General features: G+C 35.0%; 3 protein-coding genes across 3 annotated transcripts; all 3 read right to left on the reverse strand.

Moving 5' to 3' along the window:
• Positions 1 to 7,739: 7,739 nt before the first annotated feature.
• Positions 7,740 to 15,504, reverse strand: LOC127844528 (ATP-binding cassette sub-family C member 5-like). Its single transcript, XM_052374814.1, has 4 exons — positions 12,674 to 15,504; positions 12,019 to 12,132; positions 11,308 to 11,472; positions 7,740 to 10,493 (listed from the first exon to the last, which is right to left on the reverse strand). The coding sequence occupies exons 1-4, from the start codon at positions 12,683 to 12,685 to the stop codon at positions 10,395 to 10,397; spliced, it is 390 nt and encodes a 129-aa protein (XP_052230774.1). The 5' UTR covers positions 12,686 to 15,504; the 3' UTR covers positions 7,740 to 10,394.
• A 3,202-nt stretch (positions 15,505 to 18,706) lies between these two features.
• Positions 18,707 to 25,644, reverse strand: LOC127844524 (ATP-binding cassette sub-family C member 12-like). The gene is made up of 10 exons (XM_052374799.1): positions 25,582 to 25,644; positions 25,271 to 25,474; positions 24,700 to 24,853; positions 23,927 to 24,055; positions 23,398 to 23,579; positions 21,269 to 21,499; positions 21,011 to 21,140; positions 20,481 to 20,753; positions 19,618 to 19,804; positions 18,707 to 19,098 (listed from the first exon to the last, which is right to left on the reverse strand). The coding sequence occupies exons 3-8, from the start codon at positions 24,821 to 24,823 to the stop codon at positions 20,590 to 20,592; spliced, it is 960 nt and encodes a 319-aa protein (XP_052230759.1). The 5' UTR covers positions 24,824 to 24,853; positions 25,271 to 25,474; positions 25,582 to 25,644; the 3' UTR covers positions 18,707 to 19,098; positions 19,618 to 19,804; positions 20,481 to 20,589.
• A 206-nt stretch (positions 25,645 to 25,850) lies between these two features.
• LOC127844647 (ATP-binding cassette sub-family C member 5-like) lies at positions 25,851 to 47,793 on the reverse strand. Its single transcript, XM_052375080.1, has 15 exons — positions 47,249 to 47,793; positions 41,155 to 41,268; positions 37,127 to 37,291; positions 34,857 to 35,004; positions 33,688 to 33,835; positions 32,759 to 32,844; positions 31,586 to 31,759; positions 30,886 to 30,948; positions 29,990 to 30,074; positions 29,407 to 29,555; positions 28,415 to 28,522; positions 26,963 to 27,089; positions 26,515 to 26,582; positions 26,157 to 26,228; positions 25,851 to 25,979 (listed from the first exon to the last, which is right to left on the reverse strand). The coding sequence occupies exons 1-15, from the start codon at positions 47,437 to 47,439 to the stop codon at positions 25,851 to 25,853; spliced, it is 1,827 nt and encodes a 608-aa protein (XP_052231040.1). The 5' UTR covers positions 47,440 to 47,793.
• Between the last annotated feature and the right edge of the window lie 24,296 nt (positions 47,794 to 72,089).

A 72,089-nucleotide genomic window follows, 5' to 3' on the forward strand; every position in this document is an offset into this window, starting at 1 on the left:
TCGTCAACAGATTCAGCAATAATTCCATCTTGTAAACTACATTTCTTTTCCTTTAAACTTTGTTTGAGCGATACCGAACAAACACCTTGAAATAACCGTAAACCTATTTTTAATTCAATAGTAAGTGCTGCTTTCGGTTTAATAGTAAGCGATTGCTGCGTTAAAATACTCCATTTACCATACAGTTGTTCTGCAGGATGTGCAAGATTCTCGTGTGGCAGCCATTTAACTGACGCTGGTGTTGGTCGTTTATGCTTGTGAATAAATTTGTGAATTGGTGGCATACTATATCTTTGCATTTTTATCTATGTGAATATTTTTTATAAAAGCATTCCTAGTATTGGAATACTGCTAAATGGTGAATTCGGTCCTAGTAGCAATCCTGATCCTGCTCTCATGTACATTCCTTTTCCAGATTTAAGATACAGCCCCTGTCCTAACGAACTACCTTTCTTCCACGGAGCTAAATACAATCCTTTACCTGCTTGTATTACTTTACAACCGCTTCCGTTTTTCTTTAAATACAAAACACCCGATCCACTAATTTTGTCGACAACTTTACTACCGGCTGCGGCTCCAACGCCGGTTAGCAAACCGGTTGCAAGTCCTGGTAAAACGCTTGACATAAGAAACTTACCCGCGGTAGCCAACATCGGCAAAATAGCTCCAATAAATCCCCCTTCAACTGTTTTGTTGTGTTCTATTTGTGTTTTTGACATTTTAATCGTCACTCCTTTACCACTTTGGTAAGCTTTTGTCATTTTGTTAATCTGTGCTTGAGTGAGGGCTAGCACGTGTTCTCCAGATAAATCCTCGTGTGATAGGCGAATAGACACGGGAGCTCCTGATTGAATAGCTTTTTTGATTTTTTCTCTCTGACCTTCGCTAATATTTACTGGTACATTTACGAAACGACTCATTTTATATATGATATAAAAAAACTTTTTTACTTTTCTTTTATATGAAATTTAATAAAAATATTTTCACCACGCATATTTACAAGTTTTCCGTTCTGGTCAATGAGTTTTGTCTCAATTGACGAAATTGTCGACAAATTAACAGGTAAATAAACCAAATTAGCTGGTGTTTCCATAATTTTATACCCAGGTCCAACCGAAGGGAAAAAGCTGTATATTACGTTTTCAGTCGAATTGTTAACATATGATGAGCTAATTATATCACTAGTTACTTTCAAGCTACTAATACTTAATATTTCGACAATATTTTCTGCCTCATTATATCCTGATGAGTATATTTCTGCATTAAAACCCAATACCGATCTTATAGAGTTTGCTGGTGTAAAGTCTATTTTATAATCTGTTGCTATATTAGTACTGTTCTGAGTGTGTTGTCGTTCGGCTCTAGGGTTATATCGTTCTCGTCCGTGGCAGATTTGTAATGATTATTCTCCTTCATTATTCGTTGAATGTAATCGCCTATATCTTCCAATTCGTATGAACCTTCGGGAATATTTATATCATACCAATCATTTCCGTTGTTAGGGCTATAGCGAAAGTTATTGTTTGAAGAGTCTATATTTGGAAATGAATAGTAGGTCTCCAAACTAACTAAGGCCATTTCATATGTTTTGTCTACATCTAGTTGAATTGGTGGTCCTAAAGAAGTACAAATTCTTGAGCTATTACCCTGCAATATAATGTAAAAAGAATTTTTCGGACTGGTATTAATTCTAATTTGTTTTATTTCCGCCAACATTTGTTCTAGTACTCGTTCCATTTTATATATATTTTTTTTTATTATTGAGGTATGTAAAAATAGTCAAATCCTGATCTATACTTACCATTATTTTTTTTACTAGTAAGATCTATAACAGCAAATCCATGAGGACGGTCCCAGGCTACTTTACAAAAATTTCTAAATTCTTCTTTTGACATATCAGTTGAAACGTGATCGTAGTAGATGTGATTAATATTTTTCATGTCCTGTGGAAACAAACACATAAAGTTTGCATTTTCACGTATTGTTTGTCTTGGAAGTTTAAAGTAGTTTTGTGCGAGATAAAAGCAGGTCTACATTGCTGTGGCGTCCTCTTATGTAATAAGTTTCACATTTGTTTAGTTTTTCCAACTGAAGGTCGTCAAAAATCATTAAATTCTTTTTAGAGCTATTCAAGTCTCTAGGATCAGGTACATCATCAGACGTTTCAAAAAACTTACATTCAATATCAGCTGGCTTATCTAAACTTTTAGCAATTAATTCAACTAAAAGAGCTGGTGAAACGTCATTCTCTATTATATAGTCTTGTTTGGCAAACAATTTCAGAATCTCTTCTTTAGGCAGCTTTTCTTCAAACGCTTTCTTAATAATTCTGTACTCCGGCTGAAATAGCGACTTGCCAAAAACTTGCAAGTTGTTGTAGTCTAACCATCCTGGTCGTAGTAAAAGGTTTAACAATAGTATAGTTTTTCCGCATCCGCTTTTACCAATAATAAGACCTCGTATTGATCTCGGTAAAAGTCTACTGTTGCATCTTTTTGAAATATCATCATTCCACGAAAGATCTGTAACTTCCATTTTTAAATATAAATTATTTTTTCATAAAAAAATGTATTGTGTAAAGTGCAAAAGCAAAACTGAAACGGTTGATGTAAAAAATGTTGTCAGTAAGAACAATAAACCAATGCTTCGCGGAAAGTGCTCCGTTTGCGGTTGTGTTAAAACACAGTTTGTAAAAATGCATACTAAAACTGGCGGAGACTTGGTTTCGACGTTGAATAAGGTGACGAGTAAAGTCAAGCTTCCGTGGGCTAAATTTCCCGGTGAAATGCATATTCCAGGAATGAACTTTGCAGGACCTGGAACTAATTTAAACGAGAGATTAACTTCAACTGGCGCATATAAAGACTGGAGTAAACCAGTTGATCGAGTTGATAATGCCGCATACCTTCATGATTTAGCTTACCAACACTTTCCAGATACAGCAGGTAGAAACGTAGCTGATCAAATTATGCTTGAACAAATGGATGCTATTAAAGACCCAACACTCCGTGAAAAAATTGAGCGTAGTATAATAAAGCCGATAATATCTACCAAGGCAAAGTTTGGGTTGGGTTATAATGGGAAAAAAAAGTCGTGGCTAAAGAAATAAAATGGTCTGATCAGCTCGCAGTCGAACTGCATAGACCCGTTGTAAAACGTTTTAGAAAAAGAATAGTCGTTGCCCATGGCATTGATAACATATGGGCTGCGGATTTAGTTGACATGCAAGCTTTTGCTAAGTTTAATAATGGTGTAAAATACTTGCTTACAGTTATTGATGTATTTTCAAAATATGGATGGATTGTTCCATTAAAGAGTAAAATCGGAGTTGATGTTGCTAAAGCATTTAACAAAATATTTAAAAACAGACAACCTCAAAAGTTGTGGGTCGATAAAGGAAAGGAGTTCTACAATAAAAACGTTATGGCGTTGGGAGTCAAGTTGTATTCCACAGAAAACGAAGAGAAAAGTTCCGTGGTAGAGCGATGGAACAGAACAATGAAGGAAAAAATGTTCAAATACTTTTCAGCCAACTCTACCAAAAAATATGTTGATGTCTTAGATGAAATGGTCAATGACTATAACAACACAAAGCATTCATCAATCAAAATGACACCTGATGATGCTAGTGATAAAAAAAATGAAAGTGTTGTTTGGGTAAATTTGTACTCCAAACACCCACAAAAGTACGGTAAGCCAATATTTGAAGTCGGCGATAAGGTAAGAATAATTAAGAAAAAGGGAATATTTGAAAAAGGATATACACCTAGATGGACTGAGGAGGTGTTTACAGTGTCACAAGTTCAATATACAGATCCGCCAACGTATAAAATCACTGATTATAATGATGAGGAAATACAGGGTACGTTTTATGAACAAGAACTACAAAAAACAAGTCAAGAAGTATATAGAATTGAAAAAGTTATTCAAAAACGCGGGGACAAGTCGTTAGTCAAGTGGCTTGGATATCCCGAATCGTTTAATTCATGGGTTGACAATAAAAGCCTAATAGATTTATAATAGTCATTTTCATACCCAAGTGAGGGTTTGGAAATGGACCTTAATCCTTTTTAAAATCAAGTACAGGATGATTTTTATAGAAACAACTGTTGTTCTTAGATTTTAAACGTATAGCTTTTCGAGTATTCATTCTTTTTTGATCATGTTGAAATTTTTGTAAAACTTTATTTAAATACTCATTTGGTGGTGGTGGATTTTCAATTTGCTGAATACGCCGTTGAATCAATTCTTGTACCGTTTGGTCATCCATTTTATATAGTAAAAAAAAATACTTAAGTCATTTTCATTTTTTTTTTTGTGTAAAAATCACGAATAATGGTAGTGGTCAAAAGTCCTCGAGCCGCCGCGTTTGCGAATGGGATGCCGCCCCGAGCTTGACTTTTCGGAAATATGTAATATCTTGAAAAAGATATTATACATTTATATATATATAGAATTTCCTGGGGGATATATAATATCTTGAAAAAGATATTATACATTTATATATAGAATTTCCTGGGACACGGATGGGAAACGGATGGGAAACGGATGGGAAACGGATGGGAAACGGTTCTGTCCCAGAAGCCTAGTTTTACTACTACTACTTTAGTATTATTTGTTAGAAAGAGGTAATAGCAAACAAATTCGGTAGAATTGTAACTTATACACTTATGCATAAAACATATTTACACTTAATGATGTTAATTGACAATTAGTTGCGGTAGTCTACAAGTACTTGTTGATACTTTTAAATTTTTATATATTTATACATATCTATCAACTATACATATATCATCGTTTTAAGGTTTAGAGTTCACATAATCATGATCTTTTATTTATATATGTGTTATGGTATATATCAACTTATACATGTACATACATATTTATACATTCATGTGGTAAGGTATATATCAACAAATGCATATATATTTATACATTCATACATACATGTACACACATATATGCACATAAAAACACACTTATACTATTTTTTAACTTGTATGTTTGGGTATGTATTATTGTACCAAATATGGGTGGGAATGTGTATATATTTAATATTCATTGAATAAGGATGTTTTATGGTATATAGAAATTGTTTAAGAAGAATGACCATACCTATATTATGATAAACAGATCATATTGATAATAAACACACACAGTATTTATGAAAGTGTTCATGATAACAGTATTGATACTTGTATTCTTTGGGAAAAAGACATTATATAATAATCCCAACAGCAATATTTAATTCAAATGATCCCATACATTAATTAACATGTCATGCTTGTCTTATAAACATAGAGAAACACAGATAACAAATGGGACTCAGATATTACTTGTAAGAAATAAGTAATAACAAATAACTACGGGTGTATTGTAACTTATACTACATATGTATACAACGTATTTATACTTAATGATGTTATTTGTCAATGTATTGGGGTAGACTACTAGTACGGTCCGTGTATATACCGTCTTTTCCTTTTTCGTTATACATTCGAAACAACGAAACACGAAAATCAACGCATATAAGTTCATATTCCGATTTTCTAATAACCGAAACTTAAACAAAATGCGAAAACAAAATTAACTTCTTTATATCGTTTATCGTTGTACTTATTATAAAACAAAAAACGAAATTGATTCCCCTGTTCATATTTCGTTTCAAATCATAAAACATAAAAAAATGTTTGAAAACTGGAACGGATTGTTTGATCCCGTTTACCGTTCTTAGTTTGAAAGAACGGTATACGAAAAACGAAAAACGAGTGGCGTTTGCGGGATGTGCTGCTGTCTTGGGGAGGTAACTCATTAGTGGCTTTTTGCGCGTATTTTTCTCCCTTACATAAGACTTAATCACTTATTTCCATCAGCATGGCTTCCTACGTGCTTTTTTTCGTGGAGGTAAAGACACGCCCGTAAGGGACAGAGACGTGGATATTTTCAGTTGTTTTTCCAGGTATTGTTTTTTTCCAATTTGAAATGATCATAATCTTGACATCGAAAGGTTTTCCAACGTACCGGTAGTGCATGCCGATCCAGCCGATTAGATGGGGCTATAATTAGCCTCTTAGGACACTTCTTGTTCTTTGCCCCTATGCTATGTAAATTCAGTACTTATTTTACAAAAAACAACTCGTTTTAATCCTATTATCATGGGGGGGGGGCTGCAATACCCCGTCCCCTGAGTCCCGTATTCCTTTTTTTATTACCCGTTAGACCTGCATGACATTTTAAAGACACAATAATCGGCGGCGGCTGCTAAAATGTCCCTATGCTTTAATTTTAACGTCACCTTACATAATAGAATGTCAAAGTTGTATTAGTACAGTCACTATTGAAAGAAAGAACAGGACGAAAGGAGAATAAATATATAAAAAATTGTTTTAATCTTATGGCACGGTGTCTAATATATAATTTCCAATTCGTTCGATTAATAACAAATACATGTTGCATTTAACAACTGCATTGTGTTATGTCTAGTGGTTTTAGTTTTAGTTCTAAAACAAGAGTTATAACCAAGCACCTTATATGAAACCGCTTTGCGCTTGAAGAAAATGAAATTATTTTAAATATAATTAATAAATGTACCAATTTAATAACTTATTCAACAACATATTTAATGTTCCTGAAAGAGCGCCAAATATTAAGTTATTGCTAACAAGATATGTACATTCCAATGATATTATAACACCGCTTAATCTTTTTTCCTTTAAACGTTACGTTACTTAAAGAAGGCGAATATCATGCGTCACGCCTATCAAATCTACTTGCACTCGTTGAAATGTTCCGTTTAAGACCTCGGTTGTCTCCTAAAATGAAACTCGAATGCCATTATAGAAAAGTGTTTACATTTGTAACAATACGTGTATGATTTGCTGAGTCAATGATATATACGAGGAGCGCGCCATCATGATCTGTTAAAGTACATTTATTAGTCGAAAAGTGTATTATTTTATTCGTTTTATACACATCCAGTTCATTTAAACAGTCCTTCACAAATTGGAAAATCTGTACACCAAACAAAAACGTTATTAAAAATAAATAAATAAATTTGTAGCAACGTCAGAGTTGTAACTTATAAAATTAAACCCATTGACATAATGTTCTATACTTAGCGTTGATTTTTCTGTTATTTGAATGATGTGTTCTCGCAAAGAGTTTCAAATAATTTTATAATTGTTATAAGCAAATTTTCTTTATTCTATAAAGGGATCACCAAATATAATCATGCTGATAAAATTTAAAAAGAACTCCGTGCGAGAACCGATAGCTTTATAACAACATAAATTGTTACATTCAGGACCAGTGTCGCACCCTACATTTGCAACTTGTTGCAAATCACTGGTTCGATGCAAGAACTGCATGGACACCTGGTATGAGAGCCCACCGCCAGCCAGTTACCCGAAGTGTATGAGCCAGGACGGCACACGACGTGCCATGACAGGGCTTTATGAGGCCGTGCATGCTCTTAGGAATAATTCACCATACTAATTGAATGTACATGTGTATATGTTTAGCAATAATGTGGATTTTTATTTCATTTCTTAAACAGATATGAATACAGTGTAGTTAATAATTCGATTGTTGTTTATTACTCGAAGAGAAAGGCTACGCCGAACAAAGATATTTTATTGTGCAATGATTATTGTAATGCATTTTATACATTAAATCAAATCCAATGACTTGAAACAAAAGCAGGCATTTATATTGGTATCGATATATAACTTAACTGTTGATCTATTCATTATTTTATTCCATTAGACTAGTCAAAAAGAGCTGTGCCAAGATTCGTCTATTCTTCCTCTATAATACATGTAATAGTAAACATTTTATTATTCAAAATAATTGTTTCAAAGGGAGGAAACTGCGCACTAAGATTAATCATGAGTTATCATCCAAATAAAGCTGCGCAGCGCCCCTCGTTTTCCGTGTATCGTTTTATCAAATCAAGAACGATAAATGAGAGCAGGCGCTTTGTTTCAATTTTCAAGTATTGATTTTTTTTTTTGTAATTTAAATTGAAACGAAATAGGAATAGACATACACGTTTCGTGTTTTGTTTTGTAATTAGTAAAACGAAAAACGATATAAATAAGTTTACTTGTTCTTTGTTTTTTGTATTTGTTTCGGTTATAAGATAATCGGAATATGAACTAATATGCGTTTATTTTCGTGTTTCGTGTTGTCGAATGCAAAACGAAAAACGAAAAGACGGTATGTACACGGACCTAGTACTACTTGATACTTTAACATTTATAAATTCATATTTATACATATCTATCCATTATACGTATCCAAGATTTTAAGTTTAGAGTTCACTTTATCATGATCTTGAAATCATTCATGTGTAGTGGTATATATCAACATATACTTGTACAAAGATACTTATACATTCTTGTGTTAAGGTATATATCAACATATACATATATACTTATACATTCATTTATGTGTTATGGTAATGGTATATATCAACATATACATGTACATACATACTTATACATTCATGTGTTAGGTATATATCAACATATACATATATACTTATACATTCTAACATACATGTACACACATATATGCACATACAAACATACTTATAAACATTTTTAACTTACATTTTTATGGTATTACACCATTCTTTTTGTTATGAAATATGACATTCATTTCCAAATAGTGTAATAAATACATCTCGAACATTCTGCAGAACAGTAATGCCAACATTTGTGCACTTTAAAACGGCACGTACAACGACTATCATTGATTTGTGGTACACTTCGATTAATTAGAATGTATTAATAAGTAAGAAAGCCAGTTTCTTACTGTGCTTGAATAAACATAACATTCTGACGTGTTTTCTTTAGTCAGCAGCTCACAAGGAACTTGAGTAGATATAAAAACAATTTCGTAAAAATGTATTAGAATGTGTTTTTTTATAATATATAAAATGAACAATATTTTTTAAGTTTTAAGTTTTAAGCTTGGATGAAGTGCATGTAAAGACAGCTTTCGATGTGGAAAATGATATTTCGGTTTGAACAGGAAATTCTAGTCAAATGCATCAAAGAAACACGAATATTTATCGTAATACATAAGGTATGTGTATTCGAGTTATTTGACACACAATTTAACTTGTCATTGGGATGTATCTTTTATATTAATGAAATTATTAATTTTTAATTGATTTACTTAACAAATGGTTTTATTGATATTCTTTAAAGCTTTTACAATTATGTTCAGCTAAAATAAAGAATATGGAGCTGTTCCTTAGTCCTTATTCGCATTAGGAATATGGAAGTAGTAACAAGTAACCAACTTTCTTTCCATTACTTAATTCATTATGAACGTGATCGACATTTTCAATACGTGTTTTTCTTTGACAACTTGCAGTTCTGTGAGTTAACCTCGTTATGGTGTGCACGTGTATAGGCTTATTAGAATGCACGATAACGCATTGAGAATGAATGCTTGTCATACTTTTAATATTGATCTCAAAATTGTCATTTCTACACGCGTATGGGAGCATTGGTGTCATGCGTCAAGTACTATTTCCAAGACCGTAGCGTCTGAAATGCTACATTGTTCCAGTAATTGTTACATAAATCATTTAACGCACTGCTATAAATTTCGACACTAACGCTTTAGTTCAATGTTCGCCAAATTCGCTCAATCTAATACCATATTTATGCGTTTTTTTATCATTTTTGTTTAATGCTTAGTAAGACATTTTTTGAGTCAGCAAAGGTGTTTCGTCAATTATGCAACTCAATACATATTAAATAATAAGACTTAACCATATAGTGTTGCGGGTATAGAGCTGAAACGCATAACTTCATATATTTTTCAAGTAAAAATCTATATTATTTTATTTGCAATTTGCAAGACTAAGATCGTTGTCGAAAAAAGTCATGAACATGTATGTCTATATGGTAAAGCATTCCCAAAACAAATTAAACGAGTGTGTAGTTAAACGAATAAAAATATCAATTACCAGCAGACAATAGATAAGAACAGAACAGAAACATGTTTGCAGTTTAATATAAACTAATATTAATAGAAAATCACAACAAGATTCGATAAATAAAACATTCTTGAACATGGATAATGGATATATTTTATAATAATTAGTTATTAAGCTTTTTCATTTCAAACTGAGCCATTTGAAATGTATGTCGATTTATATCAACATTATACTAGGCTTTGAAAATCTTTTCTCATGGTGATGGAATTATTTTCATTTCAAGAATAACATGTTGCAATATCATGAATTTTACCTTTAAGTTTAATAATTTTGCATTGAAATCGACAACATTAAATTCAGTCCGAAATGTCGACTATCGTATTGACTATTTGTACCATCCTTTTAACAAGCCGCAATGATTTGCATGCAATTGTTCTCTTTATAGAGAGTTGGCGTTCGATGTCTGTGCTGTTACCATAGCATTGAAGAAGGAGTTCGGATTAGATAATAGCTCTTGAGGAGACCCACATTCCATCACCTTAAACAAACAGGTGGATTTATCAAACAACAAACAACTAGCGCCTTAATCAAAAAGTGCTATACCACACTACACGTATGAAGAATATGTGTAATTATGATTTGCTTTCCTGCAAAAGTTCATATACAGATACAAACACAAGCATTAATATACATGTAGCAAAGTTGACCCTCTTTTCCACGATCGTCTATGTATTTAGTAAATTCAGCTTTGAACGAAACTAACCCAGTAGTTAAAGATATTTGTAATGCACACACAAATAAATCAGATTAGAAATTTTGAAAAAATCAGTCATGACCCCAAATACTGGCTCTGATATATTTTATAGTGCAAACGATACAAAAGTCCTCAATTCAGCCAAAACCGATCGCAAATAAAATTATTTTCAAACAAATCCTATTCGTAATGCCTGTAACTATATAAGTATAAAACAAATGTAAATAACGAACATATATATATATTTATTTAACAAAGGCCAAATGGTTAAAAGACAAAGTGCATATTGACTAATTATTTATGTGTTTCATTTCGAAAAATTAAAGGTAATTTTAAACATGTGAATTTGATAAAATTGTAAAATATTCATTGAGAACACAATGTATGTGCATTATATAAATATTCTTGTTATGCAAAACACAGTAATGCACATTAATGCAACTATACACTTATTTCATATTTATGTTATTTAACATGACCTCGTTGTATGAGAAATTTAATAATTTTAAATCTTACATGAACTTTTGACGTTGACATTATTGGGTACATACATATAATGCCGCTATTAATTGTTTCTGTATTACACATATACACACACCTTGCCACTATCAAGCACTAGTATCTTATCGCTGTGTAGAACTGTGTTAAGGCGATGAGCAATCGTGATGACGGTGCAGTCTGAAAAACATTCCCGGATGGTTTTTTGGATCACCGCGTCAGTTGAGGTGTCGATGTTTGCCGTGGCCTCGTCGAGAAGCAGAATCTGAAACAGTTGTTCGAGCAATGAATGGTTTCGTGGGACAAGTGGGGATCAAACTGTACCGTTTGGCTCAGTTTTTGGGTTGACTTGAATCATGAAATTATTTATTCGGCCATATCCACTACAATTCACTCAAGTAAGGTAGTTTTCAGATTATTGCATACGTGCATGCTACTTAGTAAAAGGAAAACAATTAACCTTGGTGAAGTTATTAGGTTGTTTACTGAAACATGATTGATGCAGCGTTCGAAACAAAGAAACATCTCAATAAATAAAATAGAAATATTCAGTTGTGATGAACGTGTATTGTAAGCTTATGAAATTCGGATAATGCAACTCTTGATGGCACTTTCTGCATACTGTGAATTTTTGAACATATATAAATTATCTAAGCGCCACTTGCATGAGGAACCCTATACAATACGAGGTCCTTAATGTGTTAAAGTGCAAATGGTAAAGTTATAACAATGTATTTTAAGCGCTGCAAGCCTCTGAACACTGGACATATTACGACATTGGAGATACATACAGATTCAAAAACGTATTAACCTTGCTGCATCTTACAACCACCCTGGCCAGACACAACAGCTGCCGTTCCCCAACTGAGAAGTTCTCTCCATTCTCCTCCACAATTGTATCGAGATTTTGATTAAACTGCTTTATCTAAAAACACATACGAACACACTGCGATTATGTTATGCTAAGTCTTAAGTTATAGAGCTAAAAAAGGACAGTATCATTATATTTTCTTTGTTTTATGCAGATCATACATGTGTCGTCAAGAAGAAATCAATGATGAATAGTATTTATTCAGAACATGAAAGTAAACTGCTATTGAATTTCCCTCAATGTTATTTGAGGAAGCTATTTAACTGTGTAATGCATACTACTGAACAATTAAACATTTATAACCCAACTTGTTTGCGTTTGTTACATTACTTGAGCTTCAGCAAATAAAGCAAGTTAGCGAACTATAATTTGGAAATACTAATGATTTCCAATTTTCACACCATGTTGACATGAACTTCAATCACTTGTGTTATTAAAAGAATATGCATTGTACATTGCGTTAGAATGACTAATTTTAGGATTCAAATATATACAGTATTACTAAAACGTTTATGAGTTGATTTATGATTAAACTCATTTATGTATGCGGCAGGTTAATGTCCCGGTTTAACTTTCATATTGTATCATACTGAACCTTTTCTTTCATGTGGACTTTCTCTAAAGATTTCCATATGGTCTCATCCGTAAATGAAGAGAATGGGTCTATGTTGAACCAAGCATAAATATATACATGTTAAACTAAGTAACATTGTGCACACGTATATTTAAAATGAGACAGTATACGTGTTAACTTGTTGATTCTAAAAAAATTTGTAAATCGATAGCAAGGCTTAATAAGTAGAAATAAGTTAACAACATATATACAATTGTTCAATCTGACACAAAACAGTTATAGCTATATATTATTACACGCTTAGAAACGTGTATGTTTGTTTTATTGATTCACACTCCGAGAATTGGGAAAGTTTACACATTTATAGATGAACATCTTTACTCCCGAGTCATATTTGTGTCATGGGCAATCAGTACCATCCCCCTTCCTCTTTAACTAGCTTCTTGATAAGCAACCTGACACTTCAGAACGAGCCATATTTGGAAATCGAACAAACAACTACAATTACGTAGGCGAACGTCTGAATCCTTAAAGTGATATTATGGGCATCTTACAGCTTATAGGTTTCTATCGCAACCGTTATTAATTTTTGGTGTTTTCACTTAAATACACTTATATTTGTTAATGCAGAATCAACATACCAATACAATATCCCGGAAAGAGAAAAACAATGCATTTGAATATCGACCGTACTTTCGTTTGACGACTGATCATGCATGTACGATGTGAACCTAATTTTTGTTTTAGTGCAGATTCGTTAATACGACACAAAGTCACAATTTTGTTTTACGGATCATTTCAGCTTAGAGGACTGGGTGAGTCACGTAAGGTATCGAATATAAAATATTTATTTTTTTTATAAACTACTGGTAGCAAGATGAGTTGCAGATAATTGGTCAGTAACCACATTTTAACTAACTCGTTTGTCGTGTTAATTCTTTTCAGCTCAATTCAACACTAAAAAATGCCCATAATATCACTTTAAGAGACGAGGACCATTTTAATTATCCGTATCATCATTATTATGTTACTTTTTAGTAAACAACGAGATGGCTAATACAATAATCTTTTTCTTCAAAGTTGCGTTGAAACAAAAGTACCTGATGGTTCCATAAAATAAAACAGGTTCTTGTGTAATTATTGATATTTTAGATCGAATTGTATTTAAATGCAACTCGGAGATATTCTCGCCGTCAATTGTAATAACGCCTTCTGCAAGTTCCACTAAACGGAACAGGACTCCAGTCAGCGATGATTTGCCTGTAAAATAGGTACTATGTAAAAACTAATTTTTGTTACGAACGAAATATAATCAATATCGTACATCACATCACTATAATAACAGTGTTTAATGTTTTAAACATACACATTCGCGTTTTTATCAAAATCAAATATAATTTAGTGAAGCAATTCTTATAATTTATTGCTCTGCATATGAATATATTATTGCTCATTGTGTCAATAGTGGTACACGAGTTTTACCGATTTAGCTTTGCTTTATATATCTTACAAATGAAAACTTACCTGCTCCTGTTCTACCGACAATGCCTACTTTTTCCCTTGGTTGAATCTCAAAATTGACACTTCTCAAAACAAGATCAACTTCTGGCCTGTACCTCATGTTTACATTGCAAAAAGTTATCGCTCCTTTTTGGGGCCATTCAGTAGGCGCTATCTTCTTCGCAACCAGGTTCTCAGAACCAAGTTTCTAGGAAAGTCATAAAAACTTAGTATGGGCAAAACATATGTTTGCAAAGGACATAATGTTCAATGAACTTATAATAATCGGATACCTAATTGTTGGCACGTAGAATGATTTCCCGCATATCAACATGCCAAATCACGATCTGGTACGTCCAGACATTCACGTATTACTACATCCACGGACACGCTGATACCAAACCAATTTACAGAAATAGCGCGTTTAATAGAACAACACGAACTTATTCAGAGCTGGATTCGGAACTCTCAATTTCCCGTATACCAACATGCAAAATCGAAATATGGTAAATTATTTATCGTAAATGTATTATTTGTATATATACATGTATGTAACTATTTACAAGGTCTATTTACGTTTAACAGCACAACAATTATATTCGGAACGCAACACATCTCTAGACACAAACATCATTTATGTAATATGGACTAGAGTCACATAAAATGTAATACTGTTTAATTGACAAAACCTTTAAGGTCGCATCAGTTTAGGTGACAAAACATAGTCCTGTTGATAATGATCGTTTTTAGCTCCACTGGCCAGAGGCCAGCTGGGCTTATGTCATGGTTCTGTGTCCGTCGTGCGTGCGTCCGTGCGTGCGTGCGTTAACTTTTCCTTAAAAAATCTTCTTCTCCTAAACTACTGGTCCAATTCTGATGAAATCTCTCAGGAATGTTTCTGGTGTGAACCTTTTTAAAATGTCAAATTATGCCCATGGGGTCAAATTTGACCCTGCCCCGGGGGTCACAAAAATGAAAGTTTGCTTATATAAGGCCTTTTTTGTTAAAACTTTCAAAATCTCGTCCATAACCATTGGGCCTAGGGCTATCAAATTTGGTATGTAGAGACATCTAATAGTCATCTACCAAATTTTTCAAATTAGGCCCCTGTGATCAAATTTGACTCTTCCCCGGGGGTCACAAAATTGAACATATGCTTATATAAGGCCTATTTTGTGAAAACTTTAAAAATCTTCTCGTATATAACCATTGGGCCTAGTATCAAATTTGGTATGAAGAGACATCTTATAGTCCTCTACCAAATTTCTTCAAATTATGCCCCTGGGGTCAAATTTGACCCTGCCCCGGGGGTCACAAAATTCAACATATGCTTATATAAGTCCTATTTTGTGAAAACTTTCACAATGTTCTCGTCCATAACCATTGGGCCTAGGGCTATCAAATTTGGTATGTAGAGACATCTAATAGTCCTCTACCAAATTCTTCAAATTATGCCCCTGGGGTCAAATTTGACCCTGCCCCGAGGGTCACAAAATTGAACATATGCTTATATAAGGCCTATTTTGTGAATACTTTCAAAATTTTCTCGTCCATAACCATTGGGCCTAGCGCTATCAAATTTGGTATGTAGAGACATCTAAAAGTCCTCTACCAAATTTCTTAAAATTATTTCCCTAGGGTCAAATTTGACCCTGCCCCGAGGGTCACAAAATTGAACATATGCTTATATAAGGCCTATTTTGTGAAAACATTCAAAATCTTCTCGTCCATAACCATTGGGCCTAGGTCTATCAAATTTGGTATGTAGAGACATCTAAAAGTCCTCTACCAAATTTCTTCAAATTATGCGCCTGGGGTCAAATTTGACCCGGCCCCGGGGGTCACAAAATTGAACATATGCTTATAGAAGGCATATTTTGTGAAAACATTCACAATTTTCTCATCCATAACCATTGGGCCTAGGGCTATCAGATTTGGTATGTAGAGACTTCTAATAGTCCTCTACCAAATTTTTTCAAATTATGCCCCTGGGGTCAAATTTGACCCTGCCCCCGGGGTAACAAAATTGAACATATGCTTATATAAGGCCTATTTTGTGAAAACGTTAAAAATCTTCTTGTCGATAACCATTGGGCCTAGGTCTATCAATTTTGGTATGTAGAGACATCTAAAAGTCCTCTACCAAATTTCTTCAAATTATGCCCCTGGGGTTAAATTTGACCCTGCACCGGGGATCACAAAATTGAACATATGCTTATATAAGGCCTATTTTGTGAAAACTTTAAAAATCTTCTTGTCCATAACCATTGGGTCTAGGACTATCAAATTTAGTATGTAGAGACATCTAATAGTCCTCTACTAAATTTTCGCAAAATTATTCCCCTGGGGTCAAATTTGACTCTGCCCCGGGGGTCACAAAATTCAACATATGCTTATATAAGGCCTATTTTGTGAAAATTTTCTCGTCCATAACCATTGGGCCTAGGGCTACCAAATTTGGTATGTAAAGACATCTAATAGTCCTCTACCAAATTTCTACAAATTATGCCCCTGGGGTCAAATTTGACCCTGCCCTGGGGGTCACAAAATTGAACATATGCTTATATAGGGTCTATTTTGTGAAAACTTTACAAATCTTTTTGTCCATAACCATTGCGCCTAGGGCTACAAAATTTGGTATGTAGTGACATCTTATAGTCCTCTACCAAGTTTTTTCAAATTTTGCCCCTGGGGTCAAGTTTGACCCTGCCCCGAGGGTCACAAAATTGAACATATGCTTATATTAGGCCTATTTTGTGAAAACTTTAAAAATCTTCTCGTCCATAACTGTATGGCATAGGGCTACCAAATTTGTAATGTAGTGACACGTTATAGTTCTCGTCTTAGTTTGTTCAAATTATGCCCCTGGGGTCAAATTTGAAACTGCCCCGGGGGTCACAAAATTGAATATATAGGTCTTATTTTTTGAAAACTTTAAAAATCTACTGGTCCATAAACATTGGGCCTAGGGCTACCAAATTTGGTATGTAGTGACATCTTATAGTCCTCTATCAAATTTGTTCAAATTATGCCCCTGGGATTAAGTTTGACCCTGCCCCGAGGGTCACAAAATTGAACATATGCTTATATAAGGCCTGTTGTGTGACAACTTTAAAAATCTTCTTGTCCATAATCGTATTGCATAGGGCTACCAAATTTGGTATGCAGTGACATGTAGTTCTCTTCTTATTTTGTTCAAATTATGCCCTTGGGGTCAAATTTGAAACTGCCCCGGGGGTCACAAAATTGATTATATGCTAATAAAGGGCTTATTTTGTGAAAACTTTAAATCTACTTGTCCATAACCATTGGGTCTATGGCTACCAAATTTGGTATGTAGTGACATATTATAGTCCTCTACCGAGTTTGTTCAAATTATGCCCCTGGGGTAAATTTGACCCTGCCTTGGGGGTCACAAAATTGAACATACTCTTATATAAGGCCTATTTTGCGAAAACTTTAAAAAGCTTCATGTCCATAAACATTGGGCCTAGGGCTACCAAATTTGGTATGTAGGGAAATCTTATAGTTCTCTACCAAGTTTGGTCAAATTATGCCCCTTGGGTTAAATTTCACCCTGCCCCGGGGGATCACAAAATTGAACATATGCTTATATAAAGCCTATTTTGTGAAAACTTCAAAAAACTTCTTGTCCATAACCATCCAGCCTAGGGCTATCAAATTTGGTATGTAGTGACATCTTATAGTCTTCTACCAAATTTGTTCAAATTTTAACCGTGGGGTCAAATTTGGACCTGCCCCAGGGGTCACAAAATTGAACATATGCTTATATAAGGCCTATTTTGTGAAAACTTTAAAAAATTGCTTGTCCATAACCATTAGGTCTAGGGCTACACAATTTGGTAATGCAGTGACATTGTATAGTCCTCCACTTAGTTTGTTCAAATTATGCCCCAGGAGTCAAATTTGACCCTGCCCGGGGGGGCCACAAAATCGATTATATGCTTATATAAGGCCTATTTTGTGAAATTTTTAAAATCTTCTTGTCCTTAACCATAAGGCATAGGGCTATCAAATTTGGTATGTAGTGACATCTAATAGTTCTCTACCAAGTTTGTTCAAATTATGCCCCTTGGGTCAAATTTGACCCTGCCCGGGGGGGTCACAAAACTGAACATACGCTTATATGGGGCCTATTTTGTGAAGACTTTAAAAATCTTCTTGTCCATAACCGTTGGGCCTAGGGCTTCCAAATATTGTATGTAGTGACATCTAATAAACCTCTACCAAATTTGTTCAAATAATGCCGCTGGGGTCAACTTTGACCCTGCCCTGGGGGGGTCACAAAATTGAATAAACGCTTATAAAGCGCCTATTTTGTGAAATCTTTAAAAATCTTGTTGTCGAAAACAATTCAAACTATGGCTACCAAATTTGGTATGCAGTAACATCTTATAGTCCTCTACCAATTTTGTTCAAATTATGCCCTTTGGGTCAAATTTGACCCTGACCCGCGGGTCACAAAATTGAACATTATATACGCTTATATCTTGCTTATTTTGTGAACACTTTAAAAATATTCTTGTCCTTAACTCTTGGACCTAGGGCTTTCATATTTTGTATGTACATGTAGTGAGATATAGTAGTCCTCTACAAAGATTGCTCAAATTATGCCACTGGGGTTATATTTGGCCCAGGGGGTCACAAAAGTGTACATGTGCTTAAATAGGGCCTATATTTAAGTATTTGCACATGCAGAGAATAATTGTTTCAGCCTTTTTTCAGCAGTGGGGCGATACAGGGCCATCATGGCCCTCTTGTTTTGTAAAACATGTGAGAGTTTTTCACTGATTCCGAATAAAAACTATTGTAAAAGAATTTTCAGTGGTTCTTACTACAGCGTATTCATTCAGTCTTTCCATAGACGTAAACCGTGCTTCCGTTTCATTCATATGACGAAGGAGAAGCTGCACTGTGCTTACTGTCTGAAATAAAATGAACTCTTAAATCAATAGCTTAAATATAAGAAGTACACGTGAAAAATAAGAAATAATATAATGATAATGATAGTATACGATGACCTATACATAACTTCATGCGATTGGCGTACTTACGAAAGAATTTATGTTGCACAGTTGTTATCTCAACCGAACAGTTTATGTAGACTCCTAACATTTGCGAAAAACTCATAGATACTTATTTCGCTCAGTTCGTGACATGATACATACAATGCTTCATACAATGTATATAATTCTTTTATAGGGGGGATATTAGGGATGGTTTGCAGAGAAAAAGAATATTTACTGGATTTTGCAGTGCACATTATAACGATATTCCATATTTGACATTCTTTTTTTATCAGCAAGATGTGTTGTGTGGTCTTCTCGAATTGTCAGAGAACAAATCAATTTCCTAACCAACATGTGTTTCATTTAGGTCATAACTTACTTAAATATAACATCGAAATAGTTCGCTATTTCATGTTTTGTTTTCACTAATGTTACCTTTCCACAAAGCCCAAGCACTAGTCCAGCAGATGCCGGCGGGATGAGGCCTTTTGTGACAACAAATATCAGACTTGCGGACACCGTAATTAAGCAGGCCGCTAGGTCTATTCTAAGCCCAATCCAGCGAGTACTGACGTCGAATAAAAACATCGACATCGAGGCCACGTCGGCGTAACTTACGCACCTTGAGAAAACAATATGGTACAGTAATATAGTCGCTTATAGAAGTTTGTCTTGTGTTAGCCAACTCAATTTACGTCAAGGCTGTTTTGACTTGGTTGCCTGTTTATGTTTATATTAACACCCTGTTGTCTATCTTATATACCGTGTGCTTTGACTGTTTTCGGTCCCTTTAGATAAAAACAAATTAAAGGGTATAAAATAGAATATATCCGAACAAGACCTATTAAAAAAAACTCCGTGCTCCATCGGTGATCATTATATAAATCAAGCCTCGGATATATCTACGGTGGAAATAAAACCGCCTAATAAACATTCACGGCTTAACCAAGATATCGCATCTCGTGTGTATTATTAAATACAAGTCATTATCAAAATCATATAAACTTAATAGATTTTTTAATGTTTCTTTAAAGAAATCGTTACATCTTCGTAATGCGAACCCTTAGTCCCAAAATCTGGTTTTCATACCTCTGTGCATTTGCAACCTACTGTGGTCACGGGGAAAAATGCCCATAACCAATTGCCAGCTGGTTAAGCTGGGATACATACTATTGTAGTCAATAATGAACTATTTTATGAAATGGATAGAATTTCTTCTGGTATGGACCGGACATTTCAGAAACTAGACCTTTAAAGAGGACACTTTACAGTACATTTATAACTATTATATGTTTTACCGCTTGAAAAAACGACCCTGTTGTCCGTACGCCACAATCGTCGGCAGACCTTGTAACGTCATATTAACGTGACTAAGGAGTGGTGAACGCGCGGTGTTTTCCAATCGTTTCAGTTCGCCGAATAGAAACCATAGAGACTTGTTTCATGACGTAGAAGACTGCTGTGATCGGTATCACGGCGATCAGTAACCAAGGAGTCACGTATACGGATATTCCTATTGACACGAGTGTAACGTAGCGTTTGATTGATCGCTTGAGGTATGAATACGTCAACTGTAAAAGTGTAAGTATTTGAATAATTTAAAAACCAGTCTTTGTCGCAAGTACATTTATGTATGCATATAAGTATTTAACAAGTCCACGGTTTCCAAACAAATAAACAATCACTTGAGACTTGTAAATACACTAAGCTTCTAAATATTGAGCTGCATTTAACAAACATTCAAGATGACATAATAAACAAATTAAACATAATGCTTTGATATATTGATTTACATATTTGATTAGTTTTTTGAAAGTACCACAATTACCTTCATCGAGGTCTTTTGAGAATCGGTTCAGTATCCTTCCAGTCGGGTTTGAATCAAAGAATGACATTGGCGCCTTCATAACCGTGTCGAGACACTTGTCGTGGATTTCGTTGGACGCCGTTATTGCAACCTGCCAAGCAGTTTAAACCACAGTCAGAACAACATAAAAAGTATTTCTATATGCCTTTACATTGTCACAGTTGTGTCTGTTTAGATATTACATGCTTTTAATACGCTCTACTGATTCTAATAACATACCTTTGCATGGCAAAATCCATTCACCAAGATCAGAGCCAGTATAAAAGCAAGTGAGGAGATATACACGACTAAATACGTTTCGCTACTAATGGCTTTTTCTTTTGTGATTTCATATGCGTGAATAGCTGAGGAATTACTAGACATCATTACTGACGACATTGTCGTGTTCATTGGATATTGCATTTTATCCGCATGTATGTCCTTCACGGTTGAATTGGTTGTATATGAATCCTTTAAATAAAAACGGATGATGCTGATTAAACAATTAACACGTGTTTACATTTTTACAAAACTGAGAAAGGAAAGCATATTTGTCGAATTCAATTTTCTACAGAATTACATAAACATTTTAACATGCACATAATAAAGACTGGTTATAAAAAAAGTAAGCATTCTTTCTTTACGAATTTCAAGTCAGTCTGTATCCGTTTACCTTCATTATACATTTCTAAGAAACATAATCCAAACAATGTTTATTTTAAAATTCTGAAATAAAACTACGAGCATGTAGGAGTTCATATTATCTTAAACGTTTAATTATTTCTAAGGACTCATTCAAGGATTCGTATATTGTCGAAAAAGTATTTCATTAATTGACTTTATTGCAGACATACAGTTCTAGGTAACATCTTAAACACTTAAATTTTTTATGCCCCCTTTTGAAGAAAAGGGGGTATATAGTTTTCGCACTGTCCGTCGGTCAGTCTGTCAGTCTGTCACACTTTTCGTGTCCGCTCTCTAATTCAAAAAGTTTTAATCCGATCTTTACCAAACTTGGTCAGAAGTTGTATCTAGACAATATCTAGGTCTAATTCGAATATGGGTCATGCCGGGTCAAAAACTAGGTCACGGGGTCATTTAGTGCATTTCAAGGATTTAGCATGGTGTCCGCTCTCCATTTCGAAGAAAAGTGGGTATATAGTTTTTGCACTGTCCGTCGGTCAGTCTGTCAGTCTGTCACACTTTTCGTGTCCGCTCTCTGATTCAAATAGTTTTAATTCGATCTTTACCAAACTTGGTCAGAAGTTGTATCTAGACAAAATCTAGGTCAAGTTCGAATATGGGTCATGTCGGGTCAAAAACTAGGTCACGGGATCACTTAATTCATTTCAAGGATTAAGCATGGTGTCCGCTCTCTAATTGGAGTAGTTTTCATCAGATATTTACCAAACTTGGTCAGAAGTTGTATAAAGACAATATCTAGGTCAAGTTCGAATATGGGTCATGCCGGGTCAAAAACTAGGTCACGGGGTCACTTAGTGAATTTCAAGGATTTAGTATGGTGTCCGCTCTCTACTTGAAGTAGTTTTCATCACATCTTCACCAAAATTGGTCAGAAGTTGTGTCAAAATGATATATAGGTCAAATTCAAATATGGGTCATGCTGGGTCAAAAACTATGTCACGGGGTCACTTAGTGCATTCAAGGATTTAGCATGATGTCCGCGTTCTTATTTAAGTAGTTGTCTGCTCTCTAATTCAAATAGTTTTCATCCGATCTTCACTAAACTTGTTTGACTTGACCTTGAACTAGGATCCGCGTTTAGGTTTCGAAATCTGCGTTTAGGTTTCGAAAAAAAGCGTTTTTTCGGTGGCATATGTCTTCCGATGGAGACAGCTCTTGTTTATAAAAAATCAATAAAGAAATAACGGATATACGGACGGATGGACGGACAGACAGATAAACAGACAGACAGACAGACAGACGGACAAACTGACAGACCGAAAGACAGACAGACAAAACTAGACTAGCGAAAAGACATACAGTCGGACAGGCAATCACAAAGAACGACACACAGTACGACAAACAGGACGAAAAAGGGAGGGAGGGAGGGAGGAAGGGAGGGAGAAAGATAGAGAGATAGACAGAATGATAGATTGATAAATCGATTGATCGATAGATAGATAAATAGACAGATTGATAGATGGATTGATCGATCGATAGATGGATAGATATACATAAAGATATAGATAGATAGGTAGACAGACTGACAGACGGACAGACAGGACAGACAGACAGACAGACAGACAGACAGACAGACAGACAGACAGACAGACAGACAGACAGACAGAAAGACAGATTCACAATCTGTGAACATGCTCAAACTTGATTATCAGATAAACACTTACAGTTAAGTGCCTTATCCATGCACTGAGCCAATAATCGGAAAACACAAGGGAAAACGCGGACAGGAAATAAAGTAAAACAACATCGAGGCCGACCAACCATCCGCCCGAAGCATGTATGTAAGCGGTAAACGTTCGTACACCTATATTCACAATCTCTGTTTCTTCTACCAGAACGAGTTTACCTAGATAACACAAAACAAACATTGTAGACTGCAATATTTATTTTATTTTATATTGGACACAATTGCGCTATTTTGTCAGCTTCGATTTTATCTGGTAATTCAGGTAATGTATGCAGATCGTCAATTACGTGCGAGTTAACACATACAATAGGGCTAACGATAAAAACAATATTTTAAATACTTTACGAAAAGAATCTTCACAAAATAGATTGACTTCCTCGGCCCAGTCGTGTTTAAGGTAGTGGCAATGCATTCATTATGTTTGATCAGCAACTATCAACTTTTTGAATCTGGAAGTTCCATTCAACCTCTTGAATTACAATAATCATGATTTACTTAACACGCACTGAATGCAATATTTCCTTCCGCCTTTGGCTTGTGGATGTCATTCGTTCCCTCATTTGTTTCTTCTTGCGTATCCTCTATCTTCAAATAATTGACACCTCTTTGCAAGTTTGTGCCATCCGTGGTACTGTCTGTTAATGTATTAAAATTGCCTAAATGAATTCAGATACAAACGTTAGCAATTGCCTTTTATTTCAATACCATACCCATGTCGAATATAAGAAATACTTATTTGCATCAATTCAAAGTAGCTTGTAGTCTATGGTAGAGTCATAACATCCAGTTGTTACAAATATGAACGGTGCGTAAGAAAATACATTGATTAATCAATTTACTCTGTTTGCCTTTTTCTTAAAATAACATACACAACAAGTGTGTCACTTAATTATAGACGAAAATATTCTTGAATAATAATACTTCGAAAGTGGACATTTACATGATATTGAATACAGAACAGTATTCGAATTTGGGCTTCGCTGGGCGTGATGACAGGAATGAGTAAGTTGTGTTTATAAGTCCTGACTTTGTATTGTGAAGTTTAGTTAATCAATTTCAATAATATGTAATGGTTTTCATTTTTTTAAATATTATAAACAAGGCAATGTGATTAACTTGTGAAATATTTTTTATATTCGTTATATTTCCGTAGAACTGATGTGACTTTTAGCATGCCAATTTAAATTGGATTGTTTGTAAATGACTGTTCGTTTTTTTGTTAGTTTGTGTATTGACATTACCAATATATTACCAATAAATGGAATACGAATTCACATACCTGATTTTGTGCTTTTATTTTTCATGACCGTTTCATTGAACATTCTGAACATCTCTGTATACTTTCCGTCTCTTTCCATCAATTCCACATGGCGACCTGATTCGACCACTGCTCCATTATCCATGACGAGCACTTCGGCGCAATATTTAAGGTACTTGTAATCATTAAAAATGTCCAATTACTTTTTAAAAATCTTATTTAATCATATGTTGTGTTAAAAAGTATGTTGCATACATTGTATTTTATTGTGTAGGTACTTTGTCTCTTTATCAATTCTAAGGGACTCTCACGATACGAATTATCTACTGACAATGCTTCTGGAGTTTCAGTATGCCTTTCGTTTGATATTGTTTTCTGCATTTAAATACAATTTTTTACAATATAGCACGATAATATGCAGCTATTAACATGTGTAATGCACGTACTAATTATTATATAATGTCAATACGTTATGTTAATGTCTTAATTAGTTTTTTAACTCCTTTTACAATTGTTCATTTTCCGTTTCTGGAAATATCTTACATGAAGTTCTTCTCCGCTACATAAAGTAATTATGTTTATCAATCCGTACCTGTAATTGATTCGTAACTAAAAACACAGTCTTGTCTTGAAGCTCGTTTCGAATACATTCGTAGAAAACGTGTTTACCGACCCTCGTATCAAGAGCGGAAAGCGGGTCGTCCAAAATGTAAATATCACTTTCGCTGTATACAGCTCTCGCAAGATTTACTCGTTGTTTCTGTCCACCACTGAGGTTTATTCCGCGTTCTCCGATCTATATAAAAAGGCATTATTCATGTCGTTATATCATGGTGCACTTCAAGTCATCAATAAATTTAACAGGAACTCACAGTTACACAAGCATAAGACATGTTTACTCACTTCGGTTTCATCTCTGTCTGAGAGAAAATCAAAATCTTGCTCGAGTCCGCAGCATTTGATAACTCGGATTGTATCTAAATCAGGTAACAATAAATCTTTAATTTTTGTTAACCAATACTGTTTGTATAAAAAATATATACATGATTATTTAGACACACGTTTCGTGGTTTAAAATTGTCAGTGATTTGTCTATAATCGGTTTAAATCGTTGTTTTTGAGTACTTTAGATTTAGCAAGTAACGCGTGCGTCAAAAAGAAACTTTGTAGAATTACCTTTCCTTCTTATATTCTTGTCCAAACAAAATGTTTTCTTTGATCGAAGCATTGAATATCCACGCCTGTTGGGAAACATAGGCCACAGTCCCACTAACTGCCAAATGCCCTTTTATTAACATCATCTGAAAAATATAATGGGACAAACGTATATATTCATATTACAAATATGAAAAAAAAAAGCACTTATATAAAGTTCTATATTCGTAGATAAAAAAAAGATGTTTGTTTTGTACGAATGTTCAATTAAACAAACGCTAGCTAAATCAAAAGAACATGCTTTCGATTAAAATCATACCCACCCTTCCTATGATAGCTGACATCAGGGAGGACTTCCCGGATCCAACAGAACCGCAGATGCTAATCAGCTGCCCCTTTATGCAAATATATCATGGCAAATTCATATTTCAAACTTACTTGCTGGCATTCCGCAAAACGCTACTTTTGAGTAATATAAGGTGTATATCGATTCTAATACGATTTTCAATTATATTATAATACCATATGCGTTCTATAAAAGTATTTAAATATACGAAACTTCATTAAAGAAACAAACTCATGCACTCAATTCTTTTTAATAAACGCTTGTCGTTTATTTAAGCCAAAGTAACACAACGGTAAGATTGTTATTTCTCATATAAGTAAGATGGTCAATAATACCTGTTTCACTTCGAGTGTTATATCTGACAACCGGAATAAGTTAGAACTTTCGCTTCTTGGACTCCCAACTAAAATCATAACTAAATATAAATTATGATATTACGGATAAATATACAAATTAAGAACATAAAGCGATCGCAAAATGTGATGGGCAATTTACAAATCAAAGCTTACATTTTAAAACGATATTCCAACGTAATGTGTAGTTTAACATAAAAGCAAATGCAGAAATTTAACGCGCAATTCATTTACTTGACAAATGCCATCTCGTCATGTTATGTATGATACAATAGCCATACTATGCAGCCAAACGAAAATTATGTATTTATATAAGACACAATTAGGCTACGGTTTAATAAAAACACACGTTAAAATATTTACTCTTCTAAAAAGACACCATTATGCGAGTAAAAAAACAACATTATGACACCACTTTATTTGCGATTACATGACTGTGTCTCATTGACATCTAGAAATGATTCCCAGATGAAATTGGCAGCTTTAAGCTCTACAGCGTTGTCCTTTTTAAAGACGTCTTGCGAAGGCGAAGCGAACTCGTCTAACGTTAACAATTTCTAAAAATAAGATTTTTTTAATGTTTGTACATTTATCTTTTAGAAGACCAATCTAAGAGACCAAAAAGTTACCAACATTTACTATTACGCACTTAAGGTTTTAATCTAGACTGACTTGACTTACAAATAAGAACATACATCATAATAATAAGCATACGTGTATTCACACAATAATAGATACGGAATATTACGCTAGTCAACTGTTCCAAGAGTTTGTATCACTCGAGTGGCTTGTGTGATGACGTATCACACGAGAGGCGGGGCCTCGAGTGTGATGCGAAATAGCACAAGCCACGAGAGTGATACAAACTCTTGGAACAATTGACTAGCGTAATTATATTCCTTTTATTATATACAACAACTAACGAAAACAGTTAACACTTGTATTTTTTAATTTAACAAAACTGACAAAACAATGACTAAAACGGTACGCCATAGTTTATTTAAGACGCGTATGAATACAGTTTATGTAAATTAACGTGTAAACATTCGGACCGGGAAAACACAGGTTTCCGACACGCTTACCTTAATGCCATCGTCAATCCAATGTTTATAACAATTAAGTTGACAACTTTAATCCGATGTTTATAACAAAAACGTTGAAACAATATGCACTTCCAATTCTATCTTCCATGTCTTTATCAAAACTTAGTTTAAACCACACTATTTTATTGTATTCCTATCGAAATATACATTTATGCATGATAAACACACACTCCAAAATACGTTTTGAATTAGTTCGATGTTTTTAACAAATAGTTAACTGTTAAAAAACACCACGCCCGACAGGTCCTTAAATTCCATAGAGTTTAGATAAAACTATTGTGTTTTGTTACAGAAATGACGTCACACGATGTACTACGTATTATATTTCGTAATATAAAATATTTCTATTTTCGGTGCGCGTAATGTGACGTCATTAAATGGGTCGAAGTAGTCCGGCTAGTATGGTAATACGGAATTGGAAACAGCGAGAAGCGTAATACGGGATTTTTTAGTTCAACGATTGATACAACCTGTATTTTGTTAAAAGCATCAAACAGGTATATAATAAATTGTTGTATCAATGCAATACATGAATCGGTCTCTTGCATTTGTTTATTGCTGAATGACCGTAATTAGAATAAACTAATTTCGATAAGAAAGTCCTTTTTTTTTTAAATACTGGGATAGGAACACGCAATGAAACCCGTTGATGACTTTATTAAATGATAGAAAATAGTACAATTAAGATAAAACCGCCACACAAATATTGGCTGCGTCTGTTGTTTTTACTGTGTGCAAGGCGTTGTGTTTTAGTCTTTAGTCGATGTAACGAGGCTTACTTCAATCCGTCGAAAGCTGACTGTCGCTTCACCATATGTCCTCAAAGCGGAGGGAACAACCGTGATACTTATTCGCACAAAGCTCAGGGTTCCGATGATAGCGAAGGCCTGTAAAATAAAAAAGGTTAAATACTATAATATATATGCTAATGGTAAAACTAATCCCACATAATTATTTTTCTAGTAACGTGTTTCGAGCATCTAAATTGTGTGCAAAACTATATGTAATCCTTCAAAATTGACCATTTTATTTTTCATTTTTCTAAGTTAATATTACCTGAAAAATAAAATGTATACCTTTGATCTTTATCTATCTTTATTTTGCGTTGGTTTACAACTAGATCTCATAAAAATCAACATTGCATTTACTTGTTCAATGATAGATTTTTTTAGATAGAATACATTTATAAGTGGATCGTATTTTCTTTTGATTATGTATTATAACACTAGACCGTGCCATTGAAGTGTTTGCATAAAAGTTTAATGGCGATGAGGCTTAAACCATAGAGAATTGTTGTGAAATAACTCCACGTATGTATTTACTAGTCGAATCGTAACTTTTAAGTCCTGAAAAACTGTTAACGACAGAGGTAAGATAAGGGTTTCTCTTTACAAATGATGCTGGGGAATGTTTAATTTTTTAAATGTAAATTCTAATTAATTTAATCAGTAGATAAATTCTAACAAAAATTAAGTCAAATTTTAAATTCACGAGTTAATCTAGGTTAAAAACAACCATATGATACACAAGATATAACCATGAAAAAAGTTACATAAGCATTGCACGTAGCTCGTATGTATGCACACTCAAACCAATGTTCGTGTGTTTGCCTTACATGTATGTAAATAAATATGCTCTTGCATGCACAGGTTTGGTTACATAGAAAAAAAGATGTAAACTGCCATAGAATCTTGAATTATTATGGTGAGTAGAAAATGAAAATACTGAACAAATGAAAGTTGTATTCGAGATTCCTACGTGACATACTCACAGTAGATGCGTTTAAGTCGTTTCCGGCGGCGACGAAAGCGGTAATCGAAACAACGGTGGCTATGACCGGTGTCACCTTTATGACAGAACCGATAACTACGTCCAGAAAAGCGGAATAAAGCAGGTACATTTGTTCTGATTGCCTCACATCTACAAAGTATTCTGTTATTTTGAAATCTTATAAAAACGAATTAACCTTAAAGCGGTCAAGACAACTCAAAAACATAATTTAGTTTATGGCAATTTAATGACAACAAACACATTTGTGTGTTTCAACTTTCTATGTTCTATTAGAAGTGTTGAGATAAAAAGGATAAATATGCGATCTCTTATCACAGATTGCACTTGAATTGATCATTTACATCTGAAAAAGATAACGGATGTTCACTAGTCGTAAACTATGTATTATGTGAAAAGGAAGTGTTTTCTAAAATGAGGGTAACTTATAAAATCCACATAATTGTTTCGATCACACACGTATTTCATTGCAATTAGTTGAAACACTGTTTTTAAACTTATCGTTGGTTTGCGACATAACCCATACTAATTGTTACAATTAAGCTGAACATATTTACTAGTCATACTTTTGATGGCCTCGTTGAACGGTTTTTCCCACGCATACAATTTGATGAACTTCATGCTTTTTAGGATCTCGCCCATGCGTCGAACCTGCAAGGGACAACGAACTGAATCTTGCCGTGTAGTTGGTAAAATGTAAATATTCTAAGCTTGTATCTGGTAAAATAAGTATATTATCATCATGATCCCTTCCCTACATATGCCTACGGACGTTATGTATAAATGCTTGTAGTATGATACGTATATAATTATGATAATTTCACTTAATGCGATTTCGAACTCTATCTAAGCATATCTATTAGTATACGAGTACAATTATGATCACTGCACTGCATAGGGCTGCAAACGTAATCTAATAATGTATCTATAAGTTTGCGTATATAAATTTGGTCACTTCCCTGAATACAACTTAGAACGTTATATGAGCATGAATTTATTAAGGTGCGTACATAATAATGATCGCATCCCTTCACGTTGAACACACTATTTGCACGCATGGTTGTTAGAATAGTGTTCTGCAGTTTATACGGCCGTTTATTCTGATCATGTTCTGTAGATTTTAAACATTGAACATTATATTCTCAGCAGGAGCCCAATGTAGTTTCTTTCAAGTTTGTTATTTTGGTTGTTTTCATGTGCCGTCTACGTTCGCAAAGCATAACAATTACATGTATAACTAATGTCAATAGTGTTTGTAGAAAAACACAGTTAATGTTGTGTTATAAGTTAATTAGCTACAACTAATATCTAATATATTGCTATTACATAAACCTTGCTTATTGTTGTTTGCATAGCATATGAACATCATACATTTGATTCACTTTTAACTTTGTATGAGTACTAGAGTATTTATTGACATGTTCCTTATCGATACAAATACAAGTATAAAATGCCCACATACCCTCATGTCGGTATGTTTTGAGCAATTCTTTCGCATGGTTCTCGTTAAGCCGGTAAGTCGCATCTGCAGTATAATATATTTATTCAAACTCAATAAAATAAATTAAATAATTAACGAGGTAATGTAACTTAATCTTTACTTGATAATATGTATTAAACATGTTTTGTCAAAACTGACATCAATTGTGATCTTTTAAGCAATTTACATTTTGTTTAATGTTATCAAGTTAATAAATCGTTGTTTTGTCGTTGTTATTGTTGTTGTTTTTAAATGGAAAGGGGCATATTCGTGCAGTGTGTTAACAATAAACTGGTAATACAATTTACTCTATTTAACGGCGAATACAAACGCAACATATTGAAAGAACGCTTTTGCCAAACTATATAATAATAAAACATTACTATAATCGTAATCAAACTGCCTGAAAAAGCGCTCAGTAACAAGAGGTAAAAAATCACAACATGTTGATGTGCCTTGAGTAAAACTATATATTAAGTTATATTACTTTAACACTGAAACCGTTTGTTGAAATGAATTGCTTTAATAAATAAAGTAAACAGAGTGCATATGCAAATGGACTTCATAGCTGAAATTGCTGTGTACATTTGTATGGAGTATGTGGGTGTCGATGTATGTTTTGCCTGCATAAAGACAATTTTATAACATCATACCATTACTATCCATCCAAAGAGACGTTTACCTGTGCCGTGAAGCAACCTATAAAGATCCCTATGGAAACGAAGCACCAGTATCCAATCAGAGTGTAGGCGTAGATCGTGCCGATGATTAGATAGATTGGCAAGCTAATGATTAACATCGTGTACCACGTGGCGTTATACACTCGGTACGAATCCAAGCTAAACATATTGAGGATCTGCAAACAGCAATTGCTGAGTCATTACACATTATGTTTTCTTTCGTGTTTCAAACAACTGAAGTTATCTTGAAAAATATTCACTTATTTAAAAGAAAAAAAAACATGCTACATTGCATTTGTTATCAGTGTGCACAATTCCGGACACGTGTTGATTATTATGGTCATTGTTTGTAATCTAGTGGTAACATCAAATACACAATTGTGTATGGAAATAAAAGTTAGAGGGCGTACTGTGTTCATAAAAGTAATTGTTACTCAAAGTTAAGCATAAAGATGTTTGCGCTCCATGTATGAAAAATACACAAGTAAGATTTTTTTCACGATTATGTAAACTCCGCCATAAATAAATTAATAAATGTATATATATATGTAGTCGTAGACAGTGCCATTGATAGGTTGAGTTGCACGCAAAATATTTAGACCGTGATCCACGTGTAGTTATACACCCGGTACGAATCCTAGCTGAACATTATGTGGAAGAGCAAATAACAATTGCGGAGTCATTACAAATACTGTTTTCGATCGTGTTTCAAACACCTGAAGTTATCTTCGAAATATCCAGTTACGTTAAAGAGAAAATAAATAAATGTTTTATTGTTTTTAAATCCGTTTGCACAATGCTAGGCAATTGTTGACTGTTGTTAATAATGGTCATTGTTTTTAAACTAGTAGAAACATGAAATACACAATTATTATTGTGTATGGAAATATAAGAAAAAAATGTTCATACTGTGTTCAAAACAGTTATTGTAACTCAAAGTGAAGCATTATGTTATTTTTGCTCTACATATTACAAATACAAAATAAGATACACGTATTGTAGATATAAATGAGATAAGATGACGACATGCATTTAATAGCTTTTGTAACAAACCAAGAAGAATTTTGCTCGTGTTGTTGACTGATTTAAATATGATCATTCTTTTGGTTCATACACGCCTAGCAAATTAAGCGTTGTACTATACCCATAGCAGATTCAAAATAGATGTGCCATACCTCTGAGGTTGTCTTTCCATTGATTGCTCTCAGCTTCATGAGTTTATCGTACATTATGCCCATGAATCCTGATCTGAAGCGGGCACCTATAACAAGTCGCCTACTTCTTATTTGGTAACATACATATTCTTAAATAACACATGTATTTTAGGTTATAATATGGCGTGTGTGTGTTCATTGGCCTTTTTACACATTCTGCGGTAATGACCGCAAAGCGCCAATGTGTGTTATAATATATATGCATAAAGATATGTGTCGTTTTATTATTCATAGCTGGAATATACCTGTGTTTATCCCCGTGTTACGGATTATATATTCAAAGATTGAAGGCATCTTCTTTTCCTTCCAAGGCATTTTGCCTTGTTATTTGTCAAGATATTCAGAATGGATATATTTATAATATATATGTTGATTTTTAAATACTCTTTTGAAACGGATGTCTCTGCTTGTGAACTGAGGACCTTAGAGACAAATAAATTTTACCATAAACACAGTGGGGCGTTTAGAGTGGATAAAGTACCAAGCGCATTATGATAAGCTAGTTCATTTATTTTTATCATTTCAATTACATTTTCCGGGTTTTGTCTTCATCAATAAAGTTTTGTTTGTATGCCAATATTCAGAGGGCACATTGGTTGAGAACATAAAATTTGTTAGTTGTGTACATATTGTAGTTTCTGTTGTTTTCATTGTGTGTTAATTGTTGTTGTTATCCTGTTGTGTTCTTTCAAGAAAAATGTCCCTTTTCATTTTTTACTCACACTGGGTATACTTCTAATCGATTTTTGTTTCAAAAAGAACGTTTTTTCATAATCCTGTTTTTATACATGTTTTATCGAAATGTATCATCCGGTTATACATTACAAAAGTTTTCTTGTATAGTAATGTTAAATAATTAATGAATTATTCGAAGAGATCCGATGGCGTACCGGTTTGAGCACTGAACACCATGAAATTGGCAAAGGAGATGGCGCGCACCACCTCACAGGCCAACATGGCCGCCGTCAGGCCGAGACCGTACAAGAGGTTGTTTTCGGCAGACTCCAGGTAGCGAAGCAATTTGTTCACAAGAAGCGCCTGCAGAAATATAAGAACATAATGTAACAGGTATCATTTAAAAGTAAATGTTAAATGATATATACTAATATTTTCATCAGAGTTGTCCCGATTTCTTTTTGAGGTTTTTTTTTGTACCGAGAACAAAGAAGTATTCAAAAGAATAAATATCAAAGCCCAAAAGCTTGCTGGTTGAAGCCGATTTACTGTATATTCCTATATGTTATAGGCAGAACTAAAAAGTCATTTTGTAATTGTCGATAGAATATAATGCGCAAAACTTGAAACATGAAGTTCATTGAGACGTCCATCTGAAATATGATTGATAACATCAAACATCAGCAAATTGCAAGGTATTTAAGGTGGGATTTAATTTACACGCACGTGATTGTGTGATTTACCATTTACAAGAAGTTCACAATGTGTTTATGTACAGATCAACAAAGATGGTACAAGAAGTATTTCAAGTGCTTTGTGGCTTACATATTCACATTTTTTTTACATATTGTTCTTACTCTAGTATTCCAATGCATCCTTGCTTCATCAGTGCCATGCGCCCAATTCATTTCCATGTATATGTTTTAATTGAAATGTTGATAATTTACCTAATGCGTACATAACACTCCAATCCATTAACTTTATATCCTTGTTAAAGGGACCTTTTTACAGATTTTGGCATGTATTGAAGTTTGTCATAAAATACTTCATATTGATAAATGTGAACATTGGATCAAAAAAGCTCCAGTAAAAAAACTAGAATAACATTAAAGAAAGAAAAAAGTAACCCTCAACTGGGCTCGAACCGCTGACCCCTGGAGTAAAAGTCTCAGGCTTAGACTATTCGGCCATCCGTGCTCATACACTTTATATAAGCAATCCTCGTAGTATTAATATTACGATAACAACAGCACTCTCCATATTATTCAATCGTTTCGCGTTGCAACGCTTTATTATGTTAACCGGTATTTCAACAATGTTCTGTATTCAATTGGAATTTGTTTAACTTAAATTTTAATGCAATATCGTATTGATAGGAACTTACCGACGAAAGGAACATGGCCAGAGCTTTGACAGCCAGAACAATGAGGCTTACAGCAGATCTTGTGAGTATGAACCTGATCCATACCCTCAAAAACGACGCCTTCTTGGGGCCACAATCATGAAGCTCCTTGGACCATAGCATCATCATTCTTTGCGAGAAAAAAATATTGTGCGTCATGTATTTTTGTGTACTGTATTGACATCTAAGATGCATGAGTAACAAGAAAAGTATGTGTCTTATATATATCACAGCACATAGATTTAAATTATTAAGGCAATTTGAGAATGCAATTTAAATGGACTTGTTCACAGATTGGTGAAATGGCAATATTACAAATACAGTTAAGCAAATATTTAAGCAAACAATGTATGCATTTTTATCGAAACAACTCCACTCCTGACAGTTGAAAATGTTCAGTCACTTTTGATCTTTTATAATAGTTTACTTGTCACCAACGTTTAAATTGTTCATTACTTTAAATAATGTTTATTCGCTCAATAATCGTATTCAACACAAATTTAAGGCTATTTTACTAAGGGAATGCCGAAACCCCCAAAACCCATTCGACCCATTTTACCGCCCACTTGTTAAAATCGCCTCAATTGCCATTTCTTGAGCTTGTGGCATATCTGAGTAAGTCACTGTCTTACACAATTTTACATTGTCTACCCATTTCCCACTTAATCACGTGTTGTAACGCAATTTTTCACAGATTTTTGTTACAATCCAGTTTTGTCAGTTCAACGAGCCCCTTAAGAAATCATCGCCATTGTTTGAACTTTACAGCGAACGGAAACCGTCAGTTTGTAAATTGGTCTACATCGTTCGGCCCCCTACAACAGGATTCTGCGCTATTGACTGTAGCAGTTTTTGAAAACAATTATTGTGTGTATCGGAATAGTTTCGATGGACACACCGCTTGTTACGGGGGAAGGACATCATGTATTAAATTTCTCCCCCTTTTCCGTACAAATGACCCCAGTCTGTTCATTTAAATGCTCAAACAAATATACTTAATTGTGTAGTAAAACTTTCTCGGCGTTTGGCGTTGAATAATGGGGTATTACATAATACTTTATTTTATTTAGATTATTTAGATCCCTTTTATCTTTTTTATATATTATTTTTAAGCATTTACTCTTTGAAAGGTATTCGCAAGGCAGTCAGTAAAACAGAAACAAACGATGTGTCTTTACTATATAGACGATAATAAAAACTTTATAATTTCATAAGTTTTTAAATTTCAAACTAAGTAAATATAAACGCTATAAATAAAACAGTTTAATGTTCCATATCTTGTTATGTTTGTTTTATTTTAAAATCGGGAAGAAAACTATTTTGTGTTCGTTTTCAATATATTGCTTTCGAATTCGGACCGAAAAACGAAAATGCGGTACATACATGGACCTTTTCAAACGATTATCGTCACAATATAGTTTATGTTTTATAATAAGTACAACGCAAACAAAATAAATATACTTTGTTTTGTTTTCTTAAGTTTTGTTTATTTGAAAATAGACATGTGAACTATAATGTGATGATTTTCGTTTTGTTTCTGTTTTGTTGAATTCATAACAGAAAACGGAAAGACGATATCTACAAGGACCGACTTAGGGTTCATTTGTTTTGTTCATTTTTGGGGATTTTGGAGGAAGGATTAAATTGGTCGTTTCATATTCCGTTTGGTCGTTCTGGGGACTGTTGTCAGCCATAGGTACAAAAGATAGGATTTTTTTTCTCATGAAAATCACACTGGCTGCGAAATTAGATACAGAAACATTTACGGTTAGGTTCTGAAAACATATTAACAATTAAGAACTTTGAATCTTAACCTTTATTCGACCAAGTAATTATAATAACTTACGAAATGAATAGCTGTTTGGTCGTTTTTTGCACTTAGATACGTAATTTTTGCATATCATACCTTAGTCATTGCTCTTTGAAATATAACAGAAATGATACCGTGTGTACATTTACCTCTGACCTTTACTAAATGAACATTTCAGTGAAAGTTGTTGTTTTGCGTTTTTTGTCAGTATACAAAATACAAAACAAAGATGGCAATCATTTGAACTTCTGATCTCTTTTTAAACGTTAGAAAACAGAAGCCATGTAGGTTGAGCACAACCATCGTATACCAATTTGAGCGGTTTGTTGTACAATACAAGCTTCGTCAATATGTTATTTGGCTCAATTGAATGGTTCAAGTCCGATACATACATCGATTCCATTCGCTTAATTGACTATTTCTAATCTTGATGTATTCTCACCTCTCTGTGTTCACTCGTACCCCCTCCATATCAGAACACTCCCACACATCGCTCTGTGACACCTCGACGTCGCGATGTTTAAACATTTTCCAAACAAGTGGAGAAAACCATGTAAGGAATAGGTAGGAAAAACAACCTGAGTTGCTTATTGGGATTTGTCTGTCCCTAAAATAAAAGTAAAGTAAACCATGTAAGGAATAGGTAGGAAAAACAACCTGAGATGCTTATTGGGATTTGTCTGTCTCTAAAATAAAAACGAACAAAGAAAATCCAATCTACATTTGAACTACCGTGGAACGTTAATTATTTATTTTCTGAAAATTTTAATCAGAATTATGTGGATTATGATAACCTTTGATATTGATAAACATGCAAATAAACAAAAGCTTTATATAATAAACATGTACTTGTATTATTAAATATATGTTTTGATTTAACAACAAAAGCTTTATATAATAAACGTGTACGTGTATTATTAAATATTAGTTTTGATTTAACAATGAACATTATTAAGCGTATATTCAATCATTTAGAAAATGTTATAAAATGGTCGCCGTGGGTGCGGAGTTGATCTAATACACAAGACTAGCATTGAAATAAAAGTCTTGACTTCAACTAAAGACAAACAATCCACTACGTTTGAACATATGGACTGTAGTGTACAGATTAAAGACTACTCTCTACGATTGGCTGTAATCTACAGACCACCTCCATCAAACGACAATGGCTTGAAGTCTAGTACTTTATTAGAGGAAGAATGGTCCCAGTTTTTATCAAAATATGCAACAAGGATAAAAACATCATTTTGACCGGCGATCTGAATTTCCACCTTGACAATCCGTCTGATAAAGATGCTCTAAAACTCAATAACATACTCCATTCTTTTGGTATGATGCAGCATGTAAAAGAGCCAACACACGTACGAGGACACACTCTGGACGTTGTGATCACCAGAGACACTGCGGATACGGTATCCAACGTAGTTGTTACCGATCCTGGACTTTCAGTCGGCTCAGGAAACATTTCTAAAGACCATTATGCCGTCATCTTAAATGCAAGAGCATCAAAACCAGCTCCGGTAAGAAATACTGTAACCTTTCGGAAACTACGAGAGATCAATATTGAAACATTTAAACAGGATATCACAGAGTCAGAAATACAATTTGAAAATAAACATGACTCTGAAACCCTTGTCCAAACTTATGATACTAAACTTTCATCTTTGGTAGACAAACATGCTCCACTAAGAACAAAATCTATAACCCTGCGGCCGACTTGCCCGTGGTACACAGATGAGCTTCATGACGCTAAACATATCAAACGAAATTTGGAAAGAAAATGGCTAAAATCGAGACTCACTATTGATAATGAAATTTATAAAAACCACTGCGCCAAAATGAACAAAATGTTGAAAAAAGCACGCGTAGATTTTTATTCAGATAAAGAAACATCCTGTGGCCGTGATCAAAAGAGCATGCACAAAATCACAAAACACTTACTAGATGGCCCATCTGAAATAGCTCTCCCGTCTGGCAAAACATCCGATGAGTTAGCACAAGATTTCAATAATTTTTTTCATAAATAAAGTTGAAGGTATCAGAAAAGATATTTCTGAACATGCCCTATCTCAAGCAAATTCAAAACAGAGTAATGATAATAACCCAACAGCAGAAACATGCAGTTTGACACATTTCCGTCCGACAACTAAGGAAGAAGTTGAAAAAAATCATTATGCAATCCCCAAATAAATCTCGCGCGCTTGACCCTTTTCCAACTTGGCTCCTGAAAGAAAGCAAAACTGAACTACTACCAATACTGACAAAAATCATCAATCTTTCGATGGAAACAGCAAGTGTGCCAAGATCCTTTAAAACATCACGTATAAGACCTTTATTTAAAAAGCCCACCTTAGAAAAGAAACACTACAAACTATCGCCCGGTTTCGAATCTGCCATATGTTTCAAAATTATTGGAGAAAGTTGTCAGCAAAAGAATAGATTAACATTTGACAGAAAACAATTTAAATGAAGAAAACCAGTCTGCATACAGGAAGTTTCACTCAACAGAAACAGCTTTATTAAAAGTTCAAAACGATGTCCTACAATTATTAGATAAGAAAAAGGTCACTGTCTTTGTTATGCAGGATCTCTTTGCCGCTTTCGACACCATCGACCACATAACCCTTCTAAACCGCCTCGAACAACAGTTTGGCTTTGCTGAAAAACCACAACAATGGGTAGCTTCCTACCTATCTGACCGCTTCCTAACGGTGAGCATTGACGGCAAGGTATCAGAACCAGTGCTGCTAACCTTCAGCGTACCCCAGGGATCTGTGTAAGGCCCAAAATTGTATACCATGTATACTAAACCTGTTGGGGAAATTTGCAAAAAAACATGGACTCGGGCATCACTTCTTCGCCGATGACTCGCAGCTCTACCATTCATTTGAACCCACCGATGGAGCAGCCCAAGACGAAACACTAAATCGAGTTGAAAAGTGCTTCCACGATATCATCTCGTGGATGAATACAAATATGCTCAAACTTAACACCGACAAAACCGAGGTCATAGTATTTTCAAGTCAAAACAACGCCAAGTACGTAGATGGGTTAACTATTTAAGTAGGGGACTCGACAATAAAACCATCGCAATACGTTCGAAATCTCGGTGCTTGGTTTGATTCAAGAATGAACATGGGACACCATATAAATGCTATAGGTAGATCATGTTTCGGTCAGATTAGGCAATATCTTACACCAAATGCCACAAAATCCTTGGTCAATTCACTTGTCACGTCTCGGCTAGACTATTGCAATGCACTGCTGTATGGAACACAAACATCAGCTATCAAGAAACTACAACATGTTGAAAACACTGCGGCGCGTGTTATCACAAGAACATCCCGCTATAGTCACATAACACCGATCCTAAAAGAATTACACTGGCTCCCAGTATAAAAAAGAATCCACTTCAAAATACTTACCAATGCGTTCAAAGCCTTAAATGGACAATCGCCTGTATATCTGAAAAACCTACTTGAAGTCTACGAACCAAGGCGAAACTTAAGATCAAAGAACGAAGCGACTTCAATAGTGATTCCAACGAAGATTAAATCCGTATCATACGGGGAGCGAAGTTTCATGTACGCTGCACCCAAACTCTGGAACTCACTTCCATCAAACATTCGAGGTTCTTGAACACTGAATTCATTCAAAAAGGCACCGAAAACTCACCTCTTCCTCCAATCTTATGCAATATAAGCAGTGGTTTATTCAATTCATTATATAACATCTCTATCATCATGAACTTGAATTAACCCTTTTAAAGGAAGCATAATTATTCCTTTGAGGGTTTGTGGACTCGTGGCAATGGTATCCTGACGTTACCCTTGTCTCAAAAAGTATAAACTTGAATTTACCTTTTAAAGGAAGCATAATTATTCCTTTGGGGGTTTGTAGACTCGTGGTAATGGTATCCTGACGTTACCCTTGTCTCTTTCTCTGTTTTGTCTCTGGTTTGTCTTGCCGATCTTTTAAATTAATGGTTACTGTGCATGTTTTTTGTTGTTTTACGTAGTACTAATTGTTTAAGTTTTAGATTTTATTGTTTCATTAATTGTCTTATAGCTATACTCATAGGGTAGTTTTATAGTGTCTTGTTGATCTTTCTAATCAAGGGTTACTGTGCATGTTTTTTACGTAATACTTATAGTATTATAGAGTAGTTTTATAGTATAGTTGAGTAGTTTTTATCGATTTCTTTTGAAACAGTGTTGCAAAGTGTATTCGTATCTGCGATACGTCAAATGTTCTTATGTAAAGCGCATTTGAACGTGCACTCTTGCACGAAAAGGGCGCTATATAAATCCGGCATAATAATAATAATAATAATTATTATTATTATTATATGTAACAGATAAGCACACACAATGGACGAATAAGTCTTGATCTAAAATTAATAAGTGCCTAGCAATTCTATTCGGCACATTGTTAATAATTTTATCTGATGGGTTTTTCATCCCAACTTACTCTGATGCTGATCGGATGGGCTTACAAATCTGGAGCGCCTCCAAGTACTTCCGTTTAAAGGGTCTTTCATTTCCGCCGTCGGAACTCATCGATGGTAATTCCGTAAAACTTACTCTGAAATGTAGACGCTACGGTAACATGTGGATGATAATTGACATACGTATATGTCAGTAGAGGTGACAACAGGATGGTCATATAAGTTCATGTCCGCACGAGGAGATTTGCAATTGTTAATACGGAACTTGTAGGCTTGAACGTGCGCACATGAAACGTTCACAGATGAAGATATTATTTAATTTATAACGCCGTTATTTCGGGCGCTGCCTCCATGCCACCGTACAACATGTCTACGTAAGAAGTATACTATAAGTTTCTATTTCTAATAAGTATAGTTCCATTTTGTAAGATAAGGGATTGCACTGAGGTATACTTATTGGAAGTTTGTTGTTTTTATAGAGCGATTCAATAAGTTCTGAGTAGTGAATTTATGAACTTATACAAATAAGGGGATTGAAACAAATATTCGTAAAATCGAAAATCAGACAACGATTCGAATATTCGATTTTAGTGCAAATAAACTTGAAGCATGTATAAATGAACAGTTGCATTCTTATTCAGTGCAGACGGCTTTCGTGTATCAGTAATAGTTTGGAGAACAGCGTCAGAAATTAACGAGATGATATATAGCATACGGGAGAGTGTCATGAGGAGAATAGTGTTTGTACTGCTTTTATCTTGGAGTTTAAACAGACGTTCAAACATCGCATTTGAATCTATTGTCTAAGATTATTGACATGTTATTGAAAGTTCAGCCTCTCTGAAATAGAACAATATACAACAATCAAACTTAAGTGACCTTCGAATCACCAATCATTTTACTTGCTTAATTTATATATTAAGTGAATGTCTATCGTTGGAGAACTGAGTTCATCTAATATTAAGTAATAAAGTTAGTGTGAAATAAGTGTAAATTTATTAAGGCTGGAGAGAGTTTATTTCAAACACGCTTTACGTTATTTTAACATCTACAATTTAGAATCTAACTACATGTGTATTATAAAATTAACCCATTTTGTCTTGTTTAACAATCAATATTTGTATTTATTCGAATAATGAATACGAAAATTCGAATATCATTTTAATTTTTCCTACCCATCGATAAAAAATATCGATGTCAAGCTTCTTATCAGATCTAACGAAGAATTCATTTGTATTCACTTCTTCTTCTTCTTCTTCTTTGCGTTCGCGCTACACAATCATGCCAGTTTCTGCAATGAATGTTGTAGTCCGTCTTAGATCTTCCAGACCTCCATACAGTTTTCTGTTGAGGGTTGTGTCTTCGGACCACTCCGCAGCTCGCTCCTGATCGTGTCTTTTGCATCTTTGAAGAACATGTTCAGCAGTTTGTTCCTCTTCTCCACATGGACAGAGTGGTGAGGGTACCAGCTTGTATTTTCTGTACAAGTGGGCATTCAGTCTGTTGTGTCCTGAGCGTAGTCGAACCATCACTACTTGTTCTGCTCTGTTAAGCAGGTGATAAGCATCTTGCTCTTGCTGGGGCCTGGTGATTGCCTTTATGATGCTGACTTTCTCTCTGTATGTAACCTGGGTATTTGGTTGCTCTGTTTTTGCTCCCTGTTTAGCTAGTTGGTCAGCCTCCTCGTTTCCTGACACTCCACAGTGGGCAGGTATCCACTGGAGTGCTATGTTGAGGTTATTGCTGAGTCTTGTCATAAGTTTTGCTAGTTTTGGGGAGGTGTTGTTTGTCAGAGCTTCAAGGACTGATCTTGCATCTGTGAGGAATACTACTGAAGTGGTATCTTCAGGTGAGTTCTCAATCATAAAGGCTGCCTTCATGAGTGCTTCTGTCTCAGCTTTGTAATTGCTGCACCTCTTTCCTGTGGCCATGAAGTGTGTTTCATTTCTGCCTGATGGATATCTGATGAGGATCCCAGCTCCTCCGTCTTCAACGGCTCTAGTAGCTGATCCGTCTGTGTATACATGTGTCCACAGATCTGATGGGAAATCCTCGTTTATCATGGCTAAGGTATGACTTCTTTTCAGGATTTCATTTTGTGCTTCTGAATCAAGTAGGGGGACAGTAAGTCTGATTTGTACTTTTGACAGATCATTTGCTGTTGGATTAACAATGTCTTCAGAGCTGAGTGGAGTTGTTTGAGTGTCCAGCTGTTGTGCAAACTGTCTGTTAAGTGTCTTCACATGGTGTACAAAGCTACCTCTCTTCAGCCGGTTTTTAGTACCTTCAGTTAATCTAGCTTTTATCGGATGGTCAGGTAGGGATTTGAACTTTTCAGCCTGTAGTAGTACTTTAGTTTGTCTTCTTTCATGCAGTGGCTGTATACCAGTAAGTTTTTCCATGAAGGCAATGGGTGTCGACTTGGTGGCCCCTGTTATGATTCGCAGTGCTTGGTTCTGTACCTTGTCGAGGGCTTGCTGGTTGGTCTTGGCTGTAGTGGACCATGCTGCTGAGCTATATTCCATTGTGGGTCTCACTGTGCCCTGGTATATGGTTTTCAATATTTGCTCATTAGCACCCCATGTTGTTCCAGCAAGTTTGCGCATCAAAGCAAGTTTCCTTCTGGCGGTTCCTTCAATACGGCTGATATGTGGCTTCCAAGTTTGCCTCTTGTCAAATGTGACTCCTAGGTACGTAGCCTCATCTTCTTCCTTCAGCTGTGTTCCTTCCATCATGATCTTTCCAGCTCTTTGCTTTGTGGACATGGTGAATAGTGTTGTGGATGATATTTCCTTGTTAATGGAGACACACCAGTCATTGGCCCATGCTGTAAGCTTGTCTATGGCTCCCTGCATTCTGTATGTGGCCGTGGTTGCATGTTCTTCCTTACACCATAGCACCAAGTCATCTGCATAAAGTGCGGCTTTTACTCCCTTTGGTAGCTCAGACACTATGTCATTGATGAAAAGCACAAAGAGTGTTGGAGATAAGACTCCACCTTGGGGGACTCCATGGCGCAGTAGGAACTTCCTGCTTTTTGTTTGGTTCAGACTAACCCTGGCTCTCCTGTTATATAAATATGACTTGATCCAGGTCAGCATGGATCCGTCAACTCCGTTCCTCATAAGTTTCACTTGTAAACCATCAGTCCAGACTTTGTCGAACGCCCTTTGAAGGTCAATCCAGACTGTCAAGACTACCTTCTGTTCTTGAAATGCGTCTTCGACCTCTTGTGATAAGTAAGTAGTCTGGTCTTCAGTTGAGCGAAACTGTCGGAAACCTGCCTGTTGGGGTGCCAGTAAATCATTGGTCTCCAGATACCACTTGAGGCGTGCATTAACAATCCTCTCCATTGTCTTGACAACACAGCTGGTGAGACTGATCGGCCGGTAACATTGCGGCTTTCTTAGGGTCCTTTCCTTTCTTGTGGATAGGAATCATGGTAGCCTCTTTCCAGATTTGGGGAAGTTTACCTTGTTTCCAGCTGTAATTGTATATGTCAAGGAGTTTGCGCATTGCTGTCTTGCCTAGATGAATTAGCATTTCGTTGGTAATTCCATCGGGTCCTGGTGATTTCTTTGCTTTCAGTTGTCTGATGGCTGTCTGAAGCTCGTGCATGGTCAGTTCCTGATTCATAGATTTTGATGATTCACGTCTTGCTCTCCTATCCCTCTGTTCTTTTCTAGCTTCTCGTTGTCGCTCTCTGTTGACATGAATATTACTGACATCTTTGTAATTTTTGGCAAACACATTTGCAGCTTGTTTTCCAGTTAACAGCTCTCCGTTCTCCTCCAAAGTTACTGAGCCCCTCGCATTTTCATTGTCATCATTCAGTTGCTTTGTAAGTCTCCACAACTTGCGTCCATCTCGTTCTAAGTTGAGAGATGCAGTTTTCCTTCTCCAGCTTTTCCTCTGAGCTTCAAGTTTGCATCTTAAGAATTTTGCCTTTGCATGCTGTAGAGACAGATTGGCTTCTTGTGAGGGATTGGATTCAGCTTCCACCCTGGCTTCTGATAACTTGTTCTGCAACTCTTCCAATTCTTCACTCCAGTATGGCTTATACTCTTTTCTTGCCCCTCTAGGTATAGCTTTTTGTGCAGCCTTGAGTATGCTTTTGTTGAACTCCTTTACAACTTGGTTTATGTCCCTACCATCAACTCTAATGTCTTTACACAGGATGTCTGTCTCAGATTGGTACAAGGTCCAGTTGGCCTTCTTGTAGTTCCATCTGGGTAGAGTTGAAGAAGTAGAGTCAGTGTGTTCCAGAATGATGTGGACTGGGCGGTGGTCGCTTCCTCCTAGTTGTTCTGCTACTTTCCTCTTGACATGGCCATGTATGTCAGCTGTACAGAAAGCAAGATCAGGAGTTGAAGTAGTGTGCCAACTTCTAGAGTAAAAGGTTGGAAGGTCATCAGGCTTGTTGATTAGATTTAAGTTGTTATCATCTTGCCAGGTCTCCACTTCTTCTCCACGTTTATCTATGTGGTCATATCCCCAGCTTTGAGAGTGGCTGTTGAAGTCACCAACTACCATGAAGTTTTCACTGTCAGTTGGGATGTTTTCTAGGGATAGATTTTGTCATTTGGAGAGTACATGTTCACAAGGGTCAAACTAAAATCTTTATTTCTGAGGCTCAGAACTTGGAATTCATAGTCGTCCATGTGTGTTTTAGTCTGGACAGCATTGATGTTGTTCCTGACTAATGTCATGATTCCTCCTTTTTTTCTACCAATCCTGTCGTTTCGGAAGCACTGATATCCTCTGATCTTAAAGGATTTTGTTGGTTGAAGGTGAGTTTCTTGTATGCAACAGACATTTATGTTTTCCTCATGAAGGGTATGTTCTAGTTCAGCCTTCTTGTTGAACACTCCCTCTGCATTCCAATGCATCACTGTAAAGTGTTGCTGTTTGACTTTTCTCATCATTGGCTTGTTGAAGCCTGTTCTTCTCCTCTTGGTGTTTTTTAAGGAGTGACCCCCAGTAGCTTTGGGTGGACTCTGTCGAGGCACAGAGCCCGGCACTGAATCTCCCTGGAGGGATCCCAAAGACTCAGCACCACATCGTTGATAACTAGTAGATTGTATAGTCATTGCGGAAATTACATGATGCTGTGGTTTGTTAAGAGAGTGCCAGTTGGCCCAGCATCTCTGATTTCAACTCTCTAGGTTTTGGTCAGGTTACCCCTCCTTTAGCCTTTGTCGAGCCAACGACGAACTGCAAGGCAGCAGTGTATTTCTGTCAGGTTGTTTTCCTTTAGCCTTTGTCGATCCAACGACGGACTGCAAGGCAGCAGCGGTTTTCTGTCGGGGTATCATCCCTTAGCCTTTTCCTCTCCCAAGGCATCCACAAGGCAGTGGAGCTATTTGACCCATAGCTGGGAACTAGGTTTACAAAACTGCAGAGCATGTCCCCGCGCCGGGGGGTCATGCAAGTCCAGTATCTAGGGGCCTAGTTTCCTCCGAGACCTTGTGGTTTAGCCTGGGGCCGCAAGGTGCCCAGTTACCATCCATCACCTCGCGGAGGATCCCATTTCTGGGCCACAGCGGTCTTGATGCATGAGAGGCTATGCCTGGAAGAGGGAGACTGAATATGCTCCCCTTTTCCCAGCATACGCTGGTATCCAGGTGTGAGGCTGTAAGCGAGATACATAAAGCACACACTTAGAGCAACACAAGTTGCGCATCATACACCCATTACGACGGATATTTGTATTCACAAAAGTATAATGTCACTATGTAGCGATACAGTGTTTTGGATTTTAGTGTTTTTGATATTGGGTTTAAGTTTACAGTGCGTAACATTGTCTGCAAAAGGCTTAAGCCAGTTGGTTAATATTTAGTTCATAGATACTTTCCAACTCATTGTGACCATGAATGCCTGTAATAGTACAATGGTTACAGAAAATAACGAAATAAAATACGAACATGTCCTATAAGAACATAACACATGAAACTGTTATCCGAGCAATAATTCGGTCCTCGATCCTTGATAGCAAGAAGGACTTAAGTTTTGTAAATACATTTAATTATATAAACCATGCTAAAATGACTTTTTATCACAGCAACATGATCATATACATGTTAATGAGCTTAGTTTACTTTCCAACTCAAATGTTACCTTAAACTCTTACGTTCTTCTTCATCGGTGAGTATTTTATCAGGGTTTGAGTTATCCAGAAGAATGTTGGCGAATCCGGTCTGAGACACGCGCGAGTCTCCATGTGTTTTCGGTAGTACACTTCCGGTCATCGGCCGTTCAACACCAGATACATGTCTTTCTGGCATTTTGGAACTGTTTGAATAGTTCATTTGTATTCATATTACTATAATGTCGTTCACACGTTAATGTTTAATAGTTTTAATAAACCAATTTATGAAACACGCCGTCGAAGAATATCTCTATATATTAAACTATGTTTGTGGTTTTGAAAATTGTAGATAATATTATTGACGCCGTATTTTTTTATCCGATTCCACATGTATTCAAACAATGATTCGAGTATCCAGCATACATACGGCACTTAATTACTTCTTCATTAGGCTTGGCACGTGAAAAACTTTTTAGAAAACAGGGGAATGTTTTAGCTATGGATCAACCAAAACATTACTGAGTACAGCTACCAAGTTGTAAACAATTGATACTGGATATTTATACACAAATATGGCATGTATCTCATCGTATTGCCTATTTAAACACAATTTTACGCTTGAATCATACTTAGATCAAGTAAATGAAGACAAATATAGAATCGCACTTAGTAAGTTCCGCTTATCATCACATAATAATGAAATAGAAAGGGGCGGTATCATAATATCGAACGAGAAAACGCAATTGTAAATTTTGCACCATGAACTCTGAAGCGCCGTTAAATGTCGCATCCCCGTTAAATGTCGCAGGATACGAGATGTGTCGCAACGTTGACGATAAATGTCGCAAATCCTACTGACGATATATGTCGCAACTTAAACAATAAATATCGCAAAAATTTCAACTGCCGATATATGTCGCAACATTAACGATAAATATCGCACACCTTTGTAAGTCATGTAAAAAATGAAAAGTTGAAGTAAAATGACTAAAACTTTAAGGTTAGATCTCGATTACCTGACGAGGTTCCACCAGAATGGTTAGTTTAAAGTTAGTATTTCCCGAAATTGTCAGTTGTGGTAAGTATATTCTATAAATGTCAGTTGCGGTCAGTATTGTCTGAAATGGTCAGTTGTGGTCAATATTGACCCAATCAATTCTTATAATTCTTGGCTCAAGTAGCCAGTTGTTGATTTCCTTGTGCTAAATGGACTGCTGTTATCAAAATTGGCCAAAATTGTAAGATGTGATAAAACTGTAACATTATTACAGCAACACAAATTACGATAAAATTGTATTGAACAACGTATGCTAGTTAAATGATTATAGTGCATGTATTATTATCTTAGTTAATGTATTACTATTTTGAAGACGCACTGGCATATGCCGTAGTTTTAACTGGTATACTGGTGAACTGACTGAAGACTGATATGTTCTTTTTATTTTTTCTATATCGTTGCCTTCAATTAATGCTAAACATATAGGCAGCGGTAATCTTTGTCGCCGTTTCACTGACTCGCTGAGTATAAATCTATTGAAAAATACCTCATCAACGTTTATCGGTGAACTTAGCCTTCTGTTAGTTATTTCCTTTACTTTCGTGAATATAAAAGTATTTGGTGAGTAACAGTGTCAAAGATCATCCTCCGTACACAGTATTTTTGTTTTTTTTAGATTCACGATCCCTTTGGAATTTTAACTCGTACTCGTCACGGTATTGTATCCTCTGGTTGAATTGCCATTCTTTCGCTTTGATCTATATGTTTCATTTGGATCTTAGGAACTTAAGGCACGGGTGTTTTGTGCGACAAGTTGTCTCCACATGGTAATCATTTGTGTCAAGTTATTTTGAAATCGCAAATACATCATTAACAGTCCGGAAAAAATATCGGGTGATAAGGACATACATCTATATGCATGTGCATACAGGAGCAGTGATAAATACTGATAAATATTCTATTAACTTAGTATTATTTTATGAATATTCACATTTGCTAAAAGGCAATACAAAAATGTGTTTTCTTTCCCACAGTATTTTAACCCAAAGAACATATTTAACATGCAAGAAAATACATACCTTACATTTTGATGACCTGAAGTATTTCTGACTTTAAAACTGATTAATTCAGACACGCATGCATCATTTGCATAAACTTTCAAATAAACATGGTGAATTTGTGGTTATTATATTACATGTGGAGCATTTAAAGATGCTATCGTAATTACATTGACATGCACAGCGCCTAAAAGGTTACAAAAAATACCTGAAATCCAAAAATATCAACAGACAAAAACATATTATTAAACATTCCCTCGTAACAAACCCACCTATCCCGAACCAATTAACATGCCATAAAGTGAAGTTCCTTGCGCAAACCAAATATAATTACTACTTAGTGAGGTTACAGAAAATATTGTTTACATTTATTCAACTCAAGGCCGACCTGACCGGATATATAGCTATCCCAAATCTATAACACTTTCAAGGTGCCTGGTAAAAATGATTTTATCATATTTATTAAAATCAAAGTACTGACAGTACTGGTGTGACGATGCTTTTGAAGAGGATGGATATTAAAGCATCAATTTTAGTTTATCTACATCACAACAATTGTGTTTGCGGGTACGAAAAATATTTGTTACTAAGTCATGCCAAAAAAATAATTTGGGTACGAAACAAAATTTGGGTACGAAAACAAATTGGGAAAAAAAAATTAGGTACGTCAAACATCGGATGAGTACTTCGAAGGAAATAGTATGAATACACATTTCGGAAGCGGTAATGAGTTCCTACCTACGCGCGTCAAAATGTTAGCGAAATATGTAAACAAAGCGGTAGCCTGTCAGGAATGTTTGAAATAACGAAGAAAATCTTGTATTGATGTTAGTTAAATGAAGAAATGTACAGAAAATATGTTAAATAAGCAACGGCGATATTTTTCTCAGCCATATACTTGTTAATAGTTTATATCACAAAATGGAAGTGAAAGTAGAACTGTCAAAAATGTCAACATGTCAACGTTTTGTTTTTGCTGGCGATTACACTCAGTGTGTTCACATTTTTACCAAAGGCTTTGCCAATGACCTTCATAGTATGGGTGACTTTGTTATTATTTATTGCTATTATGTAACTGCATAATTGTGTATATGTTTACAATACACAAAGCATAAATAATGATATAAATCACTGATCGAGCTTATAATATCTGATAACTATATCCAGGTCAACCAAGGACTTAAAATACAATTTTTTGTCCTGATTTCATGAAGACTTGAGCTATGTATGCATATAGAGTATTAAGATATGGCGTGATCAAGTATTTTTGATCTATGTTGTGCAGGCTCTTTTTCCATGACTGTGAAAGTTAAATTTTCATGTGAAAGGATGTCAATTTTTTCTGAAGCATTTCATTCAACCATTGCATATAATTAACTGTTCTGCATATAATTTGCCATTTTGATAGATGTTTATTAGGTGATCTACAATAGATGACCAGGGTGCCAGAGAAAAGGGATAAACGTACATTTGAGATTAGGTCAGGGCTCCATATAAAAGTGGTTGAATGGCATACATTTTATATATGGCCAGTGCTGAAGAGAAAATGGGCCTATATTTCCGAAAATTTTACCATTTAAAAATGTTTAAATACCGCTTGACTAATGCTCTTAATTCATCAAGCATGAACATTTGTACTATATCTTTTTAACACTAAACAAAAGGGCCATGATGGCCCTGTATTGCTCCACTGCTGAAAAAAAGGCTGAAACAAATATTCTAGGCATATGCAAATACTTAAATATAGGCCCTATTTAAGCACATGTACACTTTTGTGACCCCCTGGGCTGGGTCAAATTTAACCCCAGGGGCATAATTTGAGCAAACTTTGTAGAGGACTACTATATCTCACTACATTCAAAATGTGGTAGCCCTAGGTCCTAGAGTTAAGGACAAAAATATATTAAACGTTTTTACAAAATAAGCAAGATATAAGCGTATATAATGTTCAATTTTGTGACCCACGAGTCAGGGTCAAATTTGACCCAAGGGGCATAATTTGAACAAACTTGGTAGAGGACTTTAAGATGTAACTGCATACCAAATTTGGTAGCCATATCCGAATGGTTTTCGACAACAAGATTTTTTAATATTTCACAAAATAGGCGCTTTATAAGCGTTTATTCATTTGTGTTACCCCCGGAGCAGGGTCAAAATTGACCCCAGAGGCATTATTCGAACAAATTTGGTAGAGGTTTATTAGATGTCACTACATACCAAATTTGGTAGCCCTATGCCCAATGGTTATGGACAGAAAGTTTTCATAAAATAGGCCCCATATAAGCGTATGTTAAGTTTTATAACGCCCGGGCAGGGTCATTTTTGACCCCAGGGGCATAAATTGAGCAAACTTGGTATAGAACTATAAGATGTCACTACATACCAAATTTGGTAGCTCTATGCCTTATTGTTAAGGACAGAAAGATTTTTAAAGTTTTCACAAAATAGGCACTATATAAGCATATAATTGATTTTGTGGCCTGAGGGCACGGTCAAATATGACCCCTTGGGCATAATTTGAACAAACTAAGTAGAGGACTATACAATGTCACTACATACCATATTGTGTAGCCCTAGGCCTAATGGTTATGGACAAGATTTTTTTTAAGTTTTCACAAAATAGGCATTATATTAGCATATGTCCAATTGTGTGACCCCCGGGGCAGAGTCAAATTTGACCCTACGGACATAATTTGAATACCTTGGTAGAGAACTATAAGATGTCACTACATACCAATTTTGGTAGCCCTAGGCCAAATGGTTATTGACAAGATGATTTTTAATAATTCACAAAATAAGCCCTTTATAAGCATATATTCAATTTTGTGACCCCAGGGCAATTTCAAATTTGACCCCAGGGGCATAATTTAAACAAAGTAAGAAGATAACTATTAGATAAATATAAGATGTCACTACATACCAAATTTGGTAGCCCTATGCCATACGGTTATGGACAAGATGATTTTAAAAGTTTTCCCACAATAGGCCTTATATAAGCATATGTTCAATTTTGTGAACCTTGAGGCAGGGTCAAACTTGACCCCAGGGGCATAATTTGAACAAACTTGGTAGAGGACTATAAGATATCACTACATACCAAATTTGGTAGCCCTAGGCCCAATGGATATGGACAAGATGATTTTTAAAGTTTTCACAAAATAAGCCCTTTATAGGCATATATTCAATTTTGTGACCCCCAGGGCAGTTTCTAATTTGACCCTAGGCGCATAATTTGAAGAAACTAAGAAGAGAACTATTACATGTCACTAGATACTAAATTTGGAAGCCTTATGCCATACGGTTATGGACAAGTAGATTTTTAAAGTGTTCACAAAAAAGGCCTTATATAAGCATATGTTCAATTTTGTGACCCTCGGGGCAGGGTAAAACTTGACCCCAGGGGGCATAATTTGAACAAATTTGGTAGAGGACTATAAGATGCCACTACATACCAAATTTGGTAGCCCTAGGCCTAATGGTTATGGACGTGAAGATTTGTAAAGTTTTCACAAAAAAGACCCTATATAAGCATATGTTCAATTTCGTGACCCTCGGGGCAGGGTCAAATTTGATCCCAGGGGCATAATTTGAACAAATTTGGTAGAGGACTATTAGATGTCTATACATACCAAATTTGATAGCCCTAGGCCCAATGGTTATGGACGATAAGTTTTGAAAGTTTTCACAAAATAGGCCTTATATATGCAAATTTTCAATTTTGTGACCCCCGGGGCAGGGTCAAATTTGACCCCAGTGGCATAATTTTAACAAATTTGAAAAAAGTTCACCCCAGAAACATTCCTGAGAAATTTCATCAGAATTGGACCAGTAGTTTAGGAGAAGATGTTTAAAGGAAAAGTTAATGCACGCACGCACGGACGCACGCACGCATGACGGACACAGGACCATGATAAGCCCCGCTGGCCTTTGGCCAGTGGAGCTAAAATTAATATTTAAAGTACAAGTTTAATCTACCAATGTGTACAGATACTACTTAACATATATTTGACTGTATTGAATGTGTGAACAAGTTAAAATATCCATTAGAAAAAAAAGATCAGGGGGTGAAATATTCATTGCCTGAGCTATGTTTATTTATCTTTAAACACACTGATTTAAGAAGTTAAACAATACATTGGTACAACAGAGGGAAATCATCCCCTCTAAACAACATGATACATATTTATGTTTAATATTTTTGGATCTGTATCTGGATCTGGATAGGTACACACCTTAAGGTATGCGCGCTGTGGGAGAGAGATAGGAGTGACATACATTTTGGATTTAATTTAATTCACTGAAATTCATCACTGAAGTTACAGTATGATCATATTTGATATAGATGTACATGATTGTATCACGCAACATATATTAAATAATTATCAGTATAAATTACTGTCATGATTTCAGTATCATTTAAATGATTTCACTCAAGTTTATCATTCATATACATCAATTTTGTAAATATTATCAATAAAAGTATACTAGATGCAAACATATTTGAAAAAAATACATTTTGATATACTGTATATAATGTAACTACACATTCAAGCAGTCAATCAAACCATTGCAACCGAGCCACCTGGTGTGCCAATGCACCAGCAAAATGCCTTCTTACTAAGTGCATTTTCTATTTATAACATCTAAATTAGTTACAGGTACATGTTTACATTTGTATGTGTGTGAAAAATGTAAAATCTTTAATCACATCATCTGACCATGCATGTCCTTGATTTCACAATCAAGGCCCTGGTCTAAAACATTGATAACATTAACATTAAACTGTTACCAGGCTTTTGAAAATAATTTTTATTGAACTATGTAAGGCAATCTAAATCAGGCACTGATTTTTCTTGTTTTAAAACAGTCATATATCAGTTGTGGCTTCTCGGAAATAACCCATTTGTGCTTACTTGTCACAAACTTAAAACTTTCCACACTTCAATAATAGCAAATCTGGATTTAGGTGATCTTCAATGGTACATTTACACTATAGCTGTGACACAAGAGTGCTGGTAAAGACAAGTCACATATTTAAATCTAGGCCACGCCAAACTCAAAGTGTCAAAGACAAATGAAAGATGTATTCATAAATTATTGTCCCATTGTTTACTAGTGCTGTGAGTTTTTATATAATATAACTGATGACCATCATGTAAGAGACATTTCACATTATCTTAGTATATCAGGTTTAGCAGCATTGTAGATAACAAATTTGACTAGTTTTCAACGCCGCTTCTGGGGATCAAACTCGCAGCGCAACCTCCTGCAATCAAAGTCGACACTATACCACAAGGTGTTTAGGTAGATTCTGAAATTGTTCGATCCCTCCAGAGCAACCAACCCAAAAAATTAAGTCAAATATTGCCGACTCAGTTTTATTGAGTCTGTTCATGAGAGATACTGGAAGGTGCAACATCTCTCAATCCCCCTAGCATCACCTTAAGCAGTATTCGATTCTCAGCACGAAAGTGCTGGAGTCATTGATCCCGAGCATGCCGAGGGACCAGAAAATAACACTGGATGAATGTTTGAAATAAAATCATTTGATTAATTGCAATTCTAATATTTGAGCCAGGTCACAGGAAAAGGGCAGTCTAATCAGTATTCAATTAAACTATTTGTTATTGTCAGAAAACCGCTTTTAAGCAAACAACTTTCAAGCTACTGCAGGCTGATCTGGATCCAAACTGGCGTCAATCGCTTTAATGTCTCTTTTACTGTGACACAGTTCATTTAACTTTAAAATGATATCAAGTACTTAAATAGAAAGAAGAAAGAATACAAACCAGTAATTTGAGTGAAGAGTTTGTTATCAATGTTGAATTTCAGGACAGCTTGGTGATCTGCAAATCCCATACGATATGTTGATATCGGGTATCATAGTTAATCAATAAGTCGCAAAATGCTCAAATAGAATTTATAAAGCAAATTGTGACTTAAATTGATACTATAAATACCAGTATGCCAGTTTTGCCGTGTCAAGATCCAGAAAGTCATTCATTCACATCGAATATATCCTTCGAATTCCACCCATTGCTGTCATTAGCGGAGATTTAGTGATTAAATAACTCATATATCCTAAATGACAGTTTCTAAATAGCAAAACAAGCCGATTTATGCTGTAAACAAGTTTTGACACGAGCGCAACATTTTCTCATGGGCGCGGCCATTGCTGTATGTTAAGGCACGAACGACAACTCTGCTGTCAGAGAATGTTAAAAATTTTAATCCGCGAGGTATGCCGATTAGAAAAACCGAGTTTTCTCAATCGGACTGGCTCGGTCTTTTACATAGGTCGCCATCGTGAAGAATTTTTTCATGGTATCAAAACTTAGACGATGCTGAAGCAGCATCGTCAATAATGTCCCTGGAAGATTAAAAGTACTTGCAAAATAATAAAATATGATATATGCTATGGTGTTTAATTTAATTACTTATTTTACCTTGATATTTTACCACGTTAAACATTAATTCATGTGTATTCACGTATTATCTTCCTCGCGTAATTGTCTAACGCGAAACGTTTATTTTTTGAATATACCAAACCAAAGCTTATTTTATCGAAAGTAAGAACTGCAGAGATTAGCCTCACGGATCCAACCTCCGCGCGGAGATTTGACTGGTTCCGAGCATAGCTGTATATCAAATCTTGCCATTATAACCGGTCACGTGATGGTAGCCGAGCCACGTGGTACAATAATTTCCTCTCACAGTATCAAAGACCAACCAGTTGTTATTTTTACTTTTATTTTCATTAAGGTACTTCTTTGTACTGAACCTAAACTTATACATTATTTTCAAAATGTAAAAGTAAATAATACTACTTTTCATAAATCTGGAGCTCAATTTGAAAGTCCATCGGTATGTCTAAAAAGAGTTAGGTCCGAAAATCAGTCGTCCTCGAATGTCAATGTGTTTTTTGCCCATTCTTGTAGAAACGAATATCGGCCCAATTCACACAAAATCATTTTTTTTTCTTCCAATTAAATACCCAAATCATTGCAAAACGATATTAGACTTGAACTTTTACGGGTCTTACATTTTTTTACGATTCCTAGCGTAAAATTCACACACCGGAACCGGAACTTGCATATTTTACGGGTCTTGCAGATTTTACGATACAATTGCAGTGGTTATAACTAGTAACCGTAGGGAGTTTGCCTCGGATCAGTAAACACTCGCTGGTAAGGAACTTGAGTTGTAACGATTATGTTTTGGGTAGTGTACAAGTAAATAAAGGGCCATAGTTCGGAAATTCTCGGTTGCTTCTTTTGGCCACTTAAAAATGGTAACAGTACGTTTAAAAAACAATGAAAACGCTAAATTGGATTAATGATGAAGATGTGACGAATTCAGATGGCGTGTGCATTTATAATTAGCTTTATAGGTGTTTGTGTTCTATTCAAGTACGTGTTCATCCATAGACCGGGAAATCTCTTAATTGGGACTTAGGATTCTACAATTTGGTCGCTGTAGTTACCATATAAATAATTGCGCTGTAAGCAAATTGGCTTAATGGTCTGTCACGTACACCAACTTTGCAGGGACTTGTATTTGTCTTTAGTCAAGGATCTCTCAGACACATGGGCAATATGTACATTAAACAATAGATAAAAAGTGTAGCCGGATTACTTTTTTCGTACAATGACTTTGTTTCGATAACCAAACGACACTAACAAAAGTACGCGTAGTTGAGACAAACTGCTTTCATGGTGATCAAGTCGCGTGGCTGTCATGTGTTCTACTAGCACGTATAAGTTGATGGTTGGAAAACTCTCGTATGAAACTTTTGGCAACTGAAACATTGGCACTAAACGTTAAAATTAAAAAAAGAAGTCTAACGTGCATTAATTGTCACGTGCATGTGGCGAATTCAGACGGTACGCGGCTGTCAGTTTGGTAGTTGTTTGTGTTCGCTACAAGAACATGAAAGTCAATTGTTGGAAAAAAAGTCTTGATTCGAACGTTTAGCTACTGAACTATGGGCGCAGGACATTGAACAAAATAATAAAAGTGACCAAGTGAATGTTACATTGGATATGTGACCTATATCTAAATATTAAAAAGTGGTATTTCAGCCAAATATGGTGACTCGGCCGAATCAATTGAACAGTTTTTCCAATTTTAAGAGACATGCTTCAATAACGGTATATTACCTCAATCGGATACATTGGTAACTTCACTTACATATAAGCGTCACGCTTCCATACCAAGCTAATTTGCGTTGCTATGTGTGTGGCGATCTAGAAAGCGAAAGGTACATGAAAATCCACCTATCAAACAAAATATAAAACAACGCCTAAGTGCAGCGCCAGTTAAAACACAATACAATCAAATTGGCGTGCAATAAAAGTGGAATTGACAACCAAAAATGGTAAAGGCTATTCAACACTATTACAAGGTTGATGAAACAAAATACTACCATTATTGCGATTCGGAATAAGTGACGTGATTCGGAATACCTGACGCGACCCGAGATGCATATAACTACATAGGCTAACGTTTAGTGTTTATTTATTGAAACTCTTTGTAAAACAAGTATTGTACGTTCTATAAAAACTCGGATTTTGTAAATTAAGTTTTCTATTAGGGATGGTACCGTACATACGAATATTCGAATATTCGAAATTCGGCCAAATATTCGAATCCAAAATTCATATTCCAATATTCTATTTTTATGCAAAGACACTTAAAAAAAGTACAAGTACAAAGTCGCAGTTTTGGTTTCCATTTTAAGTCATTGCTTTGATAACAGCTGCCATCAATGAACGAGATGATAATTGACAAACGGGAGGGTATAAGGAGAGGAACCAATCGTCAATTTACTCTCAATTCAGAGTTAAGCAATATGTACAAACTATTTTCTGAAAATCAGTCAAATATGAAAGTCAATTTATGTGAATCATTAACGTTCATCAATAAACATTTAAAAATCTGTGTTTTTAAAGGGTTTATAACCTCAGCGGTCAATTGTATAAACAGTGGTAAATATTAGCTATAGTTACTTGATTAGCGCAGTTATTTACATGGATATGTTACCGCCATACATTTGTATTTGTATAAACGATGGCTACTTCGTTATAACCTAACCATTAAACTTTGTTAACGTAATGTAAAATTACCAACAACGCAATCCTGAAAATGACGTCGATTTCGCGCAATTTGTCAGACGAACATAGTCCAATATAGCGTTTGACTCTGTCACAAAAGAAATAAGCGAACAACGGGCTTAAACCTTAAGTGACCGAGAGGTGGACGTTTTTAAAAACGTATCTGAAGAAAATCTTCATAAAATCAAAGCAAATAAAAGCGGTCACTCGTTACCTAATAAGTAATGGACAGCATGCTCGTTGTAGTCAGAAACTTGGTACAAGACATTATCTAAAGCCACATTAACACTCAAAATCAACAAATATTTCGTGAACTATTTCATAACATAAAGTAAACCCATAAAAAATCAGTGTTCCTTAAAGAAATAACAAAGCTTTGAACGCTAGATGTGGTGTGGTAACATATATTTAACAAGATACAATGTTACCAGACCACATCTATCGTTGAAATTTTGGCTATTATAAGTAACACTGATTTATTTTTATGGGTACACTTTATAACGAAATAATTTACGAAATAATCGTTGATTTTGAGTGTTAATGTGGCTTTAAAAGGATCTGTATGGTTATGATGTTTACGAAATAAAACGCAAAACTCATTAATTTATCGTGATGATATAACTATTTTGGTAAATTTACATTAGCGACACGGATTAAATTCACGTGGAGCGACGTATGGTGCAACGTAGCAATAAGACGAAACGAACACATAATGTTTAATGTATGTTGTCACAATATTTATTATCGAATCCCGGGTAAATACAGTTTCATGCAATTGCAGTGCACGTTTTGCAGCAATTAAACGAAACTTAAACATGCTTTTTACATAATTTCACGAAATTTATTATCTATCCCGCCTGTTTTAACTTGTAAGCAATAAATGTGTGCGTTTTGCAACACTGCGTTTTGCAAGATAGATTCTATATTTGAGATATGAAATGAGTAAAATTTACATAAAATAATTCTTTGGAACGAAAGCACTTGCATTGAACAACCCATTAACTGCAGTTTGTATTTTAGAAGCTAATATGTATTTAATGTTCATGTCATTGAGCATTATATATTGTGGACTAAAATGATAACTATATTCGTTTCAAATTACCGAATTAATATACGTACCATCACTAAAATCATGTTTCAGTTAAGATATATTTAATTTAATTATTGCATAGTTGATAAGTCTACTTATTGTTTTATTCATTTAGCTTACCGTACCTTATATAGCTTAAATAGCGATTTTTTGGTGAACTTATAAACGATTTAAACGAATATCGGCACACATTGTCTTATATCGGGACGCCGGGACAATCACCCAAATCGCGGTCCCGTCGAGATCTGGCATTATGTTTAAATTCCGTTATCCATATATCAAATCAATGATTATCTCATAAGAATTTATTTTCTCACATTTATTATAATTAAATCGTCGTGGTTGTTAATTCCAGAAAAAATAGAGAACCAAAAGCATACATATGATCGATGGAAAGTAATGCAATTCAATTAGAAGTATTGTAATAAATTAGAATTACGGTAATGTGTTGTCCTGAAATATCTTACATCTTACGAAACTACCGGGTAAACAGTATTTATTTAAAAAAAGAGCATAATAATCAATGATCTTAAATAAATAAATATTACTCTATCCAACTTTTCAAAGCTGCACATAAGATACGATTTCTAGTGTCATTTGTGGCAATCAGGAATAGTAATTTGCTTCGGACGGTCATAGGTTTGAACATTTCAATATAAGGTTTAAAAATCGAATATTCGAATATATTCGAATACTGACAAACGAATAATCGAATATCATTTCCAGTATTGGTTCCCGTTCCTAACTTTTGCTGCAACTTTTCATTTTTAAAATGACTTACAAATGTGTGCGACATTTATCGTTAAAGTTGCGACATATATCATCAGTAGGATTTGCAACATTTATCGTTCTTTGCGACATTTATCGTCAAGGTTGCGACACATCTCATAGCCTGCGACATATAACGCCGTTAAAACGCCGGGTGATCACACTAGCTCACCTTGAAAACAATATATATATACCGGTATATTATGAAGCTCAACAGTGTGTGTCACGCAACCAGTCTTATTCTTCTAGAACACCAGTTGGTGGCTGAATGACCGATGTACACAGTTTCAGTAAGTACAAACCAGATAAAGTTGTAACACGACTAAGAGCTACATAAGCCATCCCTTTTTCAAAAACAGATGTTCCCAAGTCTACAACTACTTTAGATAATGACAAACCTTGCACTTTAAGAATAGAACAAGCCCACGCAAGACAGAATGGAAACTGGCTTCTTGTCACACATCTACCATTTATTATATCTGTAGATTCAACTCTGTCAATAGCTATATAATCCTGTTGATTAGTTTTGAGAACCATGCCTACTGATGGATCACCAAAAAAACATTGATGGGGTCAATATCATTGTTGGTTGACAAAATAAACAAATGAATGAATATACCCTGTAACCCCATTAACTTATACATGCTCTGTATGTATATTTCGTATAAGCATTACTCGAGCGCGAACAGCTAAACGCAAGACTGATGGCTGACCACCAAAATCATGTTCATCTGAAATTCTTAATTCAGTTGGTAATTCAGACCCTGCAGCTGCATCATTCTCACCAAAATAATGAAGAGACGGAACTTCTATTATATGGGTTGTCATATTTTCCAACTTCTTCAAGTTACATTTAGCTACCTCAGATCGCAACGCAAACAAGTGCATCACATTTTCAACCTCAAAATGTTGAAAATTTAATCGAGACACCAACAAGCTGTCATTTTTGGTCAGAATTCCAACACGAGCTCTATTAAGAAGACTAGCATAAGTTGTATTTCCAGCCTGCCTCATGTTTTGCTTAAGAAAAACTGGTTTAAATAGATGCCATTAAATAACATTTGTAAATGCGAACGTCCCAGAAACTGGTCGCAGTTGAAAAAAATCACCAAGAATAAAAACAAGAATAACATTTATTTCTCCAAATGGTCGGTCATCATTTTTTATTTCTGAAAGTCTTCTGATAATTTGAAAGTGGTTCATATTCCAAAATTTGTTTGACAGGAATTTTAAGTAAAATCCCTGATATTTCTTGCTGCTGTTCCTGTAGGTGCACATACAACGACTGGACAAACACCAGTCTGAGAAGAAGTATTTATCCTGTCACATGCCTTTAAATCAGCCCGATAACCAGGTTACCTAATATCCCAAAAGATATTAGGGTAGATGACACGTGACCTCGAATATCCGTCAGTTGCTCTCCGCGCATGCGCACGCCTGTACTATTTTCTATAATAATATATACTTGTTTTCAATTTAAAAAAACAAAACAAAATACATGTAAAGCACTGTTTGTTGAAACATTATTATTTTAACAGCATAATTTCGTCTTTGTGTATTGAATTAATAACGATTGACTCGATTTCTTTGTTGTTTAACAAGATGGAAGGTAGCCTAAGCGTTTTGCATGACGTGACGTAATAATGTTTTTGTTCGCGCGTTTTTTTTTTGCATATTACATATTTAAACACAAAATACTCGAAAACTAGATATTTTATAAACATTTTAACATTTTTTCGGCTCACCCGATAACTTCCTTCGACTTGCCAGATAACCATTCTCCATCCACGTCACCAACCTATTATTCTCTATATGGTTGCAAGTAGGCAACAAGCATGTTTAACATAAATGATTTTCTTGAACCAACTCCTCCAGTAATAAAATAATAGAAAGGCTCTAAACATTGACCAGTTGCAAGAAAATGAAATTTAATCTTATTTAATGCATTTAGCTGACATGAAGAAAGTAATTAAAGGTTTTTTTTCCCATAAAATTCCGCTTCAGACATATTACAACACAGCAAGTTATGCAAGTGTAGTTGGGCATCAACATCATGAATTTTATTCTCCTCTTCATTTGACTTCTAACATCTGCATTTTCTAGCAAAGGTATAGAGGTAAGATTTAATGGAAGAATATCACTAGAAGTGTCACATAATTCGGGCTCTGTCAATATATTATCATTTGTGCCGACTACCTCTTGTTCACAAAGACGAATTCTCATGATTGCATTTTCTATTTCATTAGCAATTGTATTTAACATGAAATTAACACCTTCATCAAACAAATCTTTTCTGTTTTCAAAGGCCTCACGTGTAGTTGAAAAATCACCTAAGATTTCACATTCATTTCGATGAGGGAAAAGAAGCAAAACCATGCTATAACAATAATCATCTGTACCAAATGCAAATTTGGGGTTTCTGACAACACTAAATTTACCTTTTTTCCTAAACCATGCATTATATGTTCTGCAATAAATCTTGTTTTCCCTTTAAGAAGGTTGAGGAATTTTAACAAACCAAGAGACAAAATAAAGCAAACTACAATGCTCTAAACTTATAGGCCTATCTCGATAATAATCAAGCATGCTATGCTGAAAAACGTCTGTGCTATTAAATGACAAATTGTCAAGTTCAGTCTGAGGTCGTAGAATTTTGAGACATTTCTCTTATGGCCAAGTATTTAAGTATACAAATTGCCTTGAAGCATGTAGAAGCTGCAAATTACCCAATATGAAGCCTCTTGCACACTCATTCTTCTTTGTTTCAAAGTACAAAGGCCTATCTTTAATAATCTTATATTTCAAGGAATTGATGGGTTGTCTTTTAATACATTATGAATTAAATTTGCTAATGCATTCTTTAAGTCATCAGGTTCAGACTTGCAAAGATATGAACATACATAATATGCTGCCCCTTCAGCGTTTTGTATGTACTGTAAATCCATATTTGCTCGCCAGTGTCTAAGAATAACTGCGTTATAATCATTTATATATCTGCTCTCGGAGTTTCTTGCAATCACACAAAAACGACCTTTATTTTTCTTTTGCACAAACGTATTTGAAAGCAGTCTGGTATTTTTGCTGCCTGCTTTGGAAATCCAAAACGACATGTTTGCTTATTTTTCATGCAGTACCGGTATGTACTGTGGTGATGTGTTTGATGTCTGTTTACAAGTGCATGCAACTTTGCCTCTTCATTAAGGTCAGGTATATTGCAAGATATAGTCTTGTCAATATAATGTATTGCTGCATCAGAAGTATCATTATTGATAATTTTAGGTACACCATCAATCCAAAAAAACATGTGTATAGGAGGACTACCTCTGTTTTGAAATTCAACTCTTGCAAAATAATCGAAAAATTTTCCAAGTGGCTGACTTCCTTTAAGTATCACATTTGTTAACAGAGAACGGAACCTTCTTTCAAAGTGAGTTGCATCAAGTAATGGGTCACTTCGCATGGAATTGTAAAACGATTAACCAAATGCATCCTGGAAACTCATGTTTTCCATAGTCATGCCAAACTCTAGCCAGCGGATGTCATCTGCAGATAAAGTCACAAATAAAGTGGGTGGACCTACACATCGAAAAGATGCCAGCAAGTCATATAGCATGTTCTTGAAATACGCTACTGTTCCCTTTATATTTTTCATAAACATGTAAGAATTCTCCAACAAATCTGTGTTCATACGTATGTTGCGTAAACAGCTCACATAAACTGGTTTATTATTGTCATTCACAGATCGACACATTTTCATCCTAATATTTACAGCCGTTTTCAAACATGAAATGTTGTAGGATACAGCACTATGTAACAGGTATGTTGCATTTTTTCTAAAACAGCCTTCATGGTTATATAAGCGACTCTTAAAATACATCTTGGGCAGAAGTTTGAAAGTTTCAAAGTTCGTTCCTGTTAATATCCATTACAACCTAAAGGAAACAACCAAGGATAAGCCATTTCTTCACCACCTTTAATGTCATGAATATGAACAATTATATTGGGATTACGTGGAATATTTATCCTTTTATCAGGAATTTCCTTTATAAAACACAGACAAGATGGATTTACTGATATAAGAACATCCTCATCTACCTCAGTCAATTGAAAGTCACTGGAACATTCTTTTTCAATTAAAAATCAGCACATTCTAACAATAAGTCATGGTAAATTTGTTATTTTGTATCAACCAAAGCAGGGCTTGCTGTATGCGCCTCACACATACTCCCTCACTCTGCATCTCTTTAGGTTCTGTTGAGCCAGATTCAACGTTAACTACAACATATGGAAAGTCTGCTGCAGCTGAGGGCAATTTAGATATTACTTCGAGTGTGTTTGAATGTAAATTTAGAACCAAACCTCTCTCAGCATATTTTCCACCCGGTAATATTACAACAATAATGAAAATATTGATTTTAGCAATAAACCTTCTTTCTTATTTGCTCATACACTGCAAACATTCTGGTACAATTTCAGGATCCAACTTATTTTTATAAAAGGCTGTACTTGGTACATCACCTTTGTTTAGAGTGTAATAACAGTTGTTACAAACAACACACGGTGGCGTTATCCCAAGATCAGTCAGTATTGAGCTGTTTTTTATTAAATATTTAACCTGATCTTCAAACAAAAATCTGCAACAGGATGCACAATAAAATTTGGTTTGCAATCGAAAATTCTTTTCATAACTAGAAATGTGATTTGGTTGCTTGTGTAATCAACAAATGCTAAATTGACAGTTAAAACTTCGCATACATTAGCAACATTTATCATACAGAATGTGCTAGCAGACTCACTGGAATTATGATGAGAAGTATTAAGCATATCTGCAAACGTAACAGAATCTTTAGGTCTGAACTTTTTTTTTGTCTTCCACAATGGCATTGTGTACGAGTGATTGCTCATTGCAGAGTTAGAGTTTTTCACCGGACCTTCAGACAAAACAGACACTTTTGTTTTTCGTTTCTTTCTTGTCCTTGACAATGGCACAATATCTCAAGAGTAACATGCTGCAGAGTTCATCGTTTCTAAATTTTGAACAGGAGAGGTAATCAACTCAATTGTTGACTGGCCTGCATTGTCTGGTATATATTCAAATGAGTTTGAACAACTCTGATTAATCAAATTATTAGAATTGCTTTGAATTTTTATATCTATAAAACAGGAGTCAGTTTATAATGAGAACCCGAATATTCTGTGAAAAAGAAGTGGACCAGGTCATCAAAAGAATCAAATCTTATTATCACGGCAGCCCCATTTTCTCTATATCGCCCGTTTATATCACGCTCATGGGAATCAAAAATCAAATTCTCGTTTGTCTGTGGAGAAGCGTAAACTTAAATGGTCAATTGGTTTATTATCAGCACATGATGGATGTCAAAATACTAGTTTGAGCGATTGCTTCGTAAAAACATGTTTGTCCCCACTGTAAATCCACGTTTCTATCAATCACGCCAAAATTAACGTCTCGAAGATATTGTAATTGAAAAGAATTGTGTTAGAAAACTACTTCGTTTGGCAAGTCTGAATGACCAAGATATCTGATTTCCCCTACGATGCTGTCCGGTAATCTTGCGCAGTTAAGGGTCAATTGGTTTAAAAACATGTTCTTTTATAAATGGACAACATAATATCTAAATTTAATATGAAAATAACAAATTCATGTGCTTATTAACACAAAAACATCTGATTAATTCAGTGGCGAACTGTCCGATTGGATTTCAAAACAAACATGACTCACCTCATTAACAAACTATCACAGTGTCCGGTAATCTTGCGGACTTAGTGTAATGATCTCATTTAGGCAAAAATTGTAGACATATGGTGTTTTATTAGGGATAAAAACATTCCAGAAAATAAAAAATAAAAATCAGTTTGTAAAACCATTCAAATTTGACGTGGATTAATAGCTGTACGTCGGTTTCTTTGATGATTGTGGTGGCATTCTGTTGACTGTAGCAAAAGAAACATTACTGTTTTGAATTGATTTCTAGCGTGAAAAAAAATGTTTATGCATAACAGGTTTAATTTTACCCCGATCATGCTTCCATAGTTTACACAAAATATCAGAACTAGGCCATAGCTCATGCGGAGATCATACGAAATTTGGTTTGACAGAATTGCGGGAAATGATGACAATATCGTCTGATGCGATTTATTTTCAATGGCCAAAAATACCATAACTGATCGAATGTTGTGAAATGGGATGCTAAATAACACGTTGGATTAATGAATTCCAAATTTAAAGTATGAAAACGCTAAAGACTGCAGAGAATTTGTGATTCATTTCGAATTTATCGTAAGTAGGTCAGTGTTTACGATACATGTACAATATATATATGGATGACGCAACCGGTGTTAACGTGTTATGATCGAATTTCATTTTGCATGGAGTACGTACCCTTTAAATCCGTTATTCTTGAACACTAAAAAAAAACATCCGTCGTCTGCGAAATTAGCAAACTGCGGAGTGCGCAAGATAACCGGACGCGCAAGATTACCAGACTTAACTGTATTTCATTAGATATTTCCGAATAAAGTCTATTTCCTTCAAGCAAAATATGATCGATGTCTTGTGGCGAACACGACCGATTAGAAAATTGGAAAAAACAGTAGAGAAACTAAAGCCATAGCAGTACATTGCATGCCATTAAATGGTGCAAAAATAGGACACCCTTGGTGCATATTTGCTAAAAAGCCCCTTACCATTTTCAGAAATCTGTGTGAAGTCTCGTTCTAAGAAAAATGGCGCACTTAGACTTTGTGAAGAACGTCACGTGACAATATCCCTTTGATTCTATTGGCGAATTAGGGACGATGCGGACCATGGGCCATACGGCCCAGACCATACGGCCAAGATAAGCGAACCATACGGCCCAGATTAGCGGACTATACGGCCCAGATTAGCGGACTATACGGCCCAGATTTGCGTACCATACGGAACATGTCTGAATTAACTTTTATTTCGTGTTTCACTTCCTGATATTGTATTAATACATTTAATACAATATTAAAGTTGACGTAATGACTTGTATGAGTACATACTTGTTTAAATTTTGAACATTTGCGGACCATACGAAACATGTCATAATTAATTTTCAGTTCGTGTTCCACTCCTTCGATATTGTATAAATACAGTAAATAAAATAATAAAGTTGGTGTTAAGACATAAATGACAACATACTTGATTAAATTTGAACATATGCGGACCATACGGACACGATTTGCGGACCAATCTACATTAATATTCATTTCATGTCCCGCTTCCTTCAATAATGTATCCATAAATTTAATAAAATATTAAAAGTTGCTGTAATAACATGAATTAAATGACAACATACTTGTTTGAATTTGAACATTTGCGGATCATACGGCCCAGTTTAGCGGACTATACGTCCCAGATTGGCGGACTTACAGCCCAGATTTGCGAACCATACGGAACATGTTTTGTTATTGAACATGTTATTTCGTGTTCCGTTTTTTTCAATATTTTATCAATAAATTTAATAAAATAGTAAAGTGGCTGCAATTCTTTAATGACAACATACTTGTTAATTTTTTAAGTGGCTGTAATTACATTAATGACAACATACTTGTTAAAATTTGAACATTTCTTGGCCGTACGGTTCATGTCTTAATCAATAAGTAATTTATGTTCATTCAGGATTGTGACAAATTATTAAATATAAATTAAACAGTCAAAAAACCTTTTATTTCAATTCAATTCATGTTTGACATGAATACAGGAGCAACAATTGCGTAAATGTAAAGACTGGGCGGGCAATAATATATTAAAATGGTGAATTACATTACATAGTCTATTATATGGTTCTTATTACATATTCTTTCTTGATTATACAATGTAGATTATCAATAAAGCAATAAACTGTGTAATCGCTGTCGTCTTGTAAAATTGAAGAAAATACGCGTTAACTAAAACTCGAACAGCAAAAGTCTGCGCTATTGTTAGAAAAACCACAAAATAAATATATTTTGATTATATTTTGTTTTTATACAAAACCAGAAAGTTTCACCGGTTTGCGTATTTTCCCAGTCCCTGTGATCTTTAATTTTTGCCCAGTCCCTGTGATTAGTTATTAATTAAAAGAATTAGCTTTGCATTATTGGCAATAAATGTTGTAGTAAATGTAATAGGCACAAATGCAGTACTTATTTACACACATTTAAACCAAAAATTACCACTATGCAAGATATTCTGACAACAAAACTATATGAATTGATCCGTAAAATAACTTCTCTTCCCATAAGCGAAAAGAAAACGTATTACATACTAGTCGCCGCATTTCAGTGCGACGCCAATAAACAAACTGTGACATTTTGGTTGCACTGAAAATGAACAGTTTCAGATGTACTCAATTTATTATATTTTAACTAATATCACTTATATTCAAAATATAATGTGCCAGAGTTTTATCAATTATCTGAATAGCAGAGTAAAAATTAAGACAGAAACAACCCTAATAAAAAAGTATGAACACCAGTGTAAAACATCGACCGGTTTAGCCAACACGTTAATACAGTTTTTATTGTGAATTTCTACTGCTTTAATATAGAATATAAACTAAATAGTACTAAATACAGTGCACAATATATGCACAAATGAATTGGAGTATTCTGCCACTTTAAAATAACACAGATTCATAATAGAAAGTTAAACAAGTCATGCACAAAGATTCTGTTTTAAATTAAGTTTTAAATTTAATAAACCGATTCATATAGATAAACGCATTTTCCTCTACAAGACTCGGCATTTAAATTTATCGTTCACCCATCCATTCAAAATTAAAATAACAACGCAATTTAAATATTTAATATTATGAAACAAAAGCGACCGTTTGTTTTTAATTGAACACGTGTAACTACACACTATATTGAATAAATGATTGCATTAACAAAATATTTAGTTATAACATTCAAATCCACATATAATGATTTCAAATATGATGAGTCTCGTCTAGCATCAAAATAACAGTTAGTTTATTACTCACGATTTCTGATCACTCTGCATGCGCTTCTGTTTGTGTCTGAACGTATGGGGTCCGTATATATGAGTGTTGCCATCGGTGCATATAACTTAATAGCTCGTGGATGGCTGACTTTGCTTGCTGACTTAGCTGTCTGACGATTAACATTTTACAGTTTCAAGAAACTAAGTGCTAAATGCAGTCAAGTTGCATAACATCAGACACAACTCTTTTTTCAAAATTAAGTTATTGCAACTTGAATCGCAAGTTTGAATTTAGCAAAACTCACTCGATGGTATTGAGAATATGTTTAAACGTCAAAATGTGCGATAAATTTATCACCAATAAGTTAATATGTCGTCGAAATACCTGATTCCTAGTACGCAATTTGGTTCTGCGCTGTAAAAAAACTAGCCAAAAGAAGATTTTTTTGTCGCCGATATGTACCGTCATAATATTATCACGATCTTGTGTGAGTTTTCGCGCATGCTCACGCCTGAATGAAACGCAAAAATGTCTTTTGCACTTCTTCATTTCTTAAAATAGATTATTTTTAAGGTCCCTTTGTTTTCCTGCTTCTACCCATAACTTGAATGCAGAACGTTATTCCTATAACGAACACACTATTTCACAAGTCCAGATTTTCAAATTTGGGTTTTGATTATTGCACTTTTACTTTACCCGAGAAGGATTTAACAGTGTATTCGACAATTTGTATTACTTTGAATGAATTTTCAGTGTGGTTTTGTTCACGTAGATTCAATTCAAACAATATTTTATTTTCATACACAGCACTATCAATTTTGTCCCATTTAATCTTTTTTAATTTGAATGGAACTTTTTCCTCCTGATTTTCACTTCTTAAGTTCACAGGGAATTTCAAATTTAGTTATGGTGTGACGTGTTTGACTCGAAATGCCTGAGATAATCTTTTTTAAGAGGTTCTGAGGTATTGATGAATTAGATGCTTAATGAAGGAATGTCAATTTCTGAGTATACACGGCCTTTAGGGTCGACTTAGATTTTTCCAGAAACGTTTAACTTCAAATTTAGGTGTTTTATCAATTCAAGAAGATATTCAGATTGAGGCCGCATAAGTTTCTGAACCGAAAGATTTGTATTGATGTCCCCTTCATAACTATGCTATGAGCATTTTGGTATTTTATAATAATTTCCAACTTGTCGATGCACTCTTGGAATTTTAACTCAGCATTCTTTGCTTTTTTATTTCTAAGGTCCCTAAGAGGCATATAGGTTGAGGCGGTGAGGACGATTGCTTCACCATTGGCAACCAAACACTGTATCCTCTCATTTCCGTCGCTAACTTGAGTAACCAGGTGTTCTATGCTAATCTCTCATAACACCGCTACTGCCCCATATCTTCTTGGGAGTTATATTGGAATCAGTGGGTTATCCTGGTCAGTAGCTTTTTTCTGTATTGCCTTCTATTGGATTCACACCAGTGTGGTATTTGTGCGTTCTATTTTCTGTGGTACTGACGGGCGCTTGTGTTATCTCGTTTCTTACTGGCTGTTTTTTAACAACAATAGGGTAGGGCATTGATACTGGATGTCTCGGTAATGGGTGTATTTGTAAGTTCTCTCCATGATTTTTATGTGCGTATTATTTGGTGGTCGCGGTTCACTTCTGTCTCAGTGTGTGAATCTGACTTTTCGTTTCTTTCCTATACTGTTTGACTTGACCAGTGAGTGTTGTATGTTAGAGTCCAGTAGACAATTCCACGTAGCATTCGATATTGATATCGATTGACTACCTGTCTGTCTTGTCGAGTTTGAAACATTGAATCTTACACTATCATTATTCCTAGCATTATATTGACTGTTTGGGTTAGTTACATTATTTTCATTCTTCTGGTTCACTATGTTTGTTTTCAGACTAGTATTCGCATGTGATCCATGTCTAATAATTGTCGGAATCTGTGATTCATCTAGTTATGGTACTTTCTTGTTTACTTCTATAACTGTCGGGGCACTTGTGTACGCATTCAAGTTGGTACCAAAACTGTCTAGTCGTTTATCTATCTGTTTTAGAATAAAGTTGGTTCCTTTGGAGTGTATAGCAAGAATAGTATTGTCATTTTCCCTAGAAAGTGTTTGACTGTTTATACTTTGATCACCAGTGTCTTTATTCGAGGTCATTTTCAGATGTGAGATTTTTTGGTTCAATGTTTTAACTTTATATTCATGCGCCTGATATCTTGCTTCAATTTGTTTTAGTCCTTGTCTTCCGTTATCAATTATTTGTCGGCCTCTATTATTTTCGTGTCTTTAGTTTTTATTCTGATTCTATGTTCTTGCTTTTCATTTTTTTAGTTTCACATAATCTTCACTTATTTTTTTTCTGCAATTGCTTGCGATCTACTTTAAGCAGTAGGATGTATTATATGCGTCTCCATAAATGTTGGTTTATGCGCTACATTAGTGATATGTTCATTCTGGTTCTGCCTCGCTTCCCTGTCCTCATCATCCTGGTTGGTCATCACACTATAATTGGGTCTTGTCCTCTGTTCTGTCAGACTAGCACATGTTACACTATAAAAAGTGACTTGGCCATCACTAATATCAACACTGTGTTCATAACATAAACAGTGCAGGTTTCATATATTTGAACTTTATGACTAATGTCTTTAACACAGACATAACAGCACGACGTTTTAATATCATTTTATTCATTTAATATGGGCTGAGCCCCAATCACTTTTGATGTGCCAATTGAGGGATTAACCAGCTGCATTTTTGTATTTCCGTTTTTGTTGATTTTGATACATAGTTTACATGTGCCTGTTCCGTCCTTATCCTCCACCATTTCTATATTGCTTTAGGACATCCCTAAGCAGTAG

The sequence above is a fragment of the Dreissena polymorpha genome, chromosome 1 (assembly GCF_020536995.1).
Source record: "Dreissena polymorpha isolate Duluth1 chromosome 1, UMN_Dpol_1.0, whole genome shotgun sequence".
Lineage (NCBI taxonomy): Eukaryota > Metazoa > Mollusca > Bivalvia > Myida > Dreissenidae > Dreissena > Dreissena polymorpha.

Bases quoted from the DNA above. Each gene is read 5' to 3' on its own strand.
- LOC127844528 (XM_052374814.1), bottom strand. The intron at 11,473-12,018 runs GTTAATACGTTT...CAACTGTTTCAG, and splicing joins TGGTTGTAAGATGCAGCAAG to ATTCTGCTTCTCGACGAGGC. The intron at 10,494-11,307 runs GTGTGTGTATAT...TGTTTGTTTAAG, and splicing joins TAGTGCTTGATAGTGGCAAG to GTGATGGAATGTGGGTCTCC.
- LOC127844524 (XM_052374799.1), bottom strand. From the start codon at position 24,823: ATGGATAATGGAGCAGTGGTCGAATCAGGTCGCCATGTGGAATTGATG. The intron at 21,500-23,397 runs GTAAGTGTTTAT...TTTTATTTAAAG, and splicing joins CATGGATAAGGCACTTAACT to GATTCATATACAACCAATTC. The intron at 20,754-21,010 runs GTAATTGTGGTA...ACACTTTTACAG, and splicing joins CTCAAAAGACCTCGATGAAG to TTGACGTATTCATACCTCAA.
- LOC127844647 (XM_052375080.1), bottom strand. From the start codon at position 47,439: ATGAACTATTCAAACAGTTCCAAAATGCCAGAAAGACATGTATCTGGT. The intron at 37,292-41,154 runs GTAAGTTGGGAT...CTTTTATTTTAG, and splicing joins CCCATCCGATCAGCATCAGA to GGACAGACAAATCCCAATAA. The intron at 28,523-29,406 runs GTGAGTATGTCA...TTTATTTTACAG, and splicing joins ACGACTTAAACGCATCTACT to GCCTTCGCTATCATCGGAAC.